The sequence below is a fragment of the Hyla sarda genome, chromosome 2, assembly GCF_029499605.1.
Source record: "Hyla sarda isolate aHylSar1 chromosome 2, aHylSar1.hap1, whole genome shotgun sequence".
NCBI classification, from domain to species: Eukaryota; Metazoa; Chordata; class Amphibia; order Anura; family Hylidae; genus Hyla; species Hyla sarda.
Genome location: NC_079190.1, coordinates 396,952,752 through 397,024,840, shown reverse-complemented (window position 1 = coordinate 397,024,840; position 72,089 = coordinate 396,952,752).

Sequence of the window (72,089 nt, the reverse complement as noted above, 5' to 3'; positions counted from 1 at the left end):
TCCAGTGAACTCTGGGTAACCATTATCCAATTTAATTAAAGGCACGTGACCTCTAAGGTCCTATACAGAGGTATTCCTATATAACATCTTAAATATATATAAATACATTAAATACCATTTATATGAGGCGACTAGGGGTTAGCCCTACAGGAGAGCCCTATTGACATGGAGGGACTCTTACTGAGGGGACTTTAGACAAAGGGACAGGACCAGGTCCTGTACCGGGACACCACACGTATATAGTGAATACCGCCCAATCTGGTGACAGGATTCCCGGCTCCTGTATAGTATACACGGGTACACTATGCACCCCTGAATACTATACGGCCAGGGGAGGTGAGTAGTGATGCTATACATCATTCCTCACCTCCTTCCAATCTGTGGACCAGGCGCTCAACATTCGACCCACAGAGTGGTACCCTGAAGATAGTGAAAAAACTGCCACAGGGGACAAATTTGGATGTTTCTACACACCAGGAAAAACACCAGAAAAAATGCAGGAAAAAGCTGTGGCCGTTTTTCTGGCATTTTTGCTGGCGTTTTTTGAGGTGTTAAAAAATCAAAACAAGTGGAGGAAACCTAGCCTGACACCGGTGATGTTAGTGTTGCAGTTGGAGTGATGCCTGGGCAATAACATGATCACAACACTATTTTAAATTTATTTGATGGAATGTTTTATTGTATTTAAAATTAATCCAGGGCACAGGGTGTCTCTTTTTAGAAATCCCAGCTGCCTTGTCACCCAGAAGAATGCCTGGGCCATGCCCCCTCCCATAGACTTGTATTACGCACAGAGCGAGAGTGGGGCGCTGCAGCGGAGATCCCGGGGGTCCCCAGCGGCAGGACCCCCGCGATCTGACATCTTATCCTCTATCCTTTGGATAGGGGATAAGATGCTAGGGGCGGAGCACCCCTTTAAGAGAAGCTCCAGATAAGTATTCGTCTTACCTATTAGAAAAAGCTCATAATAAAATGCAATATCTGGGGCAGAGAAATTATTTTGAAAAAGGGAAACCTAACAAATTACTAGCCCAAACTCTTAAAAACTAGAGAGAAAACAATGAAATCATTATCTTAATGAACAGCAGAGGAGAGATAATAAGGGACAGCGAAAAGATAGAAGTGAAGTTAGTTTTATTTTACTCAGATTTGTATAGGTCAGAAGGGAGATCAAAAGAGGAAGAGATATGTACATTTTTGGATAATGTCAAATTACCAAAATTGTCATAAATAAGTTTTGCAGAACTGGAATGGGAGATCTCGATCCAGGAAATACAGGAGGCTCTATTGTCAATTGGCGGCAATTCCACTCCTGGATCAGATGGCCTGCCTTTCCAAATTTATAGAAATTATGCAAATTTTTTATTACCAAAACTGTCGGTAGTTATAAATGAATCCTGGATAGGGGGAGCCCTGCCTAAATCAATGCGGGAAGCAAATATTACCCTTATTAAGAAACAGGATAAGGACCCGTTGGATGTGGGGTGGTACCACCCAATATCCTTATTGAATACAGATATTAAATGAATTGCCGAAGTTTTAGCAAGAAGATAAAATAAAGTAATTGAACAGATTATGGGAGAAGAACAAGGAGGATTTATTCCTGGACATACAGTACACAGGAATATTCAGAGAGTTTATGAGGCTATGCAATCTTATGGATCTGGTTCCCGCTCTATCCTGTCATTGGATGCTACAAAGTGTTCGACAGGGTAGAATGGGGATACCTTTGGAGGGTCTTGGAGCGCTTCGGTCTGCACTTACTATATAATCAACCAGAAGTGAATATTTTGTTTAATGGTATTCCATCAAAAAAGTTTGAATTGAGTAGGGGTACCAGGCAAGGGTGCCCCCTATCCCCTTTTGTTATTTGCTTTACACATTGAACTGCTGGCGGTATGGATTTGAGAGAAGGAGAATTTAGAGAGATTTGGAGTAGAGGGGGTGAGTAATAAGATCTTGCTGTATGCAGATGATATTCTGTTATTTGTAATTAATCCCCGGGAAAAGGTCCCCTTAATTATTAAGATGTTTGACTCCTTTAGTTCAGTCTCCGGTCTAGATATAAACTGGGTAAATTGGTGCTACTCCCATTGGATGAAGAAATAGAGACATCAATGGAGAAACTCAAGATCCTTAACAAAGCAGAAAAATTTACGTACCTGGGGACATCTAAAATTAATAGCTTTCAGAAAGATAATCTTATACCTTTTGTATCTAATTTGACTCGAAGAGTGGGAATTTTGAGTAGGATGACCTTTTTGGTGTCCGAGAGATCGGCAATTATTAAGATGGTCATTCTGCCACAAATTTTGTTCTTATTTAATGCTACGCCCATAGGGATAGGACCTTCTTGGTTTAGGAAAGCTGAAGTCCAATTTGGCAGGTTATTGTGGGGATGCAAACAAGTACGATTAAAATATGAGAATTTTGTGCCCCCCTGGGAAAGGGGAGGTATTAATCTTAATCTATATTATATGTCTAGCCAATTTTTGAAATTGATTAACTGGAAGGAATCTGCAGTCCTCAATAAATTTATACTAGAAAGGGGCTTAACAAATATCTTTGAACTTCTCCAACTAGAAACTTTAATGGAATCTAATCAGGGGTTGGATATCCTTTGGGAAAAATTTAACAAGATATGGTGTACACTAAGAAGTAGTCTGATAGGAGTAAATTGTTTTAATTTTACATCACTGGGGGGGAACAGGAATTTGAAGGAATTTTTGACTTGCGAAAGTAAATTTTGGGAAAAACTGGGGGTCAGTTGGGTTAATCAAATGTTTGAAAATGGAAAGTTACACAAATTTAAACACTTTAAAGAAAATTTGGGGATGAAGGATAGTGAAATGTTTTATTATATACAAATTAAACACGTGCTCGCCTGCGCACCACAAATAAAAGCGGTTTTACCATAAATAATCATAGAATTTTTGAGGGTTTATTAACCTCTTAAGGACCATGGACGTGCATACAAGTCCAATGGCCGTTAACCGGGTATGACGCGGGCTCCTGACTCGAGCCCGCATCATACCGGCCGGCCCCAGCTGATTCCTGTAGCAGGATCGCTGGGGCTGGCTATTAACCCTTTAGATCGCCGCTGTCAAAGTTGACAACCGCATCTAAAGGTGCCTGTATTCAGTCCCTGGTGGTCCAGTGGGGTGGATCGCGCGCGGGGGGGGGGGGCTGGGCTTTAGTCGATCCACTGCTGAGGTAGCCTGAGGGCTTACCTCTCCTTCCGTGTCGGCTACGGCTCTCTTGATCTGTATGAGGAATCAAATGATTCCTCCTAAAAGTCCCCTAGGGGGACAAAAAGTGTAAAAAAGAAAAGTTTAAAAAAAGTTTAAAAACACACACATTAACCCCTTCCTTATTAAAAGTTTAAATCACCCCCCTTTTCCCAAATTCCATATAAAATATATATAAACATAATAAAAATAAACATATATGATATCACCGCGTGCGTAAATGTCCGAACTATAAAAATATATCGTAAATTAAACCGCATGGTCAATGGCGTATGCGCAAACAAATTCCAAATTTCAAAATAGCATACTTTTGGTCACTTTTCATAACATAACAAAAAGGAATAAAATGCGATCAAAAAGTCAGATCAAAACAAAAATGCTACCGTTTAAAACTTCAGATCATGGCGCAAAAAATAGCCCTCATACCACCCTGCACGCGGAAAAATAAAAAAGTTATAGGGGTCAGAAAACGACCATTTTAAATGTATTAATTTTCCTGCATGTAGTTATGATTTTTTCCAAAAGTACGACAAAATCAAACCTATCTAAGTAGGGTATCATTTTAATTGTATGGACCTACAGAATAAAGATAAAGTGTAATTTTTACCAAAAAAATGAACGACGTAGAAACAGAAGCCCCCAAAATGTACAAAATGGTGTTTTTTCTTCAATTTTGTCGCACATTGATTTTTTTTTCTGTTTCGCCGTAGATTTTTGGGTAAAATGACTGATGTCATTACAAAGTAGATAATAAGCCCTCATATGGATTTTTAGGGGCAAAATTTAAAGGGTAATGATTTTTAAAAGGTAAGGAGGGAAAAAAACAAAGTGCAAAAACAGAAAAACGCTTGGTCCTTAAAGGGGTACTACCGTGCTGACAACGTATCCCCTATCTAAAGGATAGGGGATAAGTTGCCTGATCGCGCGGGGTCCCGCCGCAGCACCCAGCTCCCATCAGGCCCCGGAGCGAACATCCCTCCGGGTCTGATGACTGCCGAACTGAGGGCCGGAGTATCATGATATCACGGCTCCGCCCCCATGTGACATCACGCTCCGCCCCTCAATGTAAGTCTATGGCAGGGGGCGAGACAGCTGTCTCGCCCCCTGCAATAGACTTGCATTGAGGGGCGGAGCGTGACATCACACGGGGGCGGAGCTGTGACGTCACGATCACCGGCCTCTTCATCAGACCCGGATGTTCGCTCCGGGGCCTGATGAGAGCGGGGTGCTGCGTGCGAGATCGTGGGGGTCCCCAGCGGCGGGAGCCCACGCGATCAGGCAACTTATCCCCTATCCTTTAGATAAGTTGTCAGCATGGTAGTGCCCCTTTAAGGGGTTAAGTTGGAATTGGGGGAAAAAAAACTTGCCAAGTTTGTAGAAATTTTTTAACTCCTGGTTAGGAGAGGATGATAGGAAAAATATTTTTAAAAAAATGGATGAAAGAAGTCGGATGAAACTTGGCACAATATTGGTGTTAATTTGAATAGAGTATCACTGAATATGCAGCACAAAATCACCCAGTTTAGGATGTTACATAGGGCCTATTATACCCAATCCAAATGAGGAAATTTGGTATATGTGAATCAACAAATTACCTGAGGTGTGGAAGTGAGGATGCAGATTTTAGGCATTATATGTTGGATTGTCAAGTAATATCTAATTACTGGGAACAAGTATTGAACATTCTTGAAGGTAAAATAGGAAAAAAGATTCCTCGTACTATTGTGCTTGTTATTTTAGGGGGACAAAGAAAATATGGGGACGATTAAGGAGTTCTTAAAAAATAAATAAAATTAGCTTGTGGTCCACATTTCCTGATCGGTTCAGAATGAATTTGGAACAAATGAATGCTTAGCGGAGGACAGGAGGGGTTTAAGCTGCAGCTAATCAAAAACAAAAAATAGAGATACCCATAACAGCCACATTTCATTTTACCATAAAATCGTTAATTTCTAATCAATGTTTTCCCTTAGTCCTACAAGCAGCACAGATGGGTTAACTACCCCCCTTCCACCTGTGGACTGGTAGGATGGTGGAATGAGCCCAAGTAAAAAATAAAAATAAATGTATTAAACAATTAAATACCCCTAACAAATGGGGAGGTCAACCCAGCCAATTGTATTATAGTCACTCTTCTGGGTACAGACAAGAACTCTGCTGTGCTCTGTACTTTGTTCCTTCTCTCTGGAGTAAGATAAACTGTCATGTTGATGGAATCAATAATGTATACCAGATATTTCAATCTGCAAATTCATGAGCCACCCTAGTTGGTGGAGTAAAGGCAGAGCCACGTAAACGTGTTGGGCAAGGACTGTTTGCGATGAGGCCTTCAGAAGCCAGTCGACCAGGTACGGTACAATGGTTAACCCTTGGAGCCTGAGGGCTGCCACCACAGCTACCACAACCTTGGTGAAAGTGGTGTGGGGCAGAAAATATGCTAAAAGGTAGGTCAACAAACTGCCTGAGCACCCAAGCAACTTGAAGATCCCTAACCTGCGCTCCTTTGCTGGGACTTCCAAGGCACCCTTGTGTGGGTAGTCTGGAATGTATTCTTCCAAATCAACTTTCCTCTCTTTGGGAACGAGCCTTGTGATGATAAACATGTTCAGTGGGTTTGCTTAGAGACTTAGGGATCTACTGTAGGTGTCCTTAAAGTGGGAAGCTCTGCTACCTACACCTAAGGGGGCGAAGGGGATTAAAACTCTTCTGCTTACACCTACGGGGGGGGGGGGGGGGGACTCTGCTGCCTACACCTACTGTGGGGGGACCCTGCTGTCTACACCTACTGTGGGGGGACCCTGCTGCCTACAGCTACTGTGGGGGGACCCTGCTGCCTACACCTACTGTGGGGAGACCCTGCTGCCTACACCTACTGTGGGGGGACCCTTCTGCCTACACCTACTGTGGGGGGACCCTGCTGCCTACACCTTCTGTGGGGGACTCTGCCGCCTACACCTACTGTGGGGGGACCCTGCTGTCTACACCTACTGTGGGGGGGGGGGGCTCTGCTGCTTGCACCTACTGTGGGGGGGGGGGGGGGGGCTCTGCTGCCTACACCTACTGTGGGGGGACCCTGCTGTCTACACCTACTGTGGGGGACCCTGCCGCCTACACCTACTGTGGGGGGACCCTGCTGTCTACACCTACTGTGGGGGACCCTGCCGCCTACACCTAATGGGGGGACTCTGCTGCCTACACCTACTGTGGGGAAACTCTGAAGCCTACACCCACTGTGGGGGAACTTTGCTGCCTACACCCACTGGCTACCTACTTGACTAACTACCTGGATACCTAACTTTATACCTAGATGCCTAACTACTTACCTACATACATGGCTATCTAACTACCTACATACCTGGGGGGGGGACTCTGCTGCCTACACCTACTGTGGGGGGACCCTGCTGCCTACACCTACTGTGGGGGGGGACCCTGCTGCCCACACCTACTGTGGTGGGACCCTGCTGCCTACACCTACTGTGGGGGGACCCTGCTGCCTACACCTACTGTGGGGGGGACCCTGCTGCCTACACCTACTGTGGGGGGACCCTGCTGCCTACACCTACTGTGGGGAGACCCTGCTGCCTACACCTACAGTAGCTGTAGGCAGCAGGGTCCTCCCCCCACAGTAGGTGTAGGCAGCAGGGTCCCCCCACAATAGGTGTAGGCAGAAGGGTCCCCTTCTGCCTACACCTATTGTGGGGGACCCTGCTGCCTACACCTACTGTGGGGGGAGACCCTGCTGCCTACAGCTACTGTGGGGGGGACCCTGCTGCCTACACCTACTGTGGGGGGACCCTGCTGCCTACACCTTCTGTGGGGGACTCTGCTGCCTACACCTACTGTGGGGGGGGGACTCTGCTGCCTACACCTACTGTGGGGGGGGGGGGGGGCTCTGATGCCTACACCTACTGTGGGGGGACCCTGATGTCTACACCTACTGTGGGGGACCCTGCCGCCTACACCTAATGGGGGGAACTCTGCTGCCTACACCTACTGTGGGGAAACTCTGCAGCCTACACCCACTGTGGGGGAACTTTGCTGCCTACACCCACTGGCTACCTACTTGACTAACTACCTGGATACCTAACTTTATACCTAGATGCCTAACTACTTACCTACATACATGGCTATCTAACTACCTACATACCTGGCTGCCTAACTACCTTCTTATATATCTTGCTACCTACATACCTGGCTACCTAACTATGTACATACCTGGCCTTCATACATGGCTTCCTAACTACCTAGCTAGCAACCTACCTGACTACCTTGCTAGTCACCTACCTACATATCTGGCTTCCTGATCTACCTACCGAGTTACCTATTTACCTGGCTACCTACCTACTCGCCCTTTTACTGTTCAGGATACCAAGAAGGGAATTATTACAGTTTTGGGGCCTATAGATGGGGAGATTGTGAAATGCAGTCTCTAACATGTTTATCCTGCAGATGCTGAAGAAATGAGTTTTGGTTGGAAGAAGTTGTCATAGCAGTCTACACTGAACAGAGAAGAAAAGGAAAGAGGGCGCCGCTGATCAGAAAATACATCACCTGGAGGTAACAATAATCACTTATATGTTATACAGATCCTGTGTACAGCCAGAATCTACCTCTATGTGGTTCTGTATATATTCACTTATATGGTATACAGATCTGTGTACACAGCTTACAGCTGGTACTTACTTCTACATGGTCCTGTATATATTCACTTATATGGTATAGAGATATGTGTACAGCTTACAGCTGGTATTTACCTCTATATGGTCCCATTTATAATTACTTATATGGAATACAGATCCTCTGTACAGCTGGTATCTACCTCTATATGATCCTATATATAATCACTCTGTAAAGTAAATGTATGTGGGAATATTGGTCTTTTACACAGTGGATTTTTTGGGTAACAATATAGAGGTACAAGTCAGTGATAATGGTGGTGGTCAAGGTATGGCGGCATTTTTTGTACTTTAATGGTAACAAACAACTAGCAATGTGTAGCTGTGCATGAATTTCATATTGTTTGAAGATGCTGACAATTTTAGTTTTTTGTACTGGTATTACTGGTAATATTGGTCTCAGTAAACAGGATTTGGTCAGTAACAGTATGATGGCGATATGTATGGGGATAATATTCCTCCTTGTATACTTGTATTATTGGTTATCTTGGTCTCAGTATACAGGATTTGGTAAGTTATAGAATAATAGTGATAGGAGTGTGATTGCTGAAACAACACTGTACAGTTGTCCGCTGGTAGTAGTAAGTATATTGGAGGAGGAGGCTGGATGCAATTGGACGTGGATAAGGGTCTGGTTAGGGGTGTAACTGAGGGTGTGGTTAGGAGCGTAACTGAGGGTGTGGTTGGGGGTGTGGCCTGGACTCTGGGCTCTAGCCCCCGGTCTTCTGGAGACCTAGCAATGCCCCTAGTATGGCTCTTATTAAAACGTAACTTTAAATAAGGCTTGATAAAATAAATCGCCCCCAGCACCAGAAAGTGTGCAATAACAGTGATTACCACACAATGAAAACAACGTTGTCTATTTCTTGTTTTTAGCCTTATCATTATTTGACTTTGCCTGCATTGTAATGTCCCCTGATGAACCCCATATCTGTTGTTATTTTCAGGGGGGGGGGGGGGGACACTTTGGGATTTATGAGACATATGTGGTATTTGATGTTTCATAGGCGGGAATTTGTGTGTGTATTTGTACTTATGTGTCTGTACCCTACATAGTACCATACTATGTATAATCCAGGTACCTTTGTTGTTGTTTTCATTGTATTGTAATCACTGTTTTTGCAAACTTTCTAGTGCTGGAGGGCAATTTATTTTTAAGATAAATTAAATTGCCTGAATATAAGAGCCATACTACATTCTGTGATAGAGTTTGTGAAAGATCTTACACGGAGTATCATATATATATATAATGTGTCTGTGAATGAACTGATGCCACAACCATCACTTGTTTAGGATTTGTAAGGAACCGTCCTCGGGGATTCACTCTGGGATCGTCCTGGACTACGCCACAGGATGCGTTTCTTCACAATAAACCAGCAAACAAACGTTTATAATGCAAATCTGGCACCTTGCCAGTTTTATTAGACAGGTTGCAGGGAAAAAATAAACAAAAAACAGGAACAAAACAAAATCTTAGATCGTCTGGTCACTGACTAAACAGATCAGCTTGTCCTGACTAACAACCGCTGAGCTTCCCTCAGCCGGTTAAACGTATGTCCCCTGCAACCTTCTACTCACAATTCATGTCCCTCTATGAGCCACTCATAGCTCGGGCTGTGTACTCCTCAGCAGGCTCTGTCCCTCCCCTACAGCCCACTTGCTGTCTCCTAGGAAGAGCCCAGATTAGACTGACTCTTCATCTTATATACACACCTCCCTTCCCTCCTGCCTCATTAATTAAGAAGCAGGTGAGATTCTCCAGGGTTAGCCAAGGAAATATACCCTTTCCTTGCCACCTCATCACAGATTGTTCATTAATTGTGCATGCAGAACAGGGGAACTTAGCAAGATGTGTTCTCCTGTTCAGCACCCATTCGGCATGTTCCACTGTCAGGCGTCTAATTTAAGACAGCCGATAAATGTAAGCTGCCCCATTGAAATAAATTCCTCCCTGGGGCTTTTTCTACAGCGCCAGAGACAAAATGCTGCTGGATGACACACATATGTGAAGAGGGCAGGGCTGACTCTGCCTATAGGCAAAATAGAGCGCCCTCTTGATGGGGGGCACCGCTCTGCCTACCGCAAGAAAGTTAGACAACCAGCATCCGAACCACTCGCTCAGCCAGCAGGATGAGGAGGTTTGTTACAGTATGTCACCCCAGAAGTAAGGTAGGATGTGCCAATGGGCGGAGTCAAGGGGAGGCAAAATTAGCTTTTGCTTGGGTGGCAAAAATCCTTGCACCAGCCCTGGAAGGGGGCCTTAGAAGTAGACTTTTCACAGATCCTATTCACAGATTCCCTTCTCAGATCAATCCATAGGAGACAACATTATCTGAAAAGGACATAAAACAAAAAAGGTTAAATAGCTATACTAGAACCTAATCTGTGCTGCTGGTAGGACATAAGGGAATATATTGTAAGGGAAAGAAAAGAAAATATTTGCAGTATTGAAATGACATGTTAACTTTTTAGTATTTGGCTCAGTATTTTGCATCAGTTTTTTTTAAGCCAAAACCAGAAGTGGGCTAAAATATGGAAGGGTATAGATCTTTCCATTACAAGTTTTTATCCATAGGTTCCACTTCTGATTTTGGCTCACAAATACTGATGCAAAATACTGACCAAATACTCCTGTGTGAAAATAGCTAAATGTTGCTTCTCCTTCCCTATAATGTGTAATATGATCCTGTAATATTACCATAAACAGAACTGATCAGAGATAATTGATCTTTAAACGAGGTGCAGTATCTGCATTCATTGACATTTCTTGGTTGGTCACAGTTATAACATAAAAGACACCTAACATTTCGCACAGGAGATATGCACAGAGAGTCACAGTGGTTTGTTCACAAGGCTATGCTGGTAGGTACATTAGAACTAGATTAAATGTGCCACCCAGGTTAAATTATTCATTAACACTATAACATGAGGAGTTGTTCAAATATTTCTATATTTAAAAGTGTTCATGTTGGGGGAAACAATAAAAACAATTGGGATTTAACAGCTAGAGCCTTGACACATTAAAAATGCCTGCTTAACAAATCACTGGCTGCAGTGGTGACCCACTTATACCAATGACTGGCAGAATGGGCATTTTGTGTCAGAATGGCACCTTCAGGGGACTGGGAGCAGGTTAGGACTAGTGTTTTTTTTTTTCTTAACCATGAGCAGTAATAAATATTTATCTGGACAACCCCTTTAAAACCACTACAATGTGAAGGGTAATGTCCTTTGTCCCCTTCAGTTCTCTGCAGGCAGATAGATGACAGATGTGCTTTCCATTTATTTTCATATAAATTACCTCTTGTATCACAGTTAATAAATGTTTGAACATGATTTTTTTGTATCATAAGAAGATAGATTTTCAAAAGGTTTTGGCACATGTGTACAAGATTGTGTTGTGCAACCGGACATCAAGTTTATTGAGCTCGTATTTAGTTACATATTGCAGGTGCTAGGAGATCCTTTTCGTGATTAGTGGGGGTCTCAGAGGTCAGGTCTCCACCAGTCAGACAGTGTTGGCATTTCTTTGTGATATGCCATCACTTTATGAGATGGGAAAACCTTTAAATGAAAACTGAATTGTATTCAGTTTGCTGATTCTGTATGCATCTCCTCATAGCTCAGTCAGTCCTTTCACATTACTGATATCATTACATCACAGTTGGTCAAGATTCATAGTTTTGTTACATTTACCCTTCAGAGTCATAACAAGATAATTTAGTGCTGTACAGCTGTTATTGAGTCCTGAGAATTCTTCCTCCATGGTGCACAGCTATTTCTCATTCTCTACATTTCAGGGGGCAGGACCAATGCTCGGTTAGTGCCAGAAGTACGATAGGACTGGAAGAAGGATTGCACTGGTTTTGCCAGGTGGTATGTGAGCAGAAATAAAAGAAACAGCAGCAGCACAGCAAGGAAATTGTTACATTAGTCACTGAACTACTATAGAGGGAAGTGAGTGATTACACCCGCACACTTAGTCCCAACCTCACTTCCTGTGTTATGTCCCGGTCTACAACATGGAGTAGATAGCAGATTGCAGAGAAGGTAGATATCTACTGGTCAAGACCATAGGGCTAGAAGTCCTTTTTGGTAAATGAAGCAGTGTACAAATAAGTTACAGATCACATAGGCTATCACATGGAAGAAAGTTGGTTTAAACAACAGTGACCATTTAAAGACCACAAACAGAAACTTTTTGTGTCCCTTGAGACTGGTATCTTGAACAGGACAAGGTATCCAGGTATGCACACTGCCTCTGTTTTCTCTCGCTATCATGCATACATTTATTCACTCGCAAAAGCCTGCATACTGAATATCTTGCCTGAACTCAGCTCAAGGCCACTTTCACACATTAATATTTTAGTCTGTATTTTCCATTAATATATGTAAACCACAGTGTAATAGAAAGATATGCATCTCTTTTGTGTTTTGGATCCAGTTATGCCTATAATGATTAATGATTTCTCTGGTAGTATTTTCAAGAGAATCAGAGATGAGCGAACTTTATAAAAATTGGATTCGTCCAATTCGCCGAATTTTCCGAAAAAATTTGTCTCGGGTCAAATTTATTTGCGGCGAAGCTATATTAAAAATGGCTATTTCTGGCCTACAGAGAGCCTCAACAGGGGTGTAGAACACTTTGCTTTGTGCTAACACGCATATGGAGTGTGCTGGGGTAGTGAAATGATACTGTTATTCAGTATGACATGCAGATTACAGGCATCACTTTTAGAATCACTGCCGCAGAGCGGCACAATGACAGAGCCTGGAGGTGGCATCAGTGTGAGGAGACCATATAGTGGCTGAATGACACACCGTGGAGGTGTTGGCAACATGAGGAGACCATATAGTGGCTGAATGACACAGCGCAGAGGTGTTGGCAGCATGAGGAGACCATATAGTGGCTGAATGGCACAGCCAGGATTGGCAGCAGCATGAGTAGACACTAGGCCTTTGCAATCCCTAAGATAATAAAATGAATTCTGAAATTTAAATCAAAGATTTTGGGTAGCTGGTGCTACCACAACAACATTTTTATTCCCAGACCCAGCAGCATCAGTAAACCATATTGGCTGAATGACACAGCTTGCATGTGGCTGAAGCATGAGGAGACCATATAGTGGCTAACTGACACAGCGTGGAGTTGTTGGCAGCATGAGGAGACCATATAGTGGCTGAATGACACAGCGTGAAGGTGTTGGCAGCATGAGGATACCATGTAGCGGCTGAGTGACACAGCATGGAGGTGTTGGCAGCATGAGGAGACCACATAGTTGCTGAATGACACAGCCTGGAGCTGGCAGCAGCATGAGTAGACACTAGGGCTTCACAATCCCTAAGATTAAAAGATGAATTTTGAAATTGAAATTGAAGATTTAGGTAGCTAGTGCTACCATTACATTTTTTAGGCCCAGCAGCATCACTAAACCATATATTGAAGCATGAGGATACCATATAGTGTCTGAATGGCGCAACCTGGAGTTGGCAGAAGCATGGGGAGACCATTGAAATGTAAGATTTTTAAATTTAAGATTTTTAAATTTAAATTGAGGATTTTTAAATTGAAATTTTAACTGCCAATTTTTAGTGCGGGTACAAAGGACCAAGTCAAACAAGGAGTCACATGTCACATCGCAGCACAATGACAGGGCCTGGAGGTGGCATCAGTATTAGGAGACCATATAGTGGCTGAATGACTGCCTGGAGTTTGTGGCAGCATGGGGAGACCATATAGTGTCTGAATGGCACAGCCTGGAGGTGGCTGAAGCATGAGGAGACCATATAGTGTCTGAAAGGCACAGCCTGGAGTTGGCAGAAGCATGGGGAGACCATTGAAATTTAAGATTTTGAAAATGAAATTTAAGCTTTTGAAATTGAAATTTAAGATTTTGAAAATTAAATTGAGGATTTTGAAATTGAAATTTTAACTCCCAAGTTTTAGTGCCTCAGGCCCCGGCGTGTGGGTACAAAGGACCAAATCAAAAAAGGAGTTAGATGTCACATGGCAGCACAATGACAGAGCCTGGAGGTCGCATCAGTATGAGGAGACCATATAGTGTCTGAATGGCACAGCCTGGAGTTGGTTGAAGAAGGAGGAGACCATATAGTGTCTGAATGGCAGAGCCTGGAGCTGGAAGCAGCATGAGTAGACACTAGGGCTTCACAATCCCTAAGATTAAAAGATGAAGATTGAAATTTTAATTTTTCGTTTTTTCCTCCTTACCTTATAAAAATCATAACCCTTTCAATTTTCCACCTAAAAATCCATATTATGGCTTATTCTTTGCGGCACCAATTCTACTTTGCAGTGGCATTAGTCATTTTACCCCAAAATCCTCGGCAAAACAGAAAAAAAAATCATTGTGCGACAAAATGGAAGAAAAAACCCAATTCTGTAACTTTTGGGGGCTTCCGTTTCTACGCAGTGCATATTTCGGTAAAAATGACACCTTATCATTATTCTGTCGGTCCATATGGTTAAAATGGTACCCTAATTATATAGGTTTAATTTTGTTGTACTCCTGGAAAAAATCATAACTACATGCAAGAAAATGTATACGTTTAAAAATGTCCTCTTCTGACCCCTATAACTTTTTAATTTTTCCACATACAGGGCAGTATGAGGGCTCATTTCTTGCGCCATGATCTGAAGTTTTTAGCGGTATAATTTTTGTTTTGATCTGACTTTTTGATCACTTTTTATTCATTTTTTAATGGTATAAAAAGTGACCAAAAATAAGCTATTTGGACTTTGGAAGTTTTTTTTACGTGTACGCCATTGACCGTGCGGTTTAATTGACGATATATTTTTATAGTTCGAACATTTATGCACGCAGCGATACCACATATGTTTATTTTTATTTACACAGTTTTATTTTTTTTTATGGGAAAAGGGGGGTGATTCAAACTTTTATTAGGGAAGGGGTTAAATGATCTTTATTAAAACTTTTTTTTTTTGCAATGTTATAGCCCCCATAGGGGCCTATAACATTACATACACTGATCTTTTACACAGATCACTGGCATTTATTAGCTCAGGCAGAGAGCCGTCATTCGCCGATCGGACACCGAGGAGGCAGGTAAGGTCCCTCCCGGTGTCCTGTAACGCTGCGATTTCACCGTGGCGGTCCCGAACAGCCCAACTGAGCAGCCGGGATAGTTTCACTTTTGCTTCAGATGCGGCGGTCAGCTTTGATCGCCGCGTCTGAAGGGTTAATACAGGGCATCACCGCGATCGGTGATGTCCTGTATTAGCCGCGGGTCCCGGCTGTTGATGGCCGCTGGGACCGACCCGATATGACGCGGGTTCACCGTGTGACCCCACGGCATATCGCGGGAGCCGGCGGAGGACGTAAATATACGTCCTTTGTCGTTAAGGAGTTAACAAGGAGTCATATGGGACAATGACAGAGCCTGGAGATGGCATCAGTGTGAGGAGACCATATAGTGGCTGAATGACTGCCTGGAGTTTGTGGCAGCATGAAGAGACCATATAGTGGCTGAATGACACAGCCTGGAGGTAGCTGAATCATTAGACCATATAGTGGCTGAATTGCACAGCCTGGAGATAGCTGAAGCATGAGGAGACCATTGAAATTTAAGATTTTTTAATTTAAATTTAAGATTTTGAAATTGAAATTGAGGATTTTGAAATTGAAATTTTAACTCCCAAGTTTTAGTGTCCGAGGCCCCGACGTGTGGGTACAAAGGACCAAATTTAGCAAGGAGTCAAATGTCACCACAATGAGAGAGCCTTGAGGTGGCAGCAGCAGCATGAGAGCCATGCCAACTGGGGGTTGAGTCTGAGGAACCCACTGACTGTTGACTGGGGGTGTTGGATGTCACTTGGGATGAAGTGGATGACCGAGTGAACTGATCAATCACGGCTGCTGGGTTGCTGGTCAAGACACGACTGCTAGCTGACACTGGGAGCTCAGACCTCTTGTTGTGACTCTAGCTGCCACACGCCCCTACTCTGCTGTGATCTCTGCCTGTGCCTGATGAATTAGGCCTCTGCCACTCCACTGTGCACATCCTGGCACTACTCTGTCTGACATACTTATTGTGTATATGTGGGGAGTACAATATGCTTCACTACGCTTAAAACAGTATTTGTCTAGAACAGCAGCAGGTGTGTACTATTGGCTGTCCTTTCACAGTATATAGGCCCTTGACAGATTAACAGGAACAAAATATTACACTGCTTAGATGTAGTTATGTGGTATGCACTTATGAGGGCAGAAAAATGCGCTACAGTACACTTAAAAAGGTATTGGAGTAAAATACCAGTCAGTGATTACTTTTGGCTGTCCTTTCACAGTATGTAGGCCCTTGAAAGATTAACAGGTACAAAATAGTACACCACGGGGGGCATGGCGCTCGACGAGTATGGCCACATAGTATGTGGGCTCCCGCTCCCTGAGGCTGATCATCAGCTATAATATGCTGTTATCGGCACTTACCTAATGGGGAGAACCTCCCGCCGGTCCAAGAAGCTTTCCTCTTCACTCCGGCTGCCTCCTCCGATCTCCAGTAGCATTACCCGCTGCCTGCAGCCCTCCGACACCTCTGAGGACCGAGCATCCACCATCACAAGGCCTGCATCTGGGTTCCGCTCCCACTTTCTGGGTGTTGCACAGCTCCGAGCTCCCTCTTCTCCAGCAGCTTAGTCACCCTCCACGGCTCCTGTGCGCACTGTTGCTCTCCCGCACGCTTCCTCCTCCGCTGCTGATACTCTGCTGCCGCCGGGTATCCCTTCTCTGCTGCCGCCATCTTCGCACTCCCTGGCTTCCTCCTTGGAACTGTTGGCTCCTGCACAATACCAGGACTCCCAGTGTGTCCTGCTGTCATTGCTTCTTAGCCTCTCCGACCCAGGTGTCTGCAAGGTGAGCCAGGTCCCTGCACAGCCTCCCCCTACTGCCCTGGGAGCTGTGGCCTCCCCTCCTCCGACCCACCAGCCGCCATCGATGGCCTTCCTAGTGGCAGGCACTGCTACATCCCCCACTGCTTCATTGTATCCCCTGTCTGCCATAGTTGGGGGTACTGCTGTGGCTGCCCCCCTGCACTTTTGGACCTGCCTGCTAGTGGATCCTCCACACCTGATTCCACCTTGGGGGTCTCTCCTACATATTTACCCCTCCACTCCTGACCTTGTCCCCTGAAGCTTTCAGCCACCTGCCTGTACCCTTGAGGATGCAACCCTCTAGTAAGCTTCATGTTGGGGCCCCCCGCTTCACCCCTCAGTGGGATCTCCCCCCCCTTCCTCTGGGGTGCCTCCTGTTCCATTGCCCAGTGGGGTTGGGACTACCTGGGACGCTATGTCTGATGCTGACTTGGAGTGCTCGGGCCTGCCTGGGGTCTCCCCCGTCCCTTCTGCATGGAGCCAATTGCTTTCTCAGATCCCGACTAAGGAGGACTTTAAATCCTTAATTTCTGAGGTTAAGGACACCTGTCGGGCCGAGATTTCTGCCCATGCTTCAGTTAGGGTGGAGGAACTGGTGGAGGCACATGATTCTACCAGAGCTTATGTTGCCCGCCTACAGTCAACCTTTTTTTCCCAGTCTGAATTTTTGGGTGATCTTCATGACCACGCAGAGGATCTTGATAACAGGGGACGCCGCAACAACATTCAAGTTTGGGGCCTGCCTGAGGTGACCCGTGAGGAAGATCTTCATGTTACACTGGAGGCCATCTTTAACCTCATTCTGGGTAAACCTTCCTCCCATGAGATAAAACTGGACAGAGCCCACCGTGCCCTCCATCCTAAGTCTTCAACAAGCTCCCCCAGGGACATAATATGCTGTGTGAATGACTTTCAGCTCAAGGAGGCTATAATGGCAAAGGCCCGCACCCTTCGGAACTTTGACTTTGATGGGGCTCCTGTCCAGCTGTTTCAGGACTTATCTTGGATCACATTGAGGAAGAGGAGAATGCTTTAACCTCTCCTTGCTGTTCTGAGGAGTCATCAAGTGCCCTACAGGTGGGGCTTTCCATTTGCCTTACATGCCCGTAGTGAAGGCTGCTATGCTGTTTTATGGTCCTTCACTGACCTCACTGCTCTGGATATTCCTGTCCCCTCTATAGAGGACTTGGGCTTGCCCACGAGCTTTGAACAGTTGTGCCGTCGGGGACCGCAAGTGAAAGTTCTTCTTTCGGCTATCTACTATATTCTTAACTCTCTCCAGGGAGGGGCTGCACCCAATCATCACTATATGGGCCACTGGGAAGAGTTTTTGAATACTTGTATCACTGTTCCTCAATGCAGGGTAAGTTGGGAAAGGGCCTCTAAGGCATCGATCTGTAAAGCTTATAAGAAAACCCAGTTCAAGATGCTTATGGGATGGTACCACAATCCGGAACTCCTTATCAGATTGAACCCTTCCTCCCACTATGCTGGTGTTGTGGGGTGGGAGTTGGGTCGACGTTTCATATCTTCTGGTCCTGTCCGCTCATAGGGGTATTTTGGAGGGCGGTGGCCCGGTTAATTAGCTCAGTTCTGGAAGTTTCTCTCCCCCATGATCCTCTAGTTTACCTCCTGCACCTGTCTCATACTGCCCTATCCATTGTTTTGGCTGCCTAAACATCAATTACTAAATATTGGAATTTTCCCCCATCAGAGAGTTATTTAATAGCCCGTATACGAGAGATCCGATCCCTGGAGTCGTTGACTGCTTCGCTTAAAGGGGTATTCCAGGCAAAAACTTTTTTTTATATATCAACTGGCTCTGGAAAGTTAAACAGATTTGTAAATTACTTTGATTAAAAAATCTTAATCCTTCCAATAGTTATTAGCTTCTGAAGTTTTCTGTCTAACTGCTCATTGATGATGTCACGTCCCGGGAGCTGTGCATGATGGGAAAATATCACCATAGGAACTGCACAGCTCCCGGGACGTGAGTCATCAGAGAGCAGTTAGACAGAAAACAACAACTCAACTTCAGAAGCTAATAACTATTGGAAGGATTAAGATTTTTTAATCGAAGTAATTTACAAATCTGTTTAACTTTCCAGAGCCAGTTGATATATATATATATATATATATATATAAAAAGTTTTGGCCTGGAATACCCCTTTAATAATACTGTACCATGCTTTCTGTCTGTTTGGGATCGCTTTACTGACTGTCAACCTCCTTGAGGCTCCCCTTGTTCCCTTGTTTTTGTGCTCCCCTTCGTCTCTGTGTTGTTTGGTGTGGGTTTGTTTTACGTTGTGTTGTCCTTTTCTTTGTCTTGAACTTTTTTGTGTATGCCTATATATGCTTTCCAAGTCATCGCATGTCTTATTCTTTTCCATTGGTTTGATATTGGTTATTATATCTCTATTGTTTATACTTTGGATTTTCGCACTTTGGGTTATCTTGAATTTTGTACTCACTTGCATTTCTGTTATTGTACTTTCTTTGTTTGAACAAAAACTTAAACTCCTTAATAAAAATTACAGTTAAAAAAAGCAAAAAATAAATAAATAAAATAGTACACCACTTGTAGGTATGTAGGTATGTGGAATGCACTTATGAGGGCAGAAAAATGCGCTACAGTATGCTTTAATAAAAAAATAATTGCCCACAGCACCAGCAGTACACAACAATGCTGGAGCACACAGTCACTGTGTACTAAACCCAAAATTGCTAAAAGATTCTCTCTCAAATACTATTATGAATAATCTACAGACCAGTATAACCAGCAGACCAGTTGTTGTGGAAAAAAGACACAGATTTGCCCTAACAAATTATTTCTCTTTCCTGTGAAAACGCTTCTGCAGCTGAGGCAACACACAGCTCTCTGCCCCTCTCTGTAATACAATGCAGTTCACAGTGACTGAGGGGTTAATCGCTGCAATAAGAATTAATTTCTGTGCAAAAACACTGTGCTCTTATGTCCTACAGAAGGCTGAGGTGACTAAGAGGTGAAACGCTGCTGCAACAAGCTTTTCTGTGTAACACACACACACAGCGATGTCCGTCCTATCTCTCTGCAGTGTAATGAATGAAATGACGAGCCGCAAAATGGCTGCCGAATATATAGGGCTGTGACATCACGGGGTGACTGGCTGCAGATAGGCTGCATCCTGCATGTGATTCAGGGTTATCCTGCCTACTTATCTTCCCGCCTTGCCTTCCCGTCTTCCCTGCATTCCTTGCCCCATGTACTGACATGTGGATCCGCCATTATAGGTGCCCTGGAGCCTGGACCGCAGTAAATAGAGTTTAATGAAGCATTCGTTGCGAATCAAATTTTTTATGAAATTCGTAACGGTTTCGTCAGCTTCGATTCGCTTATCTCTAATGACAATAATCCCATACAAAAGTAGAAGCGATATAACTCAGCAAATAATAACAGATCTATGGGAGTTCACATTGTTTGTTACTGACCAGCACTTTTCTGTCAGCATACTGATAGAAAACAGGCCACCATAAATGGCATATTATCCCCCACCAGTGATTTGTTGTAACATATTAGTAAAGAGTTATAGGTTAAGTATATGTTTTGTTAAACTTTGATATATGTTGTCTTGGAGTTAAACACGGAGTGACGCTTTAATTAAACTATTGGAAAGCAGCAGGCCTGGCACCGGCAAGAAAGATTACAAGCTCCCAGCAGCACTTTTACATTACATTTAAGCTTTAACACTGAGTGGTATACTTGTTACGTTTTCTGTATAGATTTTTCCTATTTTATTGCTGGAATTAATGGCACTGCATGTCGGAACTACCCCATGTATCTTTGTAGCATTTTACTCTCCCTCATCTTCAAAGTTTTCATGGATTGTATTCAGTTGAATTAGTTCCCAAAATATATAGAGAAGACCGGAATATTTTATACACATCTTCTGAAACCTAGAATAGGAAGATACTTCAGATGAAATGCCTACCTGCAACATACAGCCCTTTCAGTAATAGGCAATTACTTAATAAAATCACCACAGGTTAGGAGAGCATATATACAGAAAGAATACAGGGAGTATAAAAGCTTTGCCAAACCTTTCAGTTTGTCTATAATTTGTCAAAGGATCAGTAATTACTGATGTGATAAGTGATGTATACCATGCATAATACCTTAAAGGGGTTGTCTGGGGACAGAAAATGTTTTACATATGACTGGAGGCGTGTTAAAAAATAAAAAATATAAATCATTCTCACCTACCCAGATCCACTGCAGCTGCTACTCCAATGGCTCCTGGTCCCCACTTGTCACTTGCCACTTCCTGGTTCCAGTGAGGAGTCATCTCAGCCAATCACTGACTGAGACAGGAGACCACTGTGGTCAATGATTGGTCGTCACAGAAACAAGGAAGTGAGGGTCACGAGAGGGGACAGAAGGCATTGGGAGGGGATCAGGGTAGGTGAGTATGGCTTTTTTCCCTCATTCACTAAAAACATACTGTAAAACATACAGTATAACATAGTGGGGAGGGGTTTATCATCTCTGTTTCTGGCACATTTTTAAAAAAGTGCATTGAGCTGGTCAAACTTGGTATAAAGCAGGCATGGTGTTACGTGAAGTGGACATGACCTCCTGTGTGTGCCAAATTTACTACAATTTACGTCTGTTAACCATATACAGGAATGTATGAGGGCTCATTTTTTCCACCGTGATCTGTATAATTTGTATCAGCTTTGATGGGACTTTTTGGTAGTTTTTTTTTATTTCTGAAGTGACAAAAATTCAGCAATTCTGGATTTTGGTATTGTTTTATGTTTATGCCATTGACTGCGTGGTTCAATTAATGTTATATTTTAATAGTTTGGCCATTTCTGCATGCGGCGATACCAACTTTGTTTATGTTTATTTTTGTTTACATTACTTTATTTGAAAAGGGGAAAAAAGGGGTTATTTAAACTTTTACTAGAGAAAAGGCTTATTTACATCTATTTTTTTTTTTTTTTTTTTACATTTTATTCACTATATTTAGTCCACATAGGCGACTGTTACAAGGCTGTCTGCACTATTGGATCACTGGAAGCATGGGACAGAAAGCAAGTAGGGACCTTTCTCTCATCATATCAGGACCCCCAAATTTCATGGAAATTTCATATGAGCACAGAGGACGGAGGCAGGGAAGCTCTGTATACTGGCTCCATTGCGCAAAAAGGTTTAATTAACATATACACAATGGACTCTAATACCATGTGAGTAATACAATATTTTAATCTGGGTCAGCGGTCAGATTCCCTTAAAGATAGAATAGTAATTTTAGAGTTAATAGCTGCAGGTATACTATCCATTCAAAAACAGTGGGTGTTACCATCAAAGGGGTTCCTGCTCCATTGACATCCTGTATGCCTGACTTATGAGACAGCTATGGGGGTCGCAGCTGTGACTTGGCCCCTACACAACAATAAGTCTGCATTCACATCACGTTTTGTAGTTATGGGGACCGGATCTGGCAGGGAAATGTGAAAACCGGGCGCTCTTGTATCCAGGGCTGGTGCAAAGATTTTTGTCACCATAGGCAAAAGCTTATTTTGCCGCCCCATTGACTCCTTGCATTGACACACCCTACCTAACTACTGGGCTGACACACTGTAACAAACTTCCTCCTTATGCAATCTCCTTACTTCTGGGGTAATACACTGTGACAAACCCACTCCTCATGTTATCTTCTTAAAGGGGTACTCTTTTTTTTAAATCAATTGGTGCCAGAAAGTTAAACATATTTGTAAATTATTTCTATTAAAAAATCTTAATACTTTCAGTACTTATTAGCTGCTATTTGCTACATAGGAAGTTATTTTATTTTTGAATTTCCTTTCTGTCTGACCACAGTGTTCTCTGCTTACACCTCTGTCCATTTTAGGAACTGTCCAGAGCAGGAGCAAATCCCCATAGCAAACCTATCGCAACAGCTGTGGTGAAGTGGATCTGCTGAGCCTGTGTGGATGATGACATGGGCCGTACCAGGGAGTGGAGTCTAAGGTGCCGCTGGTTTTCACCAGAGCCCGCCGCAAAGCGGGATGGACTTGCTGCGTCCCGCGGCACCCAGGTCACTACCCCTGATACTACTCGTCCACACAGGCTGCCAAGGTAAAGTGTGGCAAGTCATCTCTGTCTGCAGCCTGTCACTATCTTCAGTCAAGTCAGTCATGTCAAAGTCACTGCAAGTCCCAGCAAGCTGCGAGGTCCCCTGTGTTACTGGTCATCTCTGTGGGATCCTGGCCTAGCTGGAAAGACTGTACCATCTATCTACCTCAGGAAAGCTACCGTTAACCCTAACCTGGCCTTGGAGTCTTGTTTGCCCTGCCTAACTAGGACTAGCGGTGCTACCGTTCAGGTGGTTCTCGGTAAAACCACGCCCTGGCGTCATGAACATTTAGGGGTAAGCACCATCTCCCTGTGGACTACAACATCTGCCCCATACACCTCACATGGCACCTCAGTGGCTCACCACACCCCCATATAGAATTAGGTCCTTATACTGCCCCCACATAGTCTATGGGGACAGTGTAGAGGCCTATTACTGTATGGGGGCCTATTGCTATATGGGGCATAACACCATATAGGAGCAGTATAGGGGCCTACTGCTATATGGGACCAAATACTTTGTGGAGGAAGTATCGGGGCTTCTCTGTGGGGGCCTGCTACTAAATGGGGACAGTATTTGGACCTAATACTATATGGCGACAATATGGGGGCCTGCTACTGTATGGGGGTAGTATGGATGCCTACTTCTAGAGATGAGCGAATCGAAGCTGACGAACCCGAATTTGTTACGAATTTCATGAAATATTCGATTTGCAACTAATGTGAATATCTCCGCGATTCTATTGCGCGAATCGCTTCATTAAACTCCACGCTCTGTCATTGTGCCACCATGTGGTCTCCTCATGCTGTTGCTACCACCTCCAGGCTCTGTCATTGTGCCGCCATATGGTCTCCTCATGCTGATGCTGCCACCTCCAGGCTCGCTAATTGTGCTGCTCTATGGTCTCATGCTGATACTTCCACCTCCCGGCTCTCTAATTGTGCTGCTCTATGGTCTCCTCATGCTGATGCTACCACCTCCAGGCTCTCTCTTTGTGCTGCCATGGATTCTGCAAAACATAATTAAGGTGCTGGTCCCCAGTTTCAGAAATTCCTTGCATTAGGGTAACTTTCAGGACTCCTGATGCAACCTCCAGGCTGTGTCATTCAGCCACTATATGGTATCCTCATACTTCAACCACCTCCAGGCTGTGCTATTCATCCAATATATGGTTTACTGATACTTCAGCCAGCTCCAGTCTGTGTCATTCAGCAACTAGATGGTTTAATGATGCTGCTGGGCCTATTACCTATATATGTTTATGGTAGTACTAGGTACCATACATCTTCAATGGAAATTTCTAAATTCATGTTTTATTCTTAGAGATTGTGAGGCCCTATTTTCACCTCATCTGCTGCCAACTCCAGGCTGTGCCATTCAGACACTATATGGTCTCCTCATGCTGCCACAAACTCTAGGCTGTGCCATTCAGCCACTATATGGTCTCCTCATGCTTCGGCCAACTTCAGGCTGTGTCATTTAGCCAATATATGATTTACTGATGCTGCTGGGCCTGGGTCTGAGCCTAAAAAAATTTATGGTAGCACTAGCTACCCTAAATCCTCAATTTAAATTTCAAAATTCCTCTTTTATTCTTAGGGATTGTGAAGCCCTGGTGTTTACTCATGCTGCTACCAACTCCAGGCTGCGCCATTTAGACAATATATGGTTTCATGATGCTGCTGGGTCTGGGCCTAAATTTTTTTTATGGTAGCACTAGCTACCCTAAATTCTCACTTTAAATTTCAAAATTTGTCTTTTAATCTTAGGGATTGTGAAGCCCTAGTGTATACTCATAATGCTGCCAACTCCAGGCTGTGCCATTCAGACACTACATGGTCTCCTCATGCTGCCAACACCTCCAAACTGTCATTCAGCCACTAAATGCTCTCCTCATGCTTCATCCACTGATGCCACCTCCAGGCTTTGTCATTGTGCCGCTCTGTGGCAGTGATTCTAAAAGCGATGCCTGTAATCTGCATGTCATTCTGAATAACAGTATTATTTCACTACCCCAGCACACTCCATATGCGTGTTAGAACAAAGCAAAGTTCTATACCCCTATTGAGGCTCTCTGCAGTCCACAAATAACCATTTTTAATATAGTTTCACCGCAAATAAATTTGGATCGAACCAAATTTTTTCGAAAAATTCAGCAAATTAGCCGAATCAAATTTTTCAAGGGTTCACTTATCTCTACCTACTACTATATGGGGCCTGATGCAATATAGGAGCAGTATGGGGCATACTGCTATATTGAGATAGTATTGGGGCATATTCAGAGGGTACAGTGTGTAGCAGTGTTATATTTAATATTTAGAAGGTACAGTGTGCGGCAGGAATATATTCAGGGGATACAGTGTGTGGCAGGGTTATATTTAGGGGTAAAGTGTGTGACAGGGTTATAGTGAGGGGTGTGGTTGCGATAATTTTTGTCTTCATATATAGGATGAGGATCTACTGAAAAAGTGGGGCAACAGAGTGGTCTGGATCAGATAAAGAAGAAAAAGACTATAGTAAAGACATCACCTGTGAGTCACTGTGTGTGTGTGTGTGTGTGTGTGGGGGGGGGGGGGGGGGGTTGCACTTGGGCCCTGTGGCTACCAGCTACGCCTCTGAGGATAGGAGTTGAGATACCTAGCTTGGTGCAATGGAGCAGGAGGGGTTGTTAACCTGGGATCCACTGCTGAGATCAATGCTGGGGAAGACCTCCGGGCAAAGAGAAATTGGTTGGTATTCTTTACTTGTAACAGTAAATGTTGAGGTTTTCAAAAAGTTTTGTTTAATGGCAAAGTAAAATATTATCCAATATACTAACATAATTCAACTCATCCCAAGAAGCAGTTGATAAGTCACCAACCATTGCAAGAAGCTCACCACACCACACTACATTCAGTTTGGTTTTTTGAATGATTTGACAAATATTTTGCAACTTTTTCACTCATTGTGCAAATATTTGCAACATTTACTACAAAATGCACACGGTAAAACCAATGATAAATTGCCCCCCAAAGTGATTATATGATGATGCCAATGTTTTTAGTCAAGTATGGCTATGCACTTAATTCTTGATACCACAAGATGGCAGCACAAGGACTGATCTTTGGAAAGCAGATCGCAACTAATTTAACAATTATCTCTCTTGCTATTGTGTCTGTACTTTACAGTGAGTAACACATTGTAATTCACTGTCTGAGAAAATGATTAAAACCACTTTATTGCTTTGTTACTTAACATAGGCTGTCTAACTAAAAACCATAGGGGAGAAGAAAAAGGATGGAGAACAGGCAGATGAGCTAGCAAACTGTCTCTGATATTGCCTATGAGCTGCTCTACCTCTAATAAACAATTCCCATCTCTTTTCAATAAATCAGTCCTCCTGTTTACACAAACATCTTTTCGCACCCAGGTACTAAATTATTCTGTAATTTCTTAAAGGGGTACTCCGCTGCTAACATCTTATCCCCTATCCAAAGGATTGGGGATAAGATGTCTAATCATGGGGGTCCCGCCGCTGTAAACCCCTCTATCTCAGGGCTGGCAGCAGCGGCATCCAGAACACAGAAGCTTGGAGCTTCCACGTTAGTGACATCACGCCACGCCCCCTTCATGCATGTCTATGGGAGGGGGCGTGCCGGCTACTACTGAGCCGTCACGCCTCCTCCATAAACATGAATGGAGGGGGTGTGGCAGCTGTATTCACCAGTCATCGGGCATGTAGCGGAGTTCGCTCTGTGCACTGAATGACAGGGGTACCAGCCCGGAGATCGCAGCGGTGGGACAGCGTGATTAGACATCTTATTCCCTATCCTTTGGATAGGGGATAAGATGTTTTCAGCGGAGTACCCCTTTAATGCCATATATAAGTATGGCAAGCGGTCAAATAAATGACCATATGTGATTGCCAGCTACAGCGGGATTGAAAAGAATAAACCCCACCGCATCTGATTTGTCCAGTGGGTGGATAACCAATCTAGAGTTCAGAGTCCAGAATCCTTATTCGACAACTTTTTACTGTCACACTTAAAGTGGGTTATCCAACCAAATAAAATGTCATGCCCCCTTCCATAGACATGAATGGAGGGGGGCGTCACGTTACGAGGGAGCGTGGCGTGATGTCACGTCTCCAGTGCTCCAGGGGTGCTCCAGGGAGATCACAGGGGTCCCAGCGGCGGGCTCCCCGTATTCAGACAGCTTATCCCCTATCCTTTGGATATGATGTTTTTGCCTGGATAACCCCTTAAAGTGCACAAGATTATAGATGAGGGCTGATTGTGTTTGTGAAAGGGTGTCTACTAAAAATGTAAGCCTATATGAAGACATAATCTTAAAGGGGTAGTCCAGTGGTGAAAAACTTATCCCCTATCCTAAGGATTGGGGATAAGTTTCAGACCGCGGGGGTCCGACCGCTGGGGCCCCCCGTGATCTCCTTTATGAGGCCCCGGCTCGCTGGCCAGATAGCGGGTGTCGACCACCACACGAAGCAGCAGCCAATACTCCCCCTCAATACAACTCTATGGCAGAGCCGGAGATTGCCAAAGACAGCGCTCCGGATCTGCCATAGAGTTGAATTGAGGGGGCGTGTCAGCCGCCGCTTCGTGCAGGGGTCAACAGGCCCCCTTCCCGCGGGCTGCCAGGAGATCGCGGGGGCCCCCGGGATCTGAAACTTAGGATAGAGGATACGTTTTTCACCACTGGATATCTCCTTTAAGACCCTTTTCCCCCTTCTGTTATATGAGGGAAATAAATGTGAATAAATTAAAAGGAATTCAATATGACAAGTGTGGTGGCGGATGAGAGGATACTGTCTTGTGGGAATGCAGGGTGTTTAGGGTGTCGTTGTGCAGGATAGTTAAGGGCGCTGTTAACCCTTATCACTCGTGATGCCAGGGTGAGGGTTAAATGCTGTGTTCTTGATAGGCCTATTGCCACCCTTCCCAAGAGCAATAGGTGATGCAGAAATAAAGGATTGTCCACAACCGCTGTTAACTGAAAACTTGCCAGAACTTTTACTGAGGAGTTTCTGTGCATGTAGTAACAGTAACAGTCCAGATAACAAAGTCTCTTTACATATGGCTTTAGCAGCGATTGACAGTCGGTTGGGATCAGGTAAGCCCAATTTCGCTTCTGGAGGATTATATGGCAGAGATCTGCTGGATTTAGGGGAGTAATTAGGTCCAGTGATCTTGCGATGATTAGCGGGCAATTGCTTAGTCTCTCCGCTATGTTAGAGGCCTAGGCTGCAAGGCTTTGGCCTAGTAAATCGTCTTGTAAATTGCGGAGGTCCTACCTCTTCCAGAGTCAGCAACCCAAGAGAGAAGATGACGATCAAGATAGTGCAGGTCCCTTATATGGGCAGGGGCTGGCTGTTTTGGATTGGTCCGTAACGACTGTCACTCACCGTTTCAGTGCATTGTGGGTGATAGGTCACAGGAACCTCCAAAGGTACTAGGGACGTCCTAGGGACTCTGGCTATGGGGACCTCTATACAGGTAACGTATATAGAACGAGAGAGAGCAAGTCCAGCTCACCACCAAAACCACCGTGTCTCAGACACTTGTGGACCAGTACGCATGTAGTAAGCAAAGAAAAGAAAGGCGTCCAGCACTTTGGCTTGCGGTAAAAAACGACTGCTTTATTCTTCACATGTAGGACACAAACACTGCGGCATAGACAGAAGTGACGCGTTTCAGCGGAGCGTGTCCGCCTTAGTCATACCACAGTATGACTAAGGCGGACACGCTCCGCTGAAACGCGTCACTTCTGTCTATGCCGCAGTATTTGTGTCCTACATGTGAAGAATAAAGCAGTCGTTCTTTACCGCAAGCCGAAGTGCTGGACGCCTTTCTTTTCTTAGGTAACGTATGTAATATACCACAAACCCCCTTACTTAGGATAAGTCGACCTCGACGCCTGTCTGCTAAAACAGAGGAACTAGGATTAGGACAGGATTATGTATCTATTTCTTTATACATCTGACAAAAGTAAACATTAAACACATTCACATTCTCTGGATACTCTTACTAGAATCTTGACTAGGCAATAGGAATCTATCTAGACATTGAGGAAGCTATCTAGACATTTAGTTTCTAGCTCCTTGACCATTTGCATATAGCTCTCTAGAACATTTCTGAGACTAACTAGACATTAATACACAGCTTTCTATAACCTTTAGTCTCAAGCTGTCTAAACATTTTGAAATCTCACCACATTCTTCTTGAGTCACCTGTTAGTACACAGAAGGATATATTGGCTGGCACGAGGCTATCTACCAATAAGGACGGCTACTAGGGTCTATCGGCTACACGCTACTTACCCCTAGAACACGACAGTATAACCTAACTAGGTTACCTTTGGCAATACGTGTTTAATTCCACACTCGCAAGAGCACCTACTGGCCAGGTAGAGCATCTCACACACGTAATACAGAGAAGAAATATGAGTGTACCTAACAGTGGCAGGAATTGGGCATCAATAGGCTACAATTCCTAAGTGTTTCTGAAATGTGAGATATATTTTGTTTTGTGTATGTACTGAAGTAGACTGAGGTAGTACATTTAAGTGAGTAGTCTAGAATACTGAAAAGATATAGGTAATGCATTGAAGTGAGTTATCAAAGATACCATGTGTGCAGGTACTGAATGTGAATCTTGGTACCTTAAGGGTAGTTTATCCTGTGTAGTCCTTTGAGAACGCCGCAACACCACCTCATCAGGAGTCTCTTCACTTGGTGATTCTTCAAGAACTTCAGTCCCCGAGGGACCAGCTGGAGGGCTGGAAACAGAAGCAACATCTTCGGTTGAACTGGGAGGTTCCCTGAAGTCAGGGGGAGTGTTACACCGAGCGCTCCGGGTCCCCGCTCCTCCCTGGAGCGCTCGCTACACTCTCGCTACTGCAGCGCTCCGGTCAGATCCACTGACCCGGTGCGCTGCGATACCGCCTCCAGCCGGGATGCGATTCGCGATGCGGGTGGCGCCCGCTCGCGATGCGCACCCCGGCTCCCGTACCTGACTCGCTCTCCGTCGGTCCTGTCCCGGCGCGCGCGGCCCCGCTCCCTAGGGCGCGCGCGCGCCGGGTCTCTGCGATTTAAAGGGCCACTGCGCCGCTGATTGGCGCAAGTGGTTCTAATCAGTGTGTTCACCTGTGCACTCCCTATGTATACCTCACTTCCCCTGCACTCCCTCGCCGGATCTTGTTGCCATTGTGCCAGTGAAAGCGTTTCCTTGTGTGTTCCTAGCCTGTGTTCCAGACCTCCTGCCGTTGCCCCTGACTACGATCCTTGCTGCCTGCCCCGACCTTCTGCTACGTCCGACCTTGCTTCTGCCTACTCCCTTGTACCGCGCCTATATTCAGCAGTCAGAGAGGTTGAGCCGTTGCTAGTGGATACGACCTGGTCACTACCGCCGCAGCAAGACCATCCCGCTTTGCGGTGGGCTCTGGTGAAAACCAGTAGTGACTTAGAACCGGTCCACTAGCACGGTCCACGCCAATCCCTCTCTGGCACAGAGGATCCACCTCCTGCCAGCCGGCATCGTGACAGGGAGAAGGTGCATCAGGACTTGGAGCAGCAACAGGAGTAGGACTGATGCTTGGTGTAGTAACCAATGGTGGTAGATGTGGAGCAACAGCTATTGGTAACTGTCTGGGTGGAACGGCTATTGGCACCTGACTGGGCGGAGCAACCAGTGGCGGCTGGCTGGGTGGAGCTGGAAACGGTATAACCCAGTACATGGTAGGCTGATGAGAGGGGAACAGAGGAAAGTCCATGGTAGGAGGAATTCCTCCTCCCGGCACATATTCTCTCACTGGCCTTGTTGGAGGTGGAGTAGGTGGAGTAGATGGAGGTGGTCCAAAAATTGTCTTCTTTCAGGCACACTTTTATTCTGTTCCTGTGGACCACCTGCGGCTCGAACCCTTCTTTCTGTATCTCATATACATCCGTTTCAGGTTAAGGTACTGCAGTAATGGTATAGGGTTCCGTTTCCCACAATGAGTCCAATGTATGAGTCCTAGGGAACTTTTGGAGCCACACCTTATCTCCAAGTTGTAAAGGCTGAGCTGAAGCATGTCGATTATAATCTTTCTGCTGACGCTCATGAACTTCACCCATTTTCTTCTCAACAATGTTTTTGGCCTCCTTTATTCTTCGTTGATGCTCCGACACCCAACTTTGGGAAACCTGAGGGGAATTGTTGAAAGTTGCCTGCAGTCCGAAGGTCCGATCCTTTGGCAATTGGCCATGTCGGCCCATCATCAGGAAAAAAGGCGTATACCCTGTAGAACAGTGGACAGTGTTGTTGTAAATTTCCAGGAGTTCAGGCAACAACCGGCGCCACTCTTCGTGTTTTGAGACAGAGGCAGCTCTGAGCATTTGGATGAACACTTGATTGATCCTCTCGCAGAGCCCATTCTTCGTCGTCCGAAGCTTCTTGCAGTCATGCAACTGGCAAAGTTCTTGGAACAACTGGGCTTCAAAGGAGGTTCTGCGATCCGTGAGGACCGATTCGGGACACCCCAGAGGTTGGATCCAATGACGATAGAAGAGCTGAGCAGCTGTCTTGGCGGTAAGGTCTTTGATAGGGACCACGACCACCCACTTGGAGTAATGATCTACCATGGTCAGAGCATGGCAGTAGCCAGACCGAGTGGGGGCCAGCTTCACATGATCCAAGGCAACAATCTGGTTCGGTCTCTCCGTACAGATGGGATGTAAAGGGGCCCTTGCGTCCCTTCAGGGATTCTTGACAACATTGCACATGGAGCATTCAGCGCACCATTTCTCGATGTCTCCCCGCATCCCTATCCAGTAAAATCTTCTTCTAACGGTGGCTTCAGTCTTATGGACTCCGAAATGCCCGGACTGGTCATGATTCAGGACCATGGCTGCATCTCTTCTAGGGACTACAATCTGATGTATGCGATCTCCGTAAACTGGGTCCAGGGAATTTCGGTATACCAACCCCTTGTGCAGAAATAGGCGGTTCCTCTGTCGCTACAGCCGTTTCAATTCAAAGTCCCCTTGTGTCTTGTGCAGCCGCGTGGGCACTTTCTTATGGAGGCAATAGTCTAAGAGGTCCCCGATAACCCGACTTTCGTCCTGAAGTGTCTTCCATGTGGACAAATCTTCAGGGACTTTGAGAGATTCAGGTTTGTCACCCTCCTGGGCAGTTAGAGCACTATGGCTCAGGAACCTTTGGTAGAAGGGAGGCATCTCCAAATCTTCCCACACATCTTCAGCAGGAGGTGCCTCCCCCAGGGCCATGCGAGAAAGTACATCCGCATTGACGTTAGTTTTTCCGCTGCGGTACTTGATGTTGAAATTGTAGTTGGCCAACCGGGAGGCCCAGCGTTGTTCAAGAGCCCCCAACTTAGCGGTGTTCAAATGGGCCAAAGGGTTGTTATCAGTGTAGACAGTGAAGGGAGTAGCAGCCAGATAGTCTTTAAAGGGGTTCTCCAGTGCTTACACATCTTATCCCCTATCCAAAGGATAGGGGAAAAGATGCCTGATCCCGCCTGATAAGATCCCGCAGCTGGGGACGCCCGCGATCATGCACGCGGCACCCCGTTTGTAATCAGTCCCCGGAGCGTGTTCGCTCCGGGTCTGATTACGGGCGATTACAGGGCCGGCGGCGTGTGACGACGCGCCTCCGCCCCCGTGTGACGTCGCGCTCCTCCCCTCAATGCAAGCCGACGGGAGGGGGCTCCCGCGATCAGGCATCTTATCCCCTATCCTTTGGATAGGGGATAAGATGTGTAAGCACCGGAGAACCCCTTTAAACTTCTCTGTAATGGCCCAGACCAAGGCCAGGAGCTCCAGTTTAAAGGAGCTGTAGTTAGCATCATTCTTTTCGGCGCCTCGGAGATGTCGGATGGCGTAGGCAATTACCTTCTATTTGCCATCTTGTATCTGAGATAAGACTGCTCCCAGACCTTCGAAGCTAGCGTCTGTATATAAACGGAACTGCAGGCTGTAATCAGGATACGCCAAAATAGGGGGTTAAGTGAGGAGATATTTCAGGGCGCGGAAAGCATCTTCTTGTTCCTCGGCCCACTGTATGGGTACCCTTCCATTATAATTATCCTGGGCAGTTCCTCTCAGTAACTCGGTAAAGGGTCCGGCAATTTGGGCAAAGTGGGGGATGAAGCGTCGGTAATAACCAGCAAATCCCAGGAAACTTCGGACGTCTTGCACTGTCTTGGGTGTAGGCCATTCTCTCACAGCACTCACTTTGTCTGGATCAGGCTGAACTCCTTGGGCACTGACGACATGTCCCAAATAGTGTTCTTCAACAAGTGACATTTAGAGGGTTTAACCTTGAGCCCATGTTAGATAAGGACTTGGAAAACCTCTTTTAGGTGGTCCAGGTGCTCCTGATATGTCCGGGAATAGACAATGACGTCACCTAGATAGAACAGAACACTCTGGAAGTTGAGATGTCCCAAACATCGCTCCATCAAGCGTTGGAAAGTAGCCGGTGCATTGCACAGTCCGAAGGGCATGCTCTTGAACTCGAAGAGTCCCATGGGGGTCACAAATGCTGTCTTCTCTCTATCCTCCTCTGCCATTGGTACCTGCCAGTAACCGCTTGTCAGGTCCAGTGTGGGAAAGTAGGTGGCAGACCCCAGTGCAGTCAAGGATTCTTCAATACGGGGAAGAGGATAGGCATCCTTGTGAGTTATGCCATTCAATTTCCGGTAATCCACGCAAAAGCAGATAGTCCCAAAGGTGCGGCCCAAGGGCTTTGGCTTTCTTGGATAGCATCAGCCTCTTTCATCTACACGAGCATCTTCTTTATGGTCTGATACATTCCAGGAGCCACAGGGCGATGTCTCTCCTTAATGGGTGGACTGTCCCCAGTGAGAATCCGATGTTTGATCATTGTGGTCCTACCAAAGTTTGTGGGGAACTTGCTGAAAGCCTCTTGATATTGTTTGGCGACTTGGATGACTCCTTCCATCTGTTCCCTGGGGGTGTCTTCGTACCCTATTTGCAGTTGAACCCACCAGGGTTCCGTTGGACTCTGATCAGGTCCCTGTTGGACTGTTTGTGACTTTGAGACCACATCTCTTGCGTCCAAATGGTACAATTTAGCCACGGGGGGTATATTTGGGTAGCCGAACGGCAACTTCAGAGAGATTAATTAGTCTTACCGGAACTTTGCCGTTTCGTACTGTTACCAGGCTTCTAGCGGCTCGCACCAAGGGACAGTCTTCCAGCATGATGGACTCCAAGAGCACTTGGTAATCTTGATTCTTCACCCCAGGTTGGGCACGACACCAAATAACTGTCTCCATCTGTGGTTGCAGAGTAACAGCGCGTATGTCTTGAATCCTGACTCGACAAATTTCTCCTTGATGATTCACAAACTTCTGTTCTGCTTGGAGGATTTGAGGTGGTGTTGTGCAGCTCGCCACCCTGGAGGTGACAAGTGAGGGAGAGATGCATGCAGTGCACAGACAATATCATCAAAACAGTGCCTCATGATATTCATTCCTAAGATGAAGTCTGCTGCCCCTTCATCCCTAACACTGGTGACAATCACCCTCTGCTCTCCTAACACATGTTCTCCCACCTTCACCGTGGACTCCCAGTAGCCATGTCTGGGTACTGGTTTCCCGTTCCCTGCAATTACTCTAAATTCCGCTTCTCTAGGCTCACATAACCTTTCTGGACCCCAATACTTATAGAAAACTCCTTGCAGAATGGTGGACACCTGAGACCCCGTATCTATCAGAGCTTGCAACCGGATACCCTCAACTATCACCTGTAGATAAGGGCAAGGAGCCACATATATAGACAGTCCTTTCTTGTCGCCGGTTGGTTCTGGACCTTCAGCAGCTACTCCTGGGGTGCGGTCCTCGACGCCTGTTTAAAGCCCAGCATTGGCTCTTCCAGTGTCCACTCTTGTTACAATAACTACAGACAGGTCTCTGACTTCCAGGCGGTCTCACAGGAGGGGTATTAGGTGGATCAGCAGGGCGGGCGTCAGGTTTCTTAGATGGAGGTGTTGCAGATCTAGAAGGATTGGGCAGCACAGCCATTTCTTTAAAGGCCTTAGCTAACTGTTCAATGTCCTGCTTAATGTCTTGTAGATCAGCTGTCCAAGGGCTAGAAGAAGGTGTTGAAGGGCAGGCTGAGAAGGGACAGGTGACTGGGGCGAGGGCCCCGGTGATTCTGTAGCGAGAACACTAGCCTCCTCTGTCTGGGGTCCTGATTCCATCACTTTAACTGCTAGTCTCTTAAAAGCTGGGAAAGCCATGTCGGGATTTTGCACGGCCAGCATCCTAAGTTGGGCCTTGTCCCATTTGTTCAGTGCCCCTTCTATAAAACGGTCCATCAGTACTCGGTTACCCTGATCGGGCGTGATGCCGTCCAGCTTCTGTACCGCCTCTAATGCACTCTGTAAAGCTACTGCATATGCTCTGAGAGTCTCGCCTGGTTTCTGTCGTCGCTCATATAGTCTGAGGCGTACCTCAGAGGGGGAATGAGATTCAAACACCTGAGAAAGTCCTTTGAAAATCTGCCCCACTGTGGCTTTGTCAGACGCTGGCCAGGTGCAAAGTTCCTCCAAGGCAGGTGTCTGGAGCTGTCCCAGAAGCAACTGTATCTGTTGATGGGGTGGTAATGCATAAGATTCGAAGAGGCTGTAGAACTTCTCTTTAAAGTCTCTCAATGTGAAAGGATCACCATTGTAGGTTGGAAGCACAGGATTCCCCAAGAAGGCAGGTGCAGCAACAGGGGCTCCCAATACATAGGGAGAGGCTGGAGATGGACTTGCTGGATCCTGCTCTGCCTGTGACAAAGGTCTTGCTGGAATCACAGGGAGAGCACGTCTTTGTGAGGTAGAGAGTGTTGGTGAAGGCGGCAATACCCTTCTAACTAGGGGTGGAGACCCCGTTGGTGGGGTCACTGGAGCATCGCCCCCCTGCTGCTCAGGTGGGGACTGTGGCGCTGCAGGTTCCGACATCTTTGCATTTAGTATGCTGGCCCTTTAAGTAGATCTTGAATTCCTAGGTCCGAAGGAGATACGAAGTTGTTCTCTAATCTGGAACTTGAAAACGTAGATTTCAAATTTGAGAGCGGTGACTTGAAACTCAATAGCCTTTAGTTGAAATTTTAGTGTGTTGATCGGCAGCTGAAGCAACTCTATATAAGACTTCAATTTGGCAATCTGGTGTCTCAGAGTCCCGTACTGTTCCGGCTCTTTACAACTTCCACCCCGCTGCCGCACTCTGCGCCTTTTCCCGCGCTGAACTATCTCTCTGTTTTCATCTCCGGCTCCAGACTCCAACAAAATGTCCGCCGCGGCACCGAGGGCTTCAGTGGGCGGGGTCTCTGGATCACGCACGCAGGAGGACCCTGCGCTAACTTCAGCTCTTTCTCTTACAACTTGTAACTCCGCTGTACTCTTCGCCTCCCCCCTTACTTTACATGAGCACTTTCTCCACACAGCACCGTGTGCGCAACCCCTTACTCCGGAGTATAAATCACAGTACATGAATAAAGTCCGTTACTTTCTGGGGGGAGTACAACTTCACTAGTGGCAACAGCAGTAGGTACACACCCGAATCCTGTTCGTGCAACGCCAAATATGTTTGTGGTGGCGGATGAGAGGATACTGTCTTGTGGGAATGCAGGGCGTTTAGGGTGTTGTTGTGCAGGATAGTTAAGGGCGCTGTTAACCCTTGTCACTCGTGACGCCAGGCTGTGGGTTCAATGCTGTGTTTTTGATAGGCCTATTACCACCCTTCCTTTACATATGGCTTTAGCAGCGATTGACAGTCGGTTTGGATCAGGTAAGCCCAATTTAGCTTCTGGAGGATTATATGGCAGAGATCTGCTGGATTTAGGGGAGTAATTAGGTCCAGTGATCTTGCGATGAGTAGCGGGGAATTGCTTAGTTTCTCCGCTATGTTAGAGGCCTAGGCCACAAGGCTTTGGCCTAGTAAATCGTAGTTGTGGAGGTCCTACCTCTTCCAGAGACAGCAACCCAAGAGAGAAGAGGACGATCAAGATGGCGCAGGTCCCTTATATGGGCAGGGGCTGGGCGTTTTGGATTGGTCTGTAACGACTGTCACTCACTGTTACAGTGCATTGTGGGTGATACGTCACGGGAACCTCCAAAGGTCCTAAAGCAAAACCATAGAGTTTCAACCTATTCACGTGACCCGCAGGTCCTGCTACGCTCCGAACAGGTAGATAACTAAATATATACACATATATATACCTATACTTATATTAATATTGAATAGAACTGCTATATAGTTATAGACTAAATGTGAGGTGAAAAGGGGAGATCTACAACAGAGGGATCCCGACGTCCTAGGGACTCTGGCTATGGGGACCTCCATACAGGTAACGTATATAATACGGTACCGGGACACCACACAAGGATTTATTGTTGCGAAGCCTAGATGTGGAGGTGCGGAACAGGTTTGTCACCTGCTGGTGCCCTTGATGCAAATAAAAAGCTACAGAAAGGGGTAACTTTAACATTAAAACTCACGGTTTTCTTAACTTGGCAAACAGAAGAACACTTCCACTTTAATATGAAGACACAGACTCTTTAACACATTTCAGTAAGGCTTTGCTGAGGCTAGAGTTTTCCCAGTAAATCTAATTTTGTTTCTTTCTCTAGCTATTTCTCTTTCTCTCCAGTCTTTAATCATCAGTTTTTTTTCTCAAGATAAAGGCAAACAATTTCTTGGCTTGCAATTCTTTTTAAATCTAGGCATTTCCTAGTGCAATGTCTAGCTGCATGATGCACTAGCTTTAGGTACTGCAAATCCCAACTGCAGGATGCAGATTTTTACATATAAGCTGCAGGTATGATGTGACATGTATGCCACATGCAATATATTAGCTTCAGACTAGCTAGGCCTAGCCGGAAGCTTGTGACCTACTGTAGTTCCATGACTGTCCTTTTCCTTTTACATGTTACCTCACAGACATGTTCCACATTCAAAAAGTCTCTACACAAGTTTAGGCGAAGAAGGAAAATTTGACCCTTACAAAGGCGCTGCTAGTTCCAAAGTAATGTGGATGCCAACCAGAGGTATTGGTAAAAACACTGGAGTGGTTTATTAGAGCATAAGAGGACAATGAAGTACACAGATGACGCGTTTCAGGGGAGCCACCCCCTTCCTCAGATCTGATCTGTTCTAATTTGCTATCCCTGTTTAGTGGTAACGCACAAGGCGCGTGTGTCGGTCTCTCTTTTTCTCTTCCACTTTCAGGTCTACACAAGTTTGTCTCACATCTTCTAGTTTACCATTGCTTATAGTCCACCATTGCTTTTCCTGACCTCCAGTTCATTGTGGCTTTATCAGCCTCTAGTCCCTCAGCGACTCCAGCAGGACAATCTTGCAGCCTGACTCCTCAAATTTTTTGTCCCCAGGATCTTCCCAATCTTATTCTAACTGCTTTAGTCTAAGGTTGTCATGCAGCTAAAGTGTCTCCAAATATCTGAATCTTAGTGAGGGTTACCCTGTCATAGTGTTTGTTACATTGCTATTTCTGCATGAACTAGAGGATTAGGTTGTGCAAGAGTTAATATTTAACTCTGTACTGCCACTTATGGTGTATGGTAAGCATGAGATATTGGTCCCATGACCTTCCCTCAGACTAGCTTCTGCTAGAAGCTGCTAGAATGTTCTCAGGGAGAAGATGCTCATGTCCAACCTTTCTCCCTGAAGGCCTGAAACCAGTTTAAACCAGTTCAGTTTAATCTAGCTTAGGCTAATGTGCAGATGTGTGTGTCTGCCTCCTGCTAGTGTCTGCGATGTGAGGAGAGGAGATTTAGGCCTAGTCCCGTTTTTCCTTCTAGTAAGCTTAGCCATGGCTCTGACAAAGAATCTTTTGGGTTGGGCACAGTGAACATGGCACCGCAAGTTGTTTCAGGAGGTTTTACCTGTTTTAACTGGGCGTTTTGGATTGGTCTGTAACGACTGTCACTCACTGTTACAGTGCATTGTGGGTGATACGTCACGGGAACCTCCAAAGGTCCTAAAGCAAAACCATAGAGTTTCAACCTATTCACGTGACCCGCAGGTCCTGCTACGCTCCGAACAGGTAGATAACTAAATATATACACATATATATACCTATACTTATATTAATATTGAATAGAACTGCTATATAGTTATAGACTAAATGTGAGGTGAAAAGGGGAGATCTACAACAGAGGGATCCCGACGTCCTAGGGACTCTGGCTATGGGGACCTCCATACAGGTAACGTATATAATACGGTACCGGGACACCACACAAGGATTTATTGTTGCGAAGCCTAGATGTGGAGGTGCGGAACAGGTTTGTCACCTGCTGGTGCCCTTGATGCAAATAAAAAGCTACAGAAAGGGGTAACTTTAACATTAAAACTCACGGTTTTCTTAACTTGGCAAACAGAAGAACACTTCCACTTTAATATGAAGACACAGACTCTTTAACACATTTCAGTAAGGCTTTGCTGAGGCTAGAGTTTTCCCAGTAAATCTAATTTTGTTTCTTTCTCTAGCTATTTCTCTTTCTCTCCAGTCTTTAATCATCAGTTTTTTTTCTCAAGATAAAGGCAAACAATTTCTTGGCTTGCAATTCTTTTTAAATCTAGGCATTTCCTAGTGCAATGTCTAGCTGCATGATGCACTAGCTTTAGGTACTGCAAATCCCAACTGCAGGATGCAGATTTTTACATATAAGCTGCAGGTATGATGTGACATGTATGCCACATGCAATATATTAGCTTCAGACTAGCTAGGCCTAGCCGGAAGCTTGTGACCTACTGTAGTTCCATGACTGTCCTTTTCCTTTTACATGTTACCTCACAGACATGTTCCACATTCAAAAAGTCTCTACACAAGTTTAGGCGAAGAAGGAAAATTTGACCCTTACAAAGGCGCTGCTAGTTCCAAAGTAATGTGGATGCCAACCAGAGGTATTGGTAAAAACACTGGAGTGGTTTATTAGAGCATAAGAGGACAATGAAGTACACAGATGACGCGTTTCAGGGGAGCCACCCCCTTCCTCAGATCTGATCTGTTCTAATTTGCTATCCCTGTTTAGTGGTAACGCACAAGGCGCGTGTGTCGGTCTCTCTTTTTCTCTTCCACTTTCAGGTCTACACAAGTTTGTCTCACATCTTCTAGTTTACCATTGCTTATAGTCCACCATTGCTTTTCCTGACCTCCAGTTCATTGTGGCTTTATCAGCCTCTAGTCCCTCAGCGACTCCAGCAGGACAATCTTGCAGCCTGACTCCTCAAATTTTTTGTCCCCAGGATCTTCCCAATCTTATTCTAACTGCTTTAGTCTAAGGTTGTCATGCAGCTAAAGTGTCTCCAAATATCTGAATCTTAGTGAGGGTTACCCTGTCATAGTGTTTGTTACATTGCTATTTCTGCATGAACTAGAGGATTAGGTTGTGCAAGAGTTAATATTTAACTCTGTACTGCCACTTATGGTGTATGGTAAGCATGAGATATTGGTCCCATGACCTTCCCTCAGACTAGCTTCTGCTAGAAGCTGCTAGAATGTTCTCAGGGAGAAGATGCTCATGTCCAACCTTTCTCCCTGAAGGCCTGAAACCAGTTTAAACCAGTTCAGTTTAATCTAGCTTAGGCTAATGTGCAGATGTGTGTGTCTGCCTCCTGCTAGTGTCTGCGATGTGAGGAGAGGAGATTTAGGCCTAGTCCCGTTTTTCCTTCTAGTAAGCTTAGCCATGGCTCTGACAAAGAATCTTTTGGGTTGGGCACAGTGAACATGGCACCGCAAGTTGTTTCAGGAGGTTTTACCTGTTTTAACTATTTTCAGTCAACAACAAAAGAGCAATCATTTCTTCTATGCTGTTTTTGCTCCTAAAGGGGAAATCGTCTAGCCAGAAAAAGGAATAGCGGTGCGAGGACTCTTCTGCCAACACAAAACTTTTATTGGCTTCTTTAGTAAAACAGAAAAAGATGCAGTCCTACTTTTCTGTTTTACTAAATTATCCTTTTGGCACAAGGGTAGGTGCAACGCAGTATCCTCGGTTTAGGCTTTCTTACTACTATATTTGCGTTGAGCTCCCCCCCCCCCCCCTTTTTTTTTATATTTTTTGGGCTTCTGACTGGAATAACTGCTTCATGGCTAACATGTCACAATTGTTTTTATCTTATGCCTGCGATAGGGAATTGTAATATCAGTAACCATGAGTACAAGTTTTTCAAGTCTATTCACCACAGTGAGCCAAGCTATGTAGGCCTTCCCCAGTAGAGAGCATTGTAATTGGACAAGATACATTTTCATCAGCAAATCTGAGAGTTCCTAGAAACATATTCAGAGACTTTGGCCCTGATTTACTAAGAGTGTTGTGTAGGTTTCTTTGTTGGTTTTAATTCCATGCAATTTTTTTCCACGGTATTTACTAAGGTTTCCCTACATTTTCCACTTTCACTACATTTAGCAATTTTTTACACATGCTCTGATCTGTGGGGTTTTCCTCAGCTGAAATCCATCACATTTTCTGTGGAAACCTTAGTAAATATGTGAGTTTTTTGTGAACATGTCAGGAACACGTCCCTTTTCGGTGACCACACTCCCTTTTCCAGATGACCACGCCCCCTTTTTGGGTTTTCTTAGTAAATTGGAGAGTTAGTCGGATTTATTTTAAATTCTGGCGCAAATTCTGGCACAGACAGAATTTCTGGCGCAATGCGCCAGAATCTAGTGCACAATCCGACAAAAAATGTCGGGTTTGCAATATTAAATGAGGGACTTTATGTCAGTACTACTGCTCTTAAAACAACAAGAGAAGAGAACTGCGACCAAATTCTAAGAATCCAACTAAAAGACTGTAACTTCACTACCCTGTGCTTTTGTAGTATCCCAGAGTCGAACAAACTTGTCTACCTGCTCTGTCAGGTGGAGGTTATTTTAGGTGCCTGCTTCTGCCACCCCAACTCAGAGTATTAAAGTATTTCATGCTTTTTTTTTTTTATTATTATTTAATGTTACCATGCCTTTAATTATTCTATATGAGGTGGACTGGTGGTAACAGCCACAGTAACAGCCTCAGCCAATTAGGGACAGACATTTACCTCAGAAACAGTCTGAGACAATTATGGCTAGTAGAGATGAGCGAACTTTTTTGCGGCGAATCTATATTAAAAAAGGCTATTTCTAGCCTACATACAGCCTCTATAGGGGTATAGAACACTTTGTTGTGTGCTAAAACGCATATGGAGTGTGCTGGTTTAGTGAAATAATACTGTTATTCAGAATAACATGCAGATTACCGGCCTCGCTTTTAGAATAACTGCCGCACAGCAGCACAATTACAGAACCTGGTGGTGGCATCAGTGTCAGGAGACCATATAGTGACTGAATGACATAGCGTAGAGGTGTTGGCAGCAATAGGACACCATATAGTGGCTGAATGGCACAGCGTGGAGGTGTTGGCAGCATGAGGACACCATATAGTGGCTGAATGGCACAGCGTGGAGGTGGTGGCATCAGTGTCAGGAGACCATATAGTGGCTGAATGACACAGCGTGGAGGTTTTGGCAGCATGAGGAGACCATATAGTGGCTGAATGGCACAGCGTGGAGGTGTTGGCAGCATGAGGACACCATATAGTGGCTGAGTGACACAGCATGGACAGGTTGTCAGCATGAGGAGACCATATAGTGGCTGAATGGCACAGCGTGGATGTGTTGGCAGCATGAGGACACCATATAGTGGCTGAATGGCACAGCGTAGAGGTGTTGGCAGCATGAGGAAACCATATAGTGGCTGAATGACACAGTGTGGAGGTGTTGGCAGCATGAGGAGACCATATAGTGGCTGAATGACACAGCGTGGAGGTGTTGGCAGCATGAGGAGACCATATAGTGGCTGAATGACACAGCGTGGAGGTGTTGGCAGCATGAGGACGCCATATAGTGGCTGAATGACACAGCTTGGATGAAGCTGAAGCATGAGGAGACCATATAGTGGCTGAATGACACAGCGTGGAGGTGTTGGCAGCATGAGGAGACCAAATAGTGGTTGAATGACATAGCGTGGAGGTGTTGGCAGCATGAGGACACCATATAGTGGCTGAATGACACAGCATGGACAGGTTGTCAGCATGAGGAGACCATATAGTGGCTGAATGGCACAGCGTGGATGTGTTGACAGCATGAGGACACCATATAGTGGCTGAATGGCACAGCGTAGAGGTGTTGGCCGCATGAGGACACCATATAGTGGCTGAATGACACAGTGTGGAGGTGTTGGCAGCATGAGGAGACCATATAGTGGCTGAATGACACAGCGTGGAGGTGTTGGCAGCATGAGGAGACCATATAGTGGCTGAATGACACAGCGTGGAGGTGTTGGCAGCATGAGGACACCATATAGTGGCTGAATGACACAGCTTGGATGAAGCTGAAGCATGAGGAGACCATATAGTGGCTGAATGACACAGCGTGGAGGTGTTGGCAGCATGAAACCATGTAGTGGTTGAATGACACAGCATGGAGGTGTTGGCGGCATGAGGACACCATATAGTGGCTGAATGACACAGCATGGACAGGTTGTCAGCATGAGGAGACCATATAGTGGCTGAATGGCACAGTGTGGAGGTGTTGGCAGCATGAGGACACCATATAGTGGCTGATTGACACAACGTGGAGTTGTTGGCAGCATGAGGACACCATATAGTGGCTGAATGACACAGCTTGGATGAAGCTGAAGCATGAGGACACCATATAGTGGCTGAATGGCACAGCGTGGAGGTGTTGGCAGCATGAGGACACCATATAGTGGCTGAATGACACAGCATGGATGTGTTGGCAGCATGAGGACACCATATAGTGGCTGAATGGCACAGTGTGGAGGTGTTGGCAGCATGAGGACACCATATAGTGGCTGAATGACACAGCGTGGAGGTGTTGGCAGCATGAGGACACCATATAGTGGCTGAATGACACAGCTTGGATGAAGCTGAAGCATGAGGACACCATATAGTGGCTGAATGGCAGAGTGTGGAGGTGTTGGCCGCATGAGGAGACCATATAGCGGCTGAATGACACAGCGTGGAGGTGTTGGCAGCATGAGGACACCATATAGTGGCTGAATGACACAGCGTAGAGGTGTTGGCAGCATGAGGACACCATATAGTGGCTGAATGACACAGCTTGGATGAAGCTGAAGCATGAGGAGACCATATAGTGGCTGAATGACACAGCGTGGAGGTGTTGGCAGCATGAGGACACCATATAGTGGCTGAATGACACAGCATGGACAGGTTGTCAGCATGAGGAGACCATATAGTGGCTGAATGGCACAGTGTGGAGGTGTTGGCAGCATGAGGACACCATACAGTGGCTGAATGACACAGCGTGGAGTTGTTGGCAGCATGAGGACACCATATAGTGGCTGAATGACACAGCTTGGATGAAGCTGAAGCATGAGGACACCATATAGTGGCTGAATGGCACAGCGTGGAGGTGTTGGCAGCATGAGGACACCATATAGTGGCTGAATGACACAGCGTGGATGTGTTGGCAGCATGAGGACACCATATAGTGGCTGAATGGCACAGTGTGGAGGTGTTGGCAGCATGAGGACACCATATAGTGGCTGAATGACACAGCATGGACAGGTTGTCAGCATGAGGAGACCATATAGTGGCTGAATGGCACAGTGTGGAGGTGTTGGCAGCATGAGGACACCATATAGTGGCTGAATGACACAGCGTGGAGTTGTTGGCAGCATGAGGACACCATATAGTGGCTGAATGACACAGCTTGGATGAAGCTGAAGCATGAGGACACCATATAGTGGCTGAATGGCACAGCGTGGAGGTGTTGGCAGCATGAGGACACCATATAGTGGCTGAATGACACAGCGTGGATGTGTTGGCAGCATGAGGACACCATATAGTGGCTGAATGGCACAGTGTGGAGGTGTTGGCAGCATGAGGACACCATATAGTGGCTGAATGACACAGCGTGGAGGTGTTGGCAGCATGAGGACACCATATAGTGGCTGAATGACACAGCTTGGATGAAGCTGAAGCATGAGGACACCATATAGTGGCTGAATGACACAGTGTGGAGGTGTTGGCAGCATGAGGAGACCATATAGTGGATGAATGGCACAGCCCGGAGTTGCCAGCAGCATGAGTAGGCACTAGGCCTTCACAATCCCTAAGTTTAAAAGATGAATTAAGAAATTTAAACCGAAGATTTTGGATAATGGGTGCTACCTATGAGAAAATTTGAAATTCCCAGACCCAGGCCCAACAGCGGCATCAGTAACCCATATATTGCCTGAATGACACAGCCTGGAGTGGCTTGATGCATGAGTACACACCAGGGCTTCACAATCCCCCCCAAAAAACACCACAACTTTAGAATTTTTAAAAAAAGATTTTGGATAGCGGGTGCTACCTATGAGAAAATTTGAAATTCCCAGACCCAGGCCCAACAGCGGCATCAGTAACCCATATATTGCCTGAATGACACAGCCCGGAGTTGCTTGATGCACGAGTACACAGCAGGGCTTCACAATCCCCCCCAAAAAACACCACAATTTTAGAAATTTTTGAAAAAGATTTTGGATAGCGGGTGCTACCTATGAGAAAATTTGAAATTACCAGACCCAGGCCCCACCACAGCGGCATCAAGGACACAGCCTGGAGTTGGCTGATGTACCAGTACACACAGGGCTTCACAATCCCCCCCAAAATCAACAAAATTGTATAATAAAAAAAAAACTAACATGTATACCTTTGTGTAAAAACAAGCGCATATCCAACAGTTCAGAAGACTCTATAATGCAGGACGTTGGACCACCCAAAGACTTTCTTCTCAAAAATAATAAACCACACAATGTTTGAAATTTAAAAAAAGAAATTATGACATATGTGTGTAAGCGCATCTGTCTCCAAAAGATCAGATCACCAAAGGAGTTTTTTTTCGCCAAAAATGATTAAGCAGAGTTAATCCCTCTCTGTATTTTATTTTATTTTTTTCATTAAAAAATCACACGCAACAAGCGTTCCGTTGTGTAACGGTTAGCATTCTGCAAAATTCAATTTTATTACTGATAAAATAATCAGTAAATTTATAAATAACACTACCCAAGAGTGTTTAATTACCCCATACATTGCACCAGGAACAGTCAGGAGTAGACCTCAGCAGGACCCAAGAGGCTTTAATAACCCCTTACATTGCACAATCAATTGCGAGATCGAGCAATAACAGGTGTGTTATGGCCTCAGATGTCTGGGCCGCACTAGCGCTCCACTGAACGGATTAGCGTGTATCTATCTTTCACCGACAGGTGCGGGTAACCCACTACCTCTCTGAAAGGTAAGCTGCCTCGAAGCAGGTGGTCTCCCCCGGGCACGTTTGTCTCCTGAATTTCCTCTACTGCCACACCCCGCTGACTGCCAACCGTGCTACCGCCTTGCTGACTCAAGGGCAACCTGCAACTCTCTTCTCCTGATGATGATTAAGCCCCTTCTGCACCCGGCTTAGGGTTAATTTTTGTCAGGAAAGAAGAATCACAACTAAGTGCGGGTCATAAGCTAGGGTTCAGTAAGTCCCTGCCCCTTGAACACACCGCATGTCTCTACTAACAATTGGATGGTTTAGTGAGGTCCTAGGCCCCGGCAGGGTAGGAGAAGGCCCTGGCAGAGCGCAGAGAATTTTATGATCATTGTTGAAATTTGCATTAAGCATGTATTTAGCTACTGCTAAACTTCAAAAAATTATAGGCCCAAGGCCTGAGGCACCAGGGAGGCAAGTAGTTCCTGAAAGACACAGAATGATTCTAGAGCAGTCATTCGCAGTACCCAAGAGGGTTTCATAACCCCTTACATTTGAAGATCAATGTTGACATTTGCATTAAGCATGTATTTAGCTACTGCTAAACTTCAAAAAATTATAGGCCCAAGGCCTGAGGCGCCAGGGAGGCAAGTAGTTCCTGAAAGACACAGAATGATTCTGGAGTAGTCATTCACAGTACCCCAGAGGGTTTCATAACCCCTTACATTTAAAGATCAATGTTGACATTTGCATTAAGCATGTATTTAGCTACTGCTAAACTTCAAAAAATTATAGGCCCAAGGCTAGAAGCATCAGTTTCCCCCATATTAGGAGCATAGTTGTCCCCCAGATTAGGCAGCATAGATGTCCCCCAGATTAGGAGCATAGTTGTCCCCCAGATTAGGAGCATACTTGTCCCCCAGATTAGGCATCATAGATGTCCCCCAGATTAGGAGCATAGTTGTCCCCCAGATTAGGAGCATAGTTGTCCCCCAGATTAGGCAGCATAGATGTCCCCCAGATTAGGCAGCATATATGTCCCCCAGATTAGGCAGCATATATGTCCCCCAGATTAGGAGCATACTTGTCCCCCAGATTAGGCAGCATAGATGTCCCACAGATTAGGCAGCATAGATGTCCCCCAGATTAGGCAGCATAGTTGTCCCCCAGTCAGCGCGGGCCGGTCAGAGCCAATCAAAGGGCCGTATATGGCAAGCGGGCCATACAATGCCCAGGTCTGCCCCAGAGGGTTTCATAACCAACCATAATTGAGAAATTTTTGTTGTAGGAGCATGGTCAATCTACTCCGAGCCATCTGGCATTGGTGGCTGGAAATCCTGGCTGATCCATCCCTGATTCATCTTGACAAACGTCAGTCTCTCCACATTTTTAGTGGACAGACGAGTTCGCCTTTGGGTGACTATGGCCCCGGCCGCACTAAACACCCGCTCTGATGGCACACTACTGGCCGGGCAGGACAGCTTTTCCAGGGCAAACTCTGCTAGTTGTGGCCATAAATCAAGTTTGGCTGCCCAGAAGTCCAGCGGATCTTCAATGGTTGTTGGCATGGCCATGTCAAGGTATGCCACCACCTGCTGGTTCAGGTCCTGCTCCATGTCTACCTGCTGCTGATGAGTTGCTTCACTATGCGGGTGAAGAAAGCTACTCATCAGCGACTGTAGACTCAGGCTGCTGCTGATTGAGCTGGTACTGCTCCTGCCACCCCTCCCCTCCCCAGCAGCCATGGCAGTGGAAGGTGAGCGCAGAGGGCCCCCCGAGTCAGACCTGCGAGTGGATGGACCATGTGGCCGATAGGCATCAGCCAACTGACTACGTAGAAACTCTCTGTAGTAGGTCAGTTTGTCCTCCCTTTCAGTGGGTGTAAAAAAGGCCCCCCTTTTGGGACGGTAGCGAGGGTCTAATAAGGTGGAGATCCAGAAGTCATCCGGCTGACGAATTTTGACAATTCGGGGGTCACTACGCAAGCAACTGAGCATGCATCGTGCCATTTGCACCAGTGACTCGAAGGGACTACCTGCCTCCATCTCCACTGTATACTGCCACGGTGTGTCTGGGTCCTCTGTCTCAACTTCCTCATAACCCTCCAGCTCCTCTGGCTGCTCCTGCTCCTCCTCTCCTGTCCAAAGACTAGAAACACCGGCCATCTCATCCAACCTAAACTGTGCTCCGCTCTGCCTCTCATCATCCTCCTCCTCCAGTTCAGCCCCCACAGGGCCCATGTAGCCTGGATGTAGGCGCAACGTCTCCATTGCCGGTTTCAATCATTTGTTGTAGAAAATGTAGGAGTGGAATTACGTCGTTCATGGCGTAATCCAGGCGACTCACAAATAATGTGGCTTCCTCAAAGGGCCTCAACAAACAGCAGGTGTCACGTATGAGCTGCCACTGGTTCACATTGAAGTTACACATGGGAGTACTCCTATCTGCTTGGATCATCAAGAAATCGGTGATGGCTTTTCTTTGTTCGTATAGTCTGTCCAACATATGGAGGGTGGAATTCAAACGTGTGGCAACGTCACAAATAAGACTATGTTGTGGGATACCGTTCTGACGCTGCAGCTCAAGGAAGGTGTGTTTGGCGGTGTACGAGTGGCTGAAGTGCATGCACAGTTTCCTTGCCATTTTCAGGATGTTTTGCAAATGGGGTGAAGACTTGAGGAAGCGCTTGACAACCAGATTCAACACGTGTGCCATGCAGAGCGCATGTTTCACACTTCCTTGTCGCAGCGCGGACACGATGTTCTTCCCGTTGTCGGTCAGCATGGTTCCCATTTCCAGATTTCATGGAGTAAGCCATACTCGGATTTCTTTACGAATGAACTTTAGCAGTTCCTCCCCTGTGTGACTCCATTCGCCAAGGCAAACCATGTGAAGAACAGCTAGACACCGCCGTGCCCTACACACATGGTACGATGAAGGGCCACCGAGATTTGGATGTGCAGTGGAGGCCGAGGACACGGTGGAGGATGAGGAGGCGGCGTCGCACACTGTAACAGGACCAACTGCCTGTGAGCGAGAGTGTGGAGGAGGAAGTGGTGTGACCTTTCCAAGTTGCTGTTGTGGCTGTGCAGGAACCACATTTACCCAGTGAGCCGTAAAAGACAAGTATTGTCCCTGCCCGTAGTTACAGCTCCACACGTCGGTGCTGCCGTGCACTTTTGAACACACCGACAGGCTCAAGGACTGGCCCACCTTCTCTTGTACAAACTTATGCAGGGCTGGTACTGCCTTCTTCGCAAAGAAATGACGGCTTGGGACTCTCCACCTTGGCTCGGCACAAGCCATCAATTCTCTGAAAGGTGCAGAGTCCACCACTTGAAAAGGGAGGGACTGCATCACCAGCAACTTGGACAGGAGCACATTCAACTTCTGTGCCGTTGGATGAGCGGGCGAATACTGTTGTCTCTTGGACATGGCTTCGCCGATGGATTGTTGGCGGAATGGCTGACTAAAAGCGGAAGAAGCAGGAGCGACAGAAGGAGGGTTTGACACACAGCTCCCTTCGGCTGAGGTGGTGGAGCCTTGGCTGGATGAAGGAGGGAGTGGATGGCCACTGGGTGATGCGGCAGGCTGGACCACTACATCGGAGCCACGGTTCTCCCAGGCCGCTTTATGGTGGCGAAGCATGTGTTGATGCAGGGCCGTGGTGCCGACATTGGGACCCTGGTCAAGCTTCACCTTCTGCCTACAGATCTTGCATGTGGCTACGTGAACCTCCTCCGGATGCCTTATGAAAAACTTCCACACCACCAAGTAGCTGATTTTCCCACCCGCAGTCCACACTAATTGACTGCTACTGGCACCGTCTCCAGGAACCCCTGTTCCACTACCTCCCGGAAAGGTAGGATGCCGCGAAGCAGGTGGTCTCCCCCGGGCATGTTTGGCTCCTGAATTTCCACTACTGCCACCACGCTGATTGCCAACCGTGCTACCGCCTTGCTGCCTCAAGGGCAACCTGCATCTCTCTTCTCCTGATGATGAAGCCCCTTCTGCACCCGGCTCCCAATTGCTATCGGCTTCATCATCATCAACAGTTGTGTGTACGTCACTGATGTCCTCCTCAGGTTCCCCAACAGTGTCTGCTTCAGGACCCTGAACACTTGCAACACCGCCTCCCACGTCACTCTCCGCATCACTACTTGGCCGCCTAGTGGAGCAAGCGGCGCATGTCTCCTCCCCTTTTTGGCTGTCCAGCAGCTGCTGACTGTCCTCTATTGGATCGTCCTCAGTAAATAGTGGAGCTGAATCCACAACATAAGATACTTCTTTAGGAGAGGGAACAGCATAGGACAAAGGCAATGGGAAGACACGGACTGCTCCCAGGCCATGCCAACTGAGGGTTGTGTCTGAGGAACCCACCGACTGTTGACTGGGGGTGTCAGATGTCACTTGTGATGATGTGGATGAGCGTGTTAACCAATCGACGACGGCAGATGGGTTGCTGGTGGAGACACGACCGCTGGCTGATAACGGGAGCTCAGGCCTCTCGCTGCGACTCCTGCTGCCACTCGCCCCAAGTCTGCTGCCAACTCTGCCTGAAGTATTTAGGCCTCTGCCACTCCTCTGTGCACATCCTGGCACTTCTCTGCCTGACATACTTAGTGCATTTATGAGGGTATTACAATACGCTACACTACTCTTTAAACAGTATTTGTCTAGAACAGCAGCAGGTGATTACTTACGGCTGTCCTTGAACAGTATGTAGGCCCTTGACAGATTAACAGGTACTAGATGGTACAATACTTGGATGTATGTATGCGGTATGCACTGATGAGGGCAGTAATATGCCTAAGTATTAGCAGAAAAAACTCTGTATTTTTGTAAAACACCAGCCGGTGGACACTATTGTTTGGACTTTGACGGTTTTGAGCACCTTGACAGATTAACAGGTACTAAATGGTACAATACTTGGATGTACCTATGCGGTATGCACTGATGAGGGCAGTAATATGCCTAACTATTAGCAGAAAAAATTCTGTATTTTTGTAAAACACCAGCCGGTGGATACTATTGTTTGGACTTTGAAGGTTTGGAGCACCTTGACAGCTACTAAATGGTACAATACTTGGATGTACCTATGCGGTATGCAGTGATGAGGGCAGTAATATGCCTAACTATTAGCAGAAAAAAACTCTGTATTTTTGTAAAACACCAGCCGGTGGATACTATTGTTTGGACTTTGACGGTTTGGAGAACCTTGACAGATTAACAGGTACGAAATGGTACAATACTTGCATGTACCTATGCGGTATGCACTGATGAGGGCAGTTATATATGCGTAACTATACGCAGAAAAAACTGTTTAAAAAAAAAAAACAGCCAATGAATAGCATTTTTTGGACTTGCACAGTATGTAGCCAGCCCCTTGACAGATTAACAGGTACAAAATGGTGCAAATGCACTACAGTCCACTGAACAATCACATATTTCTGAACAGCAGCAGGACCCAACAGTGCAGCACCACAAAAAATAATAATACAGGGATTAAACCCTAAATTGCACTCTGTCACACAATTCTGAGCAGCAGAAGTTTTGTGGAGCAAATAAAAATAAACTCAATTAGGCTGAACAATGTGGAGATAAGATGCTTCAGAAAGTTCAGGCAGCTTGGAGATCTGTATGAGGCAGCTGACAGCTATCTGCCCCTCTCTGCTGCAATGCTCAACAACGTGAATAGGAGGTTTAGCTATCAATGATCCTTCTCAGTGTAACAGCTCAGCACTCTGCACTCCTGTCTTTCCCTAATACTGATGTGACTAGCAGTTGCAGTGTAACGCTGTGGTATGAGCTATTCACACACACGCAGTCCCGTCCTCTCCATCTGAGTGCATAGATGAAATGAAGAGAGGCAAGATGGCCGCCGATTATATAGGGGCTGTGACATCACAGGGGTCAGTGAACACTGACAGGCTGCATCTCACATGTGATTCAGGGTCAGCCCGCCTACCTTCATTCCCGCCGCTGTTTCCTGCCCTCCCATAATCCCCTGCCACATGTACTCACATGTGGATCCGCCATCTTAGCTCTACAATAGCCTGGAACGCTGTAAAATGGAGTTTAATGAAGCGATTTGTGCAATAGAATCGCGGCGATATTCGTATTCGTTGCAAATCGAATTTTTCATGAAATTCGTAACAAATTTGGGTTCGTCAACTTCGATTCGCTCATCTCTAATGGCTAGCTATTTCCCTTAGTAACAGTCTTCATCAATCAGGGAAACACAGCCCCACATCCTCCCTGTCTCTTATACAGAAGAAAACTCCAATTTAGGTAGTCTGGCAGAGATGGTCTGTCCTCACCCTGCTCGGTATCTCAAGGAAGTAGACTTCAATTCCAGCTTTTCAGTCTCTTGACCAGAGCTTGCTACCCTTCTTCCGCATGGATCCTGCTACTCAGAGAACAGTTAAGTCATCACAGTCCGTGCTTTGGGGGCAATAGCAGATGCTGATGGACCCCATAGCGAAGAAAAGGATGGAGGTGTAAATATCCTTGGGGATAAACCTATCCGCTCTTTTCTCCCTTGCGGTATGCACTTCAAATGTAATCCTGTACGTGAGAAACTATCTTGTCATCACTTGTCAAGTCTATTCAGCCAGAGAAAGGTCCAAAGTCAAATCTATTCAGTCAGAGTCGGTCAAGAACACAAGTCTCAGCAACTTCAGAAATCTCTAACTGTGGCCCCCACCATGTCCAGCATACCATTGTATCCTTATCTTCTGATTTGGAACCGTAAAATTGTTTGATTATTCTGCAACACTTGTTTTAGTAAACTTTTAAAGTGGTTACCACAATCTGGCATTTGAGGAATAATTTTCCTGGTGCTTGGCGACTGGCAACTGCTTTTCCATGGAGTGTGGAAGGTTAAAGGGGTACTCCCCTGGAAAACAGATTTGTAAATTACTTCTATTAAAAAAATCTTAATCCTTCCAGTACTTTTTAGGGGCTGTATACTACAGAGAAAATGTTTTTCTTTTTGGATTTCTCTGATGTCACGACCACAGTGTTCTCTGCTGTCCTCTGCTGTCCATTTTAGGAACTGTCCAGAGCAGCATATGTTTGCTATGGGGATTTTTGTCCTGCTCTGGGCAGTTCCTAAAATGGAAAGCAGAGGTCATCAGAGAGCACCGTGGTTGTGACGTACGAGAAATCCAAAAAGAAAAACATTTCCTCTGTAGTATACAGCCCCTAAAAAGTACTGGAAGGATTAAGATATTTTTTAATAGAAGTAATTTACAAATCTGCTTAACTTTCTGGCACCAGTTGATCTAAAAAAAAAAAGTTTTCCGTGGGAGTACCCCTTTAACACTTCTGGCGTTATAAATAGTTTAATAGCCAGCCAAGTATTCAAATAATTTGACCCATACCCCATTCAATCCCACAAATACTACACTATAAGGAGTATATGCTGTATGAATGTACACAGTGGACCTTCAGTCAGGTTAAACTCCTATTTTGCAAGTTATCCACATGTCTGGACTGAATATATTGCACACACCCTCATTTTTTTTTAAGAGCCAAAACAAATGCTCTCTATCACCCAAAGTGCAAGAAAAAGTGCAAACGTTTCACACTAAAAAAAACGTGCACAAAGGATGCGGTCTATCGCTAAGCCCTTCTCCAACAGGAGAGAGCCCCCCCCCAACAAACCTACCCTTCACCTCTGAGCCAAAAGGCGCCTGCAAGGATCCATGTTCGATGCCCCTTTTCGCCAAAGCTACTAAGGGGCCGCAAATGCCCCTGGCTTTAACCTAGTCGTTAACCAAGGTATCAGCCGAGGAGCCGTATACTCATGGCATCTTGACCGAAGCCAAGATGCCCAGTGGTTGCAGAGAGGTGAGGAACCAAAAGGCCACACACACCTCCCCTAGATCGCCAAGAGGGACACCCAGAAGGGCTACCGCATCCTGACAAATCCTGTGTACAAATAAAACACGTAAAGTGGCACAGTGACATACAAAAATAATAAATAAGTGAATGAGTGCAGATATACTGCCCGGTCATCTGGACGGATCTATAAAAATTTCCCTGATCCTAGCCAGAAGGCCGGGATACCAAGGGTGAGTGCCAAAGGTGAAGAGTGTGTGGTGCAGTGCATTCACTCAGTGAGCTATAACACCCAGTGAGTTTCAGCACCTCAGGGTCACCACTCCCCGAGGCACAAAAGTACCTCGGCTCTACACCCCCCAACCTCATGGTGAGACCCGGAGGGAGCAGGTCACATCACACCCTCATTAACCAGATACCTCTAAAATGGTGACTTCCTGCAGTTGTGCAGACCTCCAATTACAAAAGTTGCACTGGTCCTGGACAGAGTGAAACATGGATTGTGTATGGACTTCTGTCATGGGTTAATATAGAAGTTTACCTTCCAGCATTGACCATCCTTGGAAGCAGTGGACCGGTGACATATGAGCTTTCCCAAGCAACTATACGTCTGTTCCTTATTGTCTGGAAACAAATTGTGAGAATTTATGTATTGGAGGGGAGAATAGAACACACAAAGATTTGAATGACTTCAGTGATCTGTATATTGAAGCCTTAGGAGCAAAAGAGCAATAGAAGTCAGAAAGTCTCTATAGAAATCATTCACCAGGTGCGAACGTGAAAAAATCTACAAGTTAGGTCAGCTAGGAATGAACGTAACCTGGGTTTAGACTCTAAGGGAACCCCAAGAAGGGTTTGAGACATCAAACCATTACGTGGTTACAATTTACAATCTTATTAAAAAAAGATGCCTAAAATTGCAGTAACAGAACTTCACAAAGCTCCTCGCTCTGACTTGTCACAGGATAACTCACAGGTTAACTTCATCATATAAATTGTGGCATACTAGCTGCACCTTCATTGTACACAAGAGGAGGCATATTCTCTGAACACTTGGCTCATTTTCCGAAAGCTATTTGGGCTAAATTATCCTACTAGCTGGAGGGAGCAGGACTGGAACACATGGGCCACTTAACAGGCCACAGGGCAGAGGCAGCCCACAGGGTTCTACTGACTAAATTCTTCCCAGGACTGAAGTTATCACAGTTTCCACAATCTCTCAAAGCTGTTCTTTCTCAGGGACAAGTATCTTCACATATCATCCAGCTTACTCATGGCTCCTTGGCAGACAGGTTTAGGCCCATTATTCCTCTGTCTGTTTATCCATCTGATCCTCTTGACTAACAACCAGAGACATAACATCCATTTGTAGAGATTACTGCTGCTGATGGTCTCATGCAGCCTTAAGTAGGTATGTTGCACTGCATTAGTTGTTCCCAAACATTTCCTTCCTTTAACTGTACGTCTCTATAAAGGAAAGGGACTCTAGGCTAGAATTTTTTATTTTTTTTAAAGATACTGTTCTACAAGTATATGCATATTGGGGGAATAAATAATGTCGGGAAGTCTGAATGTCAACCACACCTACAGTCAGGTCCATAAATATTGGTACATTGACACACTGCTAACATTTTTCTCTCTATACACCACCACAATGGATTTGAAATGAAACAAACAAGATTTGCTTTAACTCCAGACTGTCAGCTTTAATTTGAGGGTATTTACATCCAAATCAGGTGAACGGTGTAGGAATTACAACAGTTTACATATGTGCCTCCTACTTGCTAAGGGACCAAAAGTAATGGGACAATTGGCTTCTCAGCTGTTCCATGTCCAGGTGTGTGTTATTCCCTCATTATTCCAATTACAATGAGCAGATAAAAGGTCCAGAGTTCATTTCAAGTGTGCTATTTGCATTTGGAATATGTTGCTGTCAACTCTCAATATGAAATCCAAAGAGCTGTCGCTATCAGCGAAGCAAGCCATCATTAGGCTGAAAAAAAAAATAAAAACATCAGAGAGATAGCCAAAACATTAGGCGTGGCCAAAACAACTGTTTGGAACATTCCTAAAAAGAAGGAACGCACCGTGAGCTTAGCAACACCAAAAGACCCGGAAGACCAAGGAAAACAACTGTGGATGATGACCAAAGAATTCTTTCCCTGGTGAAGAAACCCCCTTCACAACAGTTGGCCAGATCAAGAACATTCTCCAGGAGTTAGGCGTATGTGTGTCAAAGTCAACAATCAAGAGAAGACTTCACCAGAGTGAAAACAGAGGGTTCACCACAAGATGGAAACCATTGGTGAGCCTCAAAAACAGGAAGGCCAGATTAGAGTTTACCAAACGACATCTAAACAAGCCTTCACAGTTCTGGAACAACATCCTATGGACAGATGAGACCAAGATCAACTTGTACCAGAGTAATAGGAAGAGAAGAGTATGGAGAAGGAAAGGAACATGATACTAAGCATACCACCTCATCAGTGAAGCATGGTGGTGGTAGTGTCATGGCGTGCGCATGTATGGCTGCCAATGGAACTGGTTCTCTTGTATTTATTGATGATGTGACTGCTGACAAAAGCAGCAGGATGAACTCTGAAGTGTTTCGGACAATATTATCTGCTCATATTCAGCAAAATGCTTCAGAACTCATTGTACATCGCTTCACAGTGCAGATGGACAACGACCCAAAGCATACTGCAAAAGCAACCAAAGAGTTTTTAAGGGAAATAAGTGGAATGTTATGCAATGGCCAAGTCAATCACCTGACCTGAATCCAATTGAGCATGCATTTCACTTTCTGAAGACAAAACTGAAGGGGAAATGCCCCAAGAACAAGCATGAACTGAAGACAGTTGCAGTAGAGGCCTGGCAGAGCATCACCAGGGATGAAACCCAGCAATGTCTGTTGATGTCTATGCGTTCCAGACTTCAGGCTGTAATTGACTGCAAAGGATTTGCAACCAAGTATTAAAAATTGAAAGTTTGATTCATGATTATTATTCTTTCCCATTACTTTTGGTCCCTTAACAAGTGGGATGCACATATGCAAACTGTTGTAATTCCTACAACTTCTGGTCTGACGAATCACTGCTTGATCACTAGGAAAGTAGATGTTAACCTGTCTGTTCGTGGGTCCATGGCGTCCCGCTGTTTGAAGTTTACCATTTAAAGAATAAAGCTACCACTTGCAAGTTTCCATTACCGTGAGTGCTCCTTCCGTTCTTTTCCGGTCTTGCTGGATGTAATTCCTACAACGTTCACCTGATTTGGATGTAAATACCCTCAAATTAAAGCTGACAATCTGCAGTTAAAGCACATCTTGTTCGTTTCATTTCAAATCCATTGTGGTGGTGTATAGAGCAAAACATGTTAGAATTGTGTCGATGTCCCAATATTTATGGACCTGACTGTATATGTGGCTTCATATGAATAAAAGGGACGCATAATTGGAACAATATTACTGCTTCTGTGCCAAAAGCTGTTGGGTCGCTAAGTTAAACTTGGTAGACAATGTGACAAAATATGAAGAGGTACTTTTTGTCCCTGAGTTTTGCTTTCAGCTCACAATGATGGGTTGGAAAAAAAGTGGAAGAAATGTTGGCACATCATGTACATAGTAGCCTCTGCAAAACAAACCTAACCAAAAAGTCTTGTATACTTGCAATAGAGACGAGAAACCTCGGCACTCGGACTGCTGGAACACTTATGCTTCTTTATTGATACATGGGTATATACAGACACAGGGAGTGATGGCAGAAGAACGGGATGACGACCGTTTTGCCGCAGTCAGCGGTGAAATGGTCTTCCTTCTGTCCTTTCGCCATCGCTCACCGTGCCGTGGTTTCTCGTCTCTATTACAAGTATACAAGACTCTTTACCAGATTGTTTTCCACTGAGCACCGCATAGCTGGAGAAAGGTTAGCTGAAGCCGATTCATTGACAAATCTCCAAATGCACAGGCAGGGCTGTAGCTCTCATGTGGCGAGTGAGGCGATGGCCTTAAGTGCGCTATTGCAAGGGGGCGCAGTGGCATGGGCTCCATTGTCACTGGCCACTGCACCTGCTTGCACAGGGAGTCCAGCACACATTACATTGAGGCATTGATTCCCAACTGGGGTGCCAGGACACTCTGGTGGGAAATATGTCGCAATTTTTATTTTTTTTTCCTGCTCAGGCCTGTGCACCTCTGAGTCACAAGCGTGCAGGCCAGGCGGGAGGGAAGTCTGTGTGCAGTGCCGGGACGGGTGATGCTGCAGCTAAAATCCTCGTGTATCCTCCCTCTCCTGTGGAGCAGATCTGGACTCTAGATTCTGCCTGGTCCCTCAGCAGAATGATGTGGATAGAGAAAAAGAGCAGGAGTGACACTGACAGAGGCCTACTCAGCTTCAGGTAGTGCACCCCCACCCTTCTTTCACTCCTCTACACCTCTCTGTCACTCCTCGTAACCTCTCTGTAACCCATGTACACCCCTCTGTTATCATGTACACCCCTCTGTCACCCCTCTACACCCTTCTGACACTCCTCTAAACCCCTCTGTCACCCCTGAACACCCCACGGTTACTACGTACACCCCTCTGTCACCCCTCTACAACCCCTCTGTCACCCCTGTATGCCCCTCTGTCAACCATGACACCTCTCTACACCCCTGTCTCCCATGTACACCCCTCTGTCACTGTGTGGGGTAAGGCTGGAGGCACTGTGTGTGCGGGAGGCTGGAGGAATATGGGTAAGGCAGGAGGCATTGTGTGTGCTTGTGGGGGGGGGGGGGGGGGTGGGCTGGAGGCATTTGAGTGAGGCTGGAAACATTGGGGGAGATTTATCAAAACCTGTGCAAAGGAAAAGTTGCCCAATCAGATTGCTTATTTCATTTTGCAGAGGCCTTGTTAAAAATGAAAGAAGCAAGCACGGACCATCAGCATGTGCAGCAGTGATGCTCTTTTAGGAGGGGTTCCTCCGGCTGTTACTGGGTAGTTTCGGCAGAGGGATGCAGCTCAGCTGGTCGCCACACACTCATGTAAGGCTTGTATGAGATGTGTGACAGGCTGTTGCACTATCACGGTGGCTGCAGGCTTTCCTCCTCAGAGAGACAAGCGGCGGTGACTGATAATACAGAAATGATTTCAGCCCCTGCAGAGAAACGACTATTAACATCCGTGAGTCACAGCTTTGAAGATACAGCGGAGGGAAATGAGAGAGACTAAGGGAGGGAGAAGGGGAAAAAGGTAGAGACAAAGGAGAAAGAAACTGAAGAGAAAACAAGGCAATGGTGACAGTGAAATCTGACAGCATAGAAGAACAGATTGGATAGAGATGGAGAAATGGAGCCTCGATAATTAGCAAGACGCAGAACACCCAGATGTACGTCCATATGTAGTAATACAGCGTGCATCTGAACTGCAACGTATTCCGTGCTTTATGAGTTATTGTTTACCAGACCATTCTAATTCCATCAAACTCATTATTTCATTAACAGGGATGTAACACATATATGGTATAGGCCATTAAATAAAGATGATCAATATCTGTAATTAGGTTTTAAAGGGGTTCTCCACCCCTAGACATCTTATCCCCTATCCAAAGGGTGCAGTGCCGGAGTCTCGTGACATCATGGCCGTGCCCCGCTCGTGATGTCACGGCCACACCCCCTTAATGCAAGTCTTTGGGAGGGGGCGTGACAGTCGTCACGCCCCCCTCCCATAGATTTGCATTAAGGGGGTGTGGTCGTGACATCACGAGCGGGGCACGGCTGTGATGTCATGAGTTTCCGGCACTGCACCCCGCATCGCCAGTCAACCGGCACGGAGCGAAGTTCGCTCAGAGCCCCGGATGTCTGGGATGCTGCAGCGGGACCCCCTTTGGATAGGGGATAAGATGTGTGGGGCGGAGTACCCCTTTAACCTGTTGGGGACAAAGGGCGTATGCATACGCCCTTGCGTCCTGGTACTTAAGGACGAAGGGCGTATCCATACATTTCGGTCCCTGCCGCGCGTCGGGCAGGGACCGGACCGGGGTGACTGCTGATATCTATCAGCAGGCACCCCGTGCAAATGCCCAGGGGGGTCATTAGACGCCCCCATGTCGGCGATCGGCGCAAATCGCAAGTGAATTCACACTTGCCATTTGCGCCGATTCCGGGTCATTACGGTGACCCAAAATATAAGGGGGATCGCGGGTGTCTGAGACACCCACGATCCCCCTAAAGCGATAGGAGTGAGGTGGCACGGGTGCCACCCCTCCTATCCCTCCTATTGGTGGTCTAGACGCAACCACCAATAGCAGATCGGGAGCGGGGGGTTTACTTTAGTTTTCCCTGTCCTGCCCACCCACAATAGGCGGGCCAGAACGGGGAAAACGAAGAGGAGTGGCGCTGAAGATCACTTACCCGTCCGGAGGCAGCGGAGCGACGGAGATCTGCAGGCGGCGTGCGGCAGAAGAGGACGGCGCCCTGGATGCGACGGAAGCCGGTGAGTTGCCTAGCAACATCTAGAGGGCTACAGTCTGAGACCACTATAGTGGTCTCTAGACTGTAGCCCTCCAGATGTTGCAAAACTACAACTCCCAGCATGCCCAGACAGCTCTTTGCTGTGTGGGCATGCTGGGATTTGTAGTTTTGCAACAGCTGGAGGTCTACAGTTTAGAGACCACTGCACAGTGATCTCTATCCTGCCCTCTAGATCTTGCAAAACTACAACTCCTAGCATGCCAACACAGCTGTTTGCTGTCTGGGCATGCTGGGAGTTGTAGTTTTGCAACATCTGGAGGTCCACAGTTTGGAGATCACTGTTCAGTGGTCTCTAAATTGTAGCACTCCAGATGTTGCAAAACTGCAAATCGCAGCATTCCCAAACAGCAAACAGCTGTCTCAGCATGCTGGGAGTTGTAGTTGCGTACCTCCAGCTGTTGCATAACTACATCTCCCAGAATGCCCTTCTGGGATCAGTACATGCTGGGAATTGTAGTTTTGCAACAGCTGGAGGCACACTGGTTGGAAAATACTGAGTTAGGTAACGGAACCTAACTGAAGGTTTTCCAACCAGTGTGACTCCAGCTGTTGCAAAACTACAACTCCCAGCATGCACGGTCTGTCAGTACATGCTGGGAGTTGTAGTTTTGAAACAGCTGGAGGTTTTCCACCCCCCACCCCGTGATCGTACAGGGTACATTCACACGGGCGGGTTTACAGTAAGTTTCCTGCTTCAAGTATGAGCTGCTGCAAATTTTTCGCCGCAGCGCAAATTCCTAGCAGGAAACTCACCGTAACCCGCCAGTGCGAATGTACCCTAAAAACACTACACTACCACATAATTAAGGGTAAAACACTACATATACACCCCGTACACTGTCCTCCCCAATAAAAATGAAAAACGTATTGTACGGCAGTGTTTCCAAAACGGAGCCTCCAGCTGTTGCAATACAACAACTCCACGCATTTCTGGAGAGCCACTGACTGTCCAGAAATGCTGGGAGTTTAGCAACAGCTGTAGGCACCCCGTTTGGGAATCACTGGTGTAGAATACCCCTACGTCCACCCCTATGCAATCCCTAATTTAGTCCTCAAATGCGCATGGTGCTCTCTCACTTCGGAGCCCTGTCGTATTTCAAGGAAACAGTTTAGGGCCACATATGAGGTATCTCCGTACTCGAGAGAAATTGCACTACAAATTTTGGGGGGCTTTTTCTCCTTTTACCCCTTATGAAAAGGAAAAGTTGGGGCTACACCAGATTGTTAGTGTAAAAAAATAAAAAAAATGTACACTAACATTCTGGTGTTGCCCTTTCCTTTTTATTTTCACAAGAGGTAAAAGGAAAAAGACCCCCAAAATTTGTAACACAATTTCTCCTGAGTACGGAAATACCCCAAAATGCTCTGCGGACGCACAACAAGGCTCAGGAGTGAGAGCGCACTATGTACATTTGAGGCATAAATTGGTGATTTGCACAGGGGTGGCTGATTTTACAGCGGTTCTGACATAAACCCAAAAAAATAAATACCCACATGTGACCCCATTTTGGAAACTACACCCCTCATGGAATGTAACAAGGGGTACAGTAAGCATTTACGCCCCACAGGTGTCTGACAGATTTTTGGAACAGTGGTCAGTGAAAATGAAAAATTTAATTTTTTCATTTGCACAGCCCACTGTTCCAAAGATCTGTCAAACGCCAGTAGGGTGTAAATGCTCACTGTAGCCCTTATTACATTCCATGAGGGGTGTAGTTTCCAAAATGGGGTCACATATGGGGTGGGGGGTGGGTCCACTGTTCTGGCACCACGGGGGGCTTTGTAAACGCACATGGCCCCCGACTTCCATTCCAAACAAATTATCTCTCTAAAAGCTCAATGACGCTCCTTTTCTTCTGAGCATTGAAGTTCGTTTGCAGTGCACTTGACATCCAAACATGGGGTGTTTCCATACTCAGAAGAAATGGGGTTACAAATTTTGGGGGGCATTTTCTACTATTACCCCATGTAAAAAAGTTAAATTTGGGGAAAAACCAGCATTTTAGTGAAAAAAAAATGTTTTTCATTTACACATCCGACTTTAACAAAAAGTTGTCAAACACCTGTGGGGTGTTAATGGCACACCGTACCCCTTGTTACGTTCTTTGAGGGATGTAGTTTCCATAATAGTGTGCGAAGTGGTTTTTTTTTTTGCTGTCCTGGCACCATAGGGCTTCCTAAATGGGACATGCCCCCCAAAAACCATTGCAGCAAAACTCACTCTCCAAAATCCCATTGTTGCTCCTTCACTTCTGAGCCCTCTAGTGCACCCACCGAACACTTGACATACACATATGAGGTATTTTCTTACTCGAGAGAAATTGGGTTACAAATTTTGAGAAGATTTTTTTCCTTTTACCCCTTGTAAAAATTCAAAAACTGGGTCTACAAGAACATGCGAGTGTAAAAAATTAAGATTTTGAATTTTCTCCTTCACTTTGCTGCTATTCCTGTGAAACACCTAAAGGGTTAACACACTTACTGAATGTCATTTTGAATACTTTGAGGGGTGCAGTTTTTATAATGGGGTCATTTATGGGGTATTACTAACCAGAAGACCCTTCAAATCCACCTCAAACCTTAACTGGTCCCTGGAAAATTCAGATTTAGAAAATTTTGTGAAAAATTGGAAAATTGCTGCTGAATTTTGAAGCCCTCTGATGTTTTCCAAAAGTAAAAACATATGGAAAAACCAGCGCTCGGAGGCAGTATAAAACATAATAACAATCAAACCAAAATATAGTAGATTGTCACTGAGATAAACTTACTTCACTAGGGGAGATGTGTAGGTACAGTTACCTTTCACATCATCCCCTTCCAGGAGAGTATGACAAAAAGGCCCGGAGGTCCGTGAATAGATAGGGTAGGGTTTATTGCGACGTGTTTCGGAGGGCTTACAGGATCGCCTCCTTCCTCAGGCATATATCAAAACAAAGTAATAACAGCCCCCTTATATACATACCATGTCCGGGGTAGAGGCGTGTTAATTGGTTCTTGTGTTCTAATGAAAGGATGGTTTGAGGACCTGCAGATCCAGTTCTGCAGGTCACGTGTTCCAGGGTCACGTGATCATAGATCACGTGATACCCAGAGGTAACGTGATACCCAGAGGTATAAGGGGAGGAAAGTCGGAAGTTCCGGCAATGTGACCCGCGACCACGTGACGAGAATCACCACGTGATCGAGGATGACACGCCGGCCCTCCGGACAGATGCGTTCCACGCTGGAGCGCACCAATGCGTGGAACGCATCTGTCCGGAGGGCCGGCGTGTCATCCTCGATCACGTGGTGATTCTCGTCACGTGGTCGCGGGTCACATTGCCGGAACTTCCGGCTTTCCTCCCCTTAGGAGGTAATCACTATACCTCTGGGTATCACGTGATCTAAGATCACGTGACCCTGGAACACGTGACCTGCAGAACTGGATCTGCAGGTCCTCAAACCATCCTTTCATTAGAACACAAGAACCAATTAACACGCCTCTACCCCGGACATGGTATGTATATAAGGGGGCTGTTATTACTTTGTTTTGATATATGCCTGAGGAAGGAGGCGATCCTGTAAGCCCTCCGAAACGCGTCGCAATAAACCCTACCTTATCTATCCACGGACCTCCGGGCCTTTTTGTCATACTCTCCTGGAAGGGGATGATGTGAAAGGTAACTGTACCTACACATCTCCCCTAGTGAAGTAAGTTTATCTCAGTGACAATCTACTATATTTTGGTTTGATTGTTATTATGTTTTATACTGCCTCCGAGCGCTGGTTTTTCCATTTGTTCTTTTCTCATACACGGACCACGGCACTGTGATTCCGGCTCACCCTGCGCCCTCCCTAAGGGATGTCTACATGACGGAGATTGTTTCAGTGTATAAGTGACAAGAGGACTCCAGGTGTTAGTGGGGGATCACTGTCCTGTGACCTCCCACATACACCGTGTGAGTACAAACCTCTTCTACTTTTAATTGCTTTTGGGATCTGAGCGCCGCCTTTTTCTGTTTTATCTATTATAAAAGTAAAAACATGTCAACTTTATGATGGAAACATAAAGTAGACATATTGTATATGTGAATCAATATATAATTTATTTGGAATGTCTATTTTCCTTACAAGCAGAGAGCTTCAAAGTTAGAAAAATGCTAAATTTTAAAATTTTTCATGAAATTTGGGAATTTTTCACCAAGAAATGATGCAAGTATCGACGAAAATTTACTACTAACATAAAGTAGAATATGTCACGAAAAAACAGTCTCGGAATCAAATTTCTAAGTAAAAGCATCCCAGAGTTATTAATGCTTAAAGTGACAGTGGTTAGATTTGCAAAAAATGCTCCCATCCTTAGGGTCATAATGGGCTCCGTCCCCAAGGGGTTAAGGATGGGTTCACATGTGTCAGAATTCTGCACCTAAAAATCAGTTCAGCTGATATGAATGGGGTTGTTTAGCAGCATACATTCTGATTTTTGCAAGTAACAGATAAATGAGATAGTTGCAATCTCTGCAACAAATTGTAACACGTGTCAATCCACCCTAATGCTTCCAAAATGGAGAGGGAATGAAGACAAGAGGAAGAGGTACAAAAGCCTCTTAAAATTGTGCTCATGTACATAGTTGCATTAACCATTGGCAATGGACCAGTATCTATATATACAGTGGACATACTCCACCTTTCACCATTCTGTACTTGATATTCAAGTTCGACAATAGACACTGTGTTGAAACCAGCAGAGTCTCTGGAACCTTCTGGGGTCATCAAAGCAAAATCTGTAACAAATGAAATATATGGTCAATCTGATATCATTGTAAAACTATTTCAAACCTTGCTTCTTTGTCATTAGGGCAGAAGAGAATGCAAGTGAAAATGCTATGCCTGTTCTACCCTTGGATTATGGGATGTGGCGCAGTATCATTAGAAATGCTGTTTCTATTAAGTATGCTATACCACATTAGAGTCTAGCTTAGCCATATAGAGTATGGATCTATAGCTTCAATAATAGATAAAGCTGAGTGTTAACACAAAGATAAATGAGGCCCGGGTGACACAGACCCTGAATTGGCAGCGCCAGGACTTCCGCTCTGTGACTGTAAAGCATGTCTGTTTGTGGTATCCCACTACATGTACATAGTACTGTATTACCTGTAGGTTCTGTCAGGTTGAGTCCCTCAGTGACCTGGGGGCTCTCCTGCAGGGACTCTTTGTTTTATCTTTCTAGTTTATTAAATGTGGTGTATGTTACCTTAAGACCATAGATAGGATTCTAATGTATAGATAGTATATAGGACCTTTGGAGGACTCCAAGGACCTGTGTGAGTAAGCTGGTCACATGTTATGTTATACTGTTATATGATTTGTTGCAATATGTAATACCAGAGAGCACCAGGTTTAACCTATGACCCACAGCTTGACCAATGGGCTATAGTCCAGCCCCCTCACTATATGAGGGGCAGCCATCTTTATTTCCCTCTCTTTGAGTTATGTGATCATAGCTACAACATCAAAGTCTTTGCTGAAGCAGCTACCAGAGAATCTCAGGACAGTGTTCAGCATCTGGAGTTCCACAAAGCTACAGTCTATGTTTGCTGTTACTGAAGTAGTAACGTCCTGCACATAGTTAACTCCAGACTAATAACAGTCAAGTCTAAATTACAAGCCCATGTCATGTGTATTACAAGTACTGGTCACATCTCTGGAACAATCTGGCCATAGCTGTGAAGATAATTACACCTGTCTTCTATTCAGTAAAGCCTCCGTTAACCTGCAACTGGTTGTGGACTCTTTATTCACTACTAGCCCTTTGGATAGCGGAGAATCTGGGCGTGTGGTGTTCCGGAACCTGAAAACCTCACTGGCGTCACGAACACATAGGGGTTAATAACATCTGATCCAACCACTCACTGCAACACCCATGGCCCTGCCACTACTCACTATAGTGGAACACCACATGTTCATTTACAAACTCCGAGGCAGGGGACATGGCTTAGCACGGCATGTGAGTGGTCGCAGCATCCCAGAGCTCCACTGCTGATCCTACACATATCCTGGGCATCTGGCACTTTAAACAGCCTCAACCCCTACAGTGTGTTACCGTACCTCTCCTGAAGCTGTAGGGTGTGAGATGGCTGGGCGCAGCAACCAGAATAAGGGGAATAAGGCGCAGGGAAGCGTCGGGACCGAGCCGCATGGTGAGCAGGCGCCATCTTGCGCTGAGGTGGCTGGTGTGGCGGAGAGGCTCCAGCAATTCGCCGGGGTCACTGAACCTCCTGAGTGTGATCGGGCTTCAGCTGATGACTGGAGCAACGTCAGTGATGCAGGGGCATAGTGGCTGCCGGTGGAACAGGCTCCTTCCACGGCCTCAGGGCTCGAGGACATGCCGGCCCGGTCAGTGAGTACAGTGCAGCCTGAATTTAACTATTGATGAACTTAACTATTGATGCTGGAGCCCCTGCAGTGACTGCTACAAACTCTCTCACTGTATCTATTTCCATGCATGGGCCTGGGACTGTGTCTCCTGCTCCCATCTCCTATGTTGGGGGGGGGGGGGGGGGGGGGGTCACTGTAATGCCAGGATATGATTCACCTGGCCTTAACCCTTTCTTGGCCATTGTGGGGCCTCATATACCAAGGGACACTGCTGTTCATTCTGCTGTCCCTGAACCTACTCTTAAAAATGTGATGTTAGCTATTTCTAAGGGGAATGCTGATATGAAGCTTCTTATTGTTGGCATGCGTGAGGACATTAACCTGTAACGCCATAATATGCAGAAAGTGTCTGAGCGGATTGGGGCGGTGGAGGAAAGAGTTGGAGATTTGGAGGATCAGGTCCCCTCATTTACATTTTCAGTGTTTAATGGGGGAGCTTTAATATACCTGTATGCTTTGGGGAGTTTTCTTACTTATTTTCTATATCATTTGGGGTGTTCTATATCTGTATTGTATTAGTGTATCTGTGCTCCTGTTTTGACCCATTCTACCTGGTCATTTGCCTCGGTGTCTGTCCTTTCCCCGCTTCATTTATTGTTTTGTCTACTCCTATGGCTACTGATGTACACATAGTGGCATGGAATGTGCGGGGCCTTAATGATCCCACTAAATGGCTTACTTTTCTGCTGGCGCTCAAGCCTCATAAACCCGCTGTTTTGGGTCTCTCTGAGACACATCTGATGGATGATACGAAACAGGTACTTAATAAACCATGGTTCGGCCATACCTTCCAATGCACCTATTCATCTCATGCTAGAGGTGTCAGTGTTCTTATTCACAGGAATATTCCTTTTAAGTGTTTTTCTAGTTTGATTGACGCTGATGGTTGCTTTGTGTGCCTTTATGGCGAATTTCACTGTGTGCCTTGTATATTGGCTGCAATATATATCCCTCCCCCATATTCTAGTGATGTAGTAAGGAGGGTCGTGTCCTTTGGCTCTTCCCTGCCAGATGTGCCCCTTCTTCTAGTAGGGGATTTCAATAATCTTTTGAATCCGTCCTTCGATAAATTTGGGGGTAGAGGGCCCCTAGAGGAAGCTGGGTGGGTTGACTTATGGAGGAGGCGCAATCCTGGGGGTAGGCAGTATTCCTGCTATTCTAGTTCCCATGGTACTCTGTCACCTATTAATTTAGCGCTGGGTAATGAGCTGATCTTGCCATGGGTGGCGGTGGTAGTATATCTCCCCCGTCATTTATTGGATCATTCTCCTATTCATGTACACCTTAGCTTCAGTTCTACTCCTAGAGTTAAGGGGTCCTTGTGGCGCCTTAATCTGTACTGGCTTCAGGTACCCACAATAGTCCACACCCTGGTATGGGATATTGAATCTTTCCTGGCAATTAATCGTGGCTCAGCTTCGCTGGGGGTAGTGTGGGATTCTCTGAAGGCTTTTGTCTGGGGTTGGTTTATTAGAGACATCGAGGAATACAGGTGCTTTCTGCTGAGAGGGAGTTCCTTGGGAACCTGTCTGATGCTGTTCAGGTTCGCTGGCAGTCTTTGTGTACTTTACTGGATGCACATCTACTGCAAATGGCGGATAATAAAGTTTCTTTCAGCAGCAGTGATATTTTGAAAGTGGGGAAAGCACTGGCCGTTTATTGGCTCATGTGATTCGGGTGCAGCAGGGGTCCACGGCCATTCCCTGTCTCTGCGATGGTGCTGGGTCTCTGGTGCAGGAGGATGCTAAAATTCTTTATGTGTTGGTCTCCTTGTATGAGGAGATGTATTCCTTCAAACTGTTGTATGATGACGTTGCTGTGGATCAATTTGTTTCCTCTATCCCAGTGGCAGCCCTGTCGCAGACCCAAAGAGATTTCCTGGGCGCGCCTATTACTTTGAGAGAGTTGGAGGAGGCCCTGGGTTCTTTGTCAAATGAGAAGTCACCAGGGGTGGACGGGCTACCCAATGAATATCTTTTTTTTTTTTTTTCAGAAATAAGTTTTTATAAAAGTTTTTCAAATCAAATAAAGCAATATGTCATTCTTACATTGATATTGGGAACATTCCCATAGTAGAGCTAGAAGGGTTATATTAAGAATGAACTAGCAGGAGTACAACATCGTTAATGTTTCCAACACAATGAACAGAAAAGAAGAAACCAACATTGAAAAACAACAATGTCAGAATATGCTGTGATCACGTTTATTACAGGTTTGGTAAATTGGTCCAGCGACCACCAGAGTAATATCAGCCTAGACATACAAATGTGAATACTACTGATGTTTGTTGGATAACTTTCGATCATATCTAAAGTGAAAAGCCGAGAATGGTGAATGGGCGTTAGGACGTAGATATCTATTGTGGTCGCGAGGATGTTGGGTGATCAAGGTTTTTTATTTTATGGGTCGGAGCAATGTGTACCCAATGAATATCTTAAACAATATAGTGAAGTGCTGCTCCCTAAGTTACTAGAAGTTCTGCAGGCTGCTGAAGTTAAGGGGGGCTTACCTACTTCTGTGTCGGAGGCTATTATAGTGCTATTGCTGAAGCCTGGGAAAGATCCGCTTTTGGCGGCGTCTTACCGACCAATCTCATTGTTGTGTTCAGATATTAAACTGTTGGCTAAGGTACTTGCGAATCGGTTGCTGGGGGTTACCTCTACTCTGCTTCATGGCAATCAAACTGGGTTTATGCCTGGCAAGTCCACGGCTGATAATATAAGACGGCTATTTCTGAATCTTCAATTGGTGATGGAGGGAGTTGTTGGTAGGGCTGTACTTTCACTCGACACTGCTAAAGCTTTTGACAGGGTTGAGTGGCACTTTCCGTGGAGTGTGATGCGTCAGATTCGGGCCTCAGTTTCTGAAATGGGTTCAGTTGTTATACACGGCTCCACGTGTCATGATCAGGGCTAATGGTTTACTCTCCCACTCTTTCCCCCTGGGTAAAGGCACGCGCCAGGGTTGTCCCCTGTCCCCCTTTCTTTTTGCTATAGCCATAGAACCTCTGGCCGTGTTGGTTAGATCATCAGCGGAGTTTAGAGGATTCCAATATGGTACCCTTGATGAACGCATATATCTATATGCTGATGATATGCTTCTTTTCTTGGGTGATGTTGCTCAGACTCTTCCTCCACTGATGTATTTGATTGAGGGGTTTGGTGAATATTGGGGCCTGACCATCAAGTGGGATAAATCTTCTCTCCTTCCTTTGGACCCCTTGCCACTGATCCCGGATGTTGCCAGGGTGGGCATCCCAATAATGACTCAATTCAAATTGACACCCGTTTACTTGCTAGGAATTGCCGCTCAAACCAGACCTCCAGATAGGGTGCCTACATTTACTCTCATACATAAGGTATGGGCGAGGTTTAGATCCATTCTCCAGTATACCACTTATGTTACATACTCTCTCCTTTGGCATAATCCTAATCTTTCTGAACTTCACACTCTCCCTGATTCTTCCCTTTGGCCCTCTCAGGGGGTTCTGCATCTGTCTCAGTTGTATGCAGTGGGGGGGGGGGGGGGCTTTGAAATTCTTTGCCCAACTCCGTGAAGAGTTTGCTCTACCGCAGTAATTTTTCTATAGATACTTGCAGCTAAGACACGCCCTGGACACTATATTTAGGGCCCAAAATATTTCTATCGACTGAGGTGGATGGATTGCTTACCCATGATTCCACTAAGGGGGTGATTTCTGTCTTGTATAGTGAATTGCTTTCCTCTTCCCATAGAGCCTATCCATTGACTATCAAGGAGAAGTGGGAAGCAAATATTGGTCCTCTCTCAGATGAGCAGTGGGCTCAGGTCGTGTCTATGACTCCAAGACTGGCTGTGTCTGAGGCTCATCGTCTCTCCCAGTTGTTTTTATTACATAGAGTGTACCGGACACCTTCCTTTCTCCATAGAATTGGAGTTTGGCCAGGTTCCTGTTGTCCTTGTTGTTCTCTACCTGATGCCCATTTGTTACATATGATGTGGGAATGAACACATCTTACGCAATTCTGGAGGGAGGTGTTACATTTAATTAGGCGAGTCTATGGTGTTCTGCCTCCTCCTTCTGCATTGCTTTGTGTGTTGGGCTGCGTAGAGGGTCCGGATGGGGATAGCGGGGTGTATTTGGGTATTTGTAGGATTCTTTATCAGGCTCATAAGTTAATTGCTCAACATTGGCTGAGAGTTTCTCCTTCCACTCTCTCTGAATTGATATCTAAATTGAATCTTATTATTTGATTGGAGAGGGGGGTTTATACTAAACGGAAGGCTATGGGAAGGTTTGAGTCCATCTGGGGCCCCTGGATTGATGCACCTGGGTTGGCTTCCACATATCTGCAGCGTACTCCAATGGAGGCCTTTTTGCATGGGATGGGTGTCCCTAGATGATCTGGTCAGTTGGATGGTGTTTCCCTTGCTGGGTTTGTCAATGTGGTCTGTGGTCTTTGTGTCCCCCCTTTATTGGTCTATGTATATTGATTTTGTCTTTGTTCTGTGTCGGCCTTAATGTGTGGTGATTCTTCTGTTTTATGTTTTTTTTCTTCTTATTCTCCCTCCCTTCTGGTTTGTTATTCTCCTACTGCTAATGTGTCTTCCAAGGCTCATCTTTTTCTTTTTTTGTTTCTTTTTCGGCGACTGCTACAAGGATTATAACACAGTGCTGTAGTTTATATTTGTCATAGGGACCTGGAGGGAGGTGTCGTTCGTGTGTGTGTGGGGGGGGGATGGGGGGGAGTTGTTTTGATTTGTTAATGTGTGTGTTAAAAACAAAACAAAAACCTTATTAAAACTTTCTGATTTAAAAAAACAAACTCCGAGGCAGTGTTGCCATGGAGAAGATTATGTTGTATTTATTCAAGGAGATCAGTAAGCTGCCAGTACCAGACCTCTCCGTGGGATTCCTAGAGAGTCAGGAACAAGATAGTAAGTCTTCCTTAAAGGCTTCATTTTTTTTTATGCTCCAGGCGTCACAAGGAGTACATGGATAGCAGCATATAAAATAATCGCAGCTATTAATTAAATGTTTTCACGTCTTGAAGTTTGGATTTCACCTTTTTTGCATACTAATTCTTTCTTAGATCT